General features: G+C 46.6%; 1 protein-coding gene across 7 annotated transcripts; it reads left to right on the top strand.

The window, feature by feature from the left end:
- Positions 1–39,929: 39,929 nt before the first annotated feature.
- TMEM273 (transmembrane protein 273) lies at positions 39,930–70,107 on the top strand. 7 transcript variants are annotated; one of them, XR_003509205.1, is made up of 6 exons: positions 39,934–40,056; positions 60,156–60,209; positions 61,309–61,449; positions 62,287–62,350; positions 62,675–62,705; positions 68,959–70,107. XR_003509205.1 is itself a non-coding variant. In XM_027530758.1 (6 exons), exons 1-6 carry the CDS (start codon positions 40,014–40,016, stop codon positions 68,981–68,983), a joined length of 318 nt encoding a protein of 105 aa, XP_027386559.1. In that variant the 5' UTR covers positions 39,937–40,013; the 3' UTR covers positions 68,984–70,107. The 7 variants fall into 7 exon arrangements, 2 of the variants coding, with proteins under 2 accessions (XP_027386559.1, XP_027386560.1); XR_003509204.1 differs by lacking the exon at positions 68,959–70,107 and adding an exon at positions 65,106–65,120; XR_003509203.1 differs by lacking the exon at positions 68,959–70,107 and adding an exon at positions 64,889–64,940.
- The last annotated feature ends 1,196 nt before the right edge of the window (positions 70,108–71,303 follow it).

The raw sequence follows: 71,303 nt of genomic DNA, 5'->3' as shown, positions 1-71,303 counted from the left end.
CACATTCCAGGATGTCTGGCTCTAGGTCAGTGATCACACCATCGTGATTATCTGGGTCGTGATGATCTTTTTTGTACCGTTCTTCTGTGTATTCTTGCCATCTCTTCTGAATATCTTCTTTTTCTGTTAGGTCCATACCATTTCTGTCCTTTATTGAGCCCATCTTTGCATGAAATGTTCCTTTGGTATCTCTGATTTTCTTGAAGAGATCCCTAGTCTTTCCCATTCTGTTGTTTTCCTCTATTTCTTTGCATTGATCACTGAAGAAGGTTTTCTTATCTCTTCTTGCTATTCTTTGGAACTCTGCATTCAGATGCTTATATCTTTCCTTTTCTCCTTTGCTTTTCACTTCTCTTCTTTTCACAGCTATTTGTAAGGCCTCCCCAGACAGCCATTTTGCTTTTTTGCATTTTTTTCCCATGGGGATGGTCTTGATCCCTGTCTCCTGTACAATGTCACGAACCTCATTCCATAGTTCATCAGGCACTCTATCTATCAGATCTAGGCCCTTAAATCTATTTCTCAGTTCCACTGTACAATCATAAGAGATTTGATTTAAGTCATACCTGAATGGTCTAGTGGTTTTCCCTACTTTCTTCAATTTAAGTCTGAATTTGGCAATAAGGAGTTCATGGTCTGAGCCACAGTCAGCTCCTGGTCTTGTTTTTGCTGACTGTATAGAGCTTCTCCATCTTTGGCTGCAAAGAATATAATCAATCTGATTTCGGTGTTGACCATCTGGTGATGTCCATGTATAGAGTCTTCTCTTGTGTTGTTGGAAGAGGATGTTTGTTATGACCAGTGCATTTTCTTGGCAAAACTCTATTAGTCCTTGCCCTGCTTCATTCCGTATTCTAAGGCCAAATTTTCCTGTTACTCCAGGTGTTTCTTGACTTCCTACTTTTGCATTCCAGTCCCCTATAATGAAAAGGACATCTTTTTTGGGTGTTAGTTCTAAAAGGTCCTGTAGGTCTTCATAGAACCATTCAACGTCAGCTTCTTCAGCGTTACTGGTTGGGGCATAGACTTGGATTACTGTGATATTGAATGGTTTGCCTCGGAAACGAACAGAGATCATTCTGTTGTTTTTGAGATTGCATCCAAGTACTGCATTTTGGGCTCTTTTGTTGACCATTATGGCCACTCCATTTCTTCTGAGGGATTCCTGCGTGCAGTAGTAGATATAATGGTCATCTGAGTTAAATTCACCCATTCCAGTTAACAAATATTAACTAAGCACCTACTACGAGCTAGACACAGTTTGGGGAGTGAAGGATTTGGCAGTGACCAAGCGAGACAAAGAATGCTGACTAGGGAGTGAGTAGGGGATCATGTAGGAGAGGGAGGGGATGGTACATGCAAATGCCCTGAGGAAGGGAAGCCTTCCGGATGCCCAAGCAACAGAGAGAAGGACCCGGTGACTACAGTCAGGGAGGAAGTGGTGAGGAGATGAACTGGGTGAGGACTCAGGAGCAGCTCCCACGGAGTCCTGAATCTCAGGGTGAGGGGTGGAGTTTTCTTCCCTGTGCAATACCTCTGAGGGGCTGTAAGCAAGGAGGCGATGTGAACCTTCAGGTCGCTTTGTGCATCATTACATCTTCAGCAGACAGGAATGTGAGCAGTCATCTCTGCCAGACTGTTAATCTCTCAGCTCCAAGAAGTCCAAAGTGTGTTTACTTAGTGACAGAGATGGAATGTGTGTGTCCCACCCTCTCCTTCCAAACCTTATCCTCAGTGTGATGGCATTTGAAGGTGGGGCCTTTGGGAGATGATTAGGACATGAGGGTGGAGCCCTCATGAATAGGATTAGTGTCCTTATAAAAGAGACTCTAGGGAGAAGACTCTTGAGAGTCCCTTGGACTGCAAGGAGATCCAACCAGTCCATTCTGAAGGAGATCGGCTCTGGGATTTCTTTGGAAGGAATGATGCTAAAGCTGAAACTCCAGTACTTTGTCCACCTCATGCGAAGAGTTGACTCATTGGAAAAGACTCTGATGCTGAGAGGGATTGGGGGCAGGAGGAGAAGGGGACGACAGAGGATGAGATGGCTGGATGGCATCACTGACTCGATGGACATGAGTCTGAGTGAACTCCAGGAGTTGGTGATGGACAGGGAGGCCTGGCGTGCTGTGATTCATGGGGTCACAAAAAGTTGGACATGAGTGAGAGGCTGAACTGAACTGACTGAACTGAGGGAGCCCCCTTCTCTCTTCTACCATGTATGGGCACAGTGAGAATATGACTGTCTATGAACCAGGAGGCAGGCCTCCATCAGAGATCAAATCTGATGATGCCTTAATCTTGGATTTCCCAGCCTCCAGAAATGTGAGAAGTACACATTTGTATTTTATAAACCACACAATCTGAATGGACCAAGCCACTTAGAACCTGTCTGAAACACAGCCCAGTGAGGGAAGCCCCACTACCCTCATATCCATGACAGCTGGTGAATTCTCATAAAAATCCACCAGTCTCGGTGAGATGAAGCAACCATGCAGCTCCTTGGCTCCCACCTGCTGGTCCAGGGCTGACTGAGATGCTTTGTCCTTCTGTACTCAGCGTCTTTTTCTGTCTTCATATGTGAGATTGTTCAGACTGGCTGTAGAAGGGTGGTCCATCTTTCTTCTCTTCCTGGTGGTCTGGGAAAATCTGCTACCCACAAAAGCACTCCCTCATCTCAGAAACCAGACAGATGCTGGTGAATCCCAGATCCCCTTCCTGGGACACTGGCATAGACTCTTACATCATGCAGGGCAATCTGTGTGGGAATCATTGAGCTTTCTAGGAAGGATGTCCTGACCAGCAAGAAGCTTGCAGTCTGGTTGGAGAAACAAGACTTCAGTGTCGTAGAAACTGGATTGAGCGAGTTGTAAAGTGTTGTGGCTGGAAAGAACCTGAGCATCCTCTGGTCGCTCAAGATAAAGGCTGCAGTTACCAGGTCATACTTCATTAATTACTGAGTACATCATCCCAATAATGTGTGGCTAGGAATCTATGCCCAGCCTAATGGTGAGTTTCCTTGAAACCTCAGTAGTAGGGGAACCCATTGTGGAGAAGCTTTTGAGAAAAATAGGGCTGAGGCCTGAGATCATAAACGAAGCCATGAAGCACTCTACATCTATTTATTTTTTAACCTTTAATACAATAAAACAAAGGCAGCGTACTAAATAAAGACAAAAGCATTGGCCTCTTACACATCATAAATTTGTGATAGCAGCAAGTTTATAATTAATTTCCATTTACCATTCCTTCCTTCCTGAAAATCTTTAGGTATCTCTTCCTCACAATTTCAGCAAGATGCTTATAAATTCACTTGGCATGCATTCAGAGAACATGTTTAAAGGGGATAATATTTTTGAAGTATTTTCCTATCCGGCAACTCTTCATGCCCTGGGCTCCCCACCTGTGTTGGACAGAGTTCTTACCAGGAGACAACAAAATCTGTCCAACAAAATCCCCCATCAGAAAGGGGATTTTAAAATCATATTTGTTTGCTTACAGGACCTCCTGGGAAACCAGGGAATGATCTTGGCTGCTACTCAGTCAGGAAAACTGCCCAAGCTCACACAAGACTATTCTAGTAAAATACCATGGCCGTTGCCACACCCCGCTTGACACCTATGACGCCAGGCTCTCCAAACCCCATTTCCGGGGTGGAGAAGGGTCAGGTGTTCCTGCACTCAGACTTCTGGAGGATGCCACGTGCTGTCGTGTGGCCAGAACGTCTTGCTGTTCACTTCATTTTCCAAGTCGGTGTGTCAGCCTGGCGGACGCTCGGTGGTATGTGGAACTCTCTCTGAAATACAGTGTCTAGCCCAGAATAGGAAGCTCGTGGGGGTGGCGGGGGGCAACTAACAGGGCCAGCCAGCCCCCCAGGGCAACAGTGGGGAGGGGGCCGCAGACACAGGCTGATTCTCCACCCGCCTCTGCCACAGCCTGACTGATCAGGTTTCCACCTGGGGTGGGGCAGCAACAGTTCTCAGCACTTCAGGCAGAAGGCAGATATTAACTAGAGCTCCATGTCATGACTCAGCTCTGACTTTACAAAGTAAATGCTTGTTTGAGTCTCTAACAGGACAATGATCTTAAGAGTCAGGATTTGTAGAGAGAGAAAGCTTCTTCTAAGTTCTTGAAGCTCCCATGAACATGTTAGCAGCCATGCCTAGGCAACAGGAACATCAAGGTTACAGTAACATATTGGGTAGAGAAATTCAGGATATAGTATAATCATAGACCCTGCTACATGCGAAAGCAAAGCAAAAAGCTTACCCCTTCTACTCTAGTGAGCTATAAAAAGAGAAGAGAGAAAGAGCCAGGAAACATTGGCCAAAAGTAGAATCTTCATCTTCCCCTTCTTGGGGATACAATTTGGTGGGGTTGGGGTGCTTAGAAACATTTCTATACCACGCACCCCCCCCCACCCCCACCCCGCATCACTTCCTGCATTTATCCTGAAAGGCTATGGCCTTAGGAGAGGAGAGGTAACACTTCATCCCCACACTTGACCTGCAGTGGGAGCGATGGTGTGCCACTGGCAGAAGAGGAGGCTGGTAGATGAACCACAGGGAGGGCGCCTGGGCAGCCTCCCAAGCTCTTCCATCTGCTGGTTCTGTTGCCTCTTTAGCTCTCAATTCTCTACTATATCCTCTCTATCTGACCTGTCAAAACAAGGAAGTAAAAAGAGGAAGGAGAGTCCATGGAGGATGGCCCAGGAAGCTTCAGGGGTTTGGCCGGCAAGCAGTGAGTACCACTCCCACCGCATCTTTGACCAGAACCAAATCACATGACATCCCGAATCGCAGGGGAGTCTGGATGATGTAGTTTGGCCGTGTGCCCAGAAGGAAAAGGAATGCATAACAGAGTTCCTGTTCCATACCAAGGATGCAGATGTGCTGTGTGCCTTGGTGAGAGGGCACAGTGGCAGCATGGGGTGGAGGAGGTCTAAGAGATGTCTTGAGCAGGCACTCTGTATCCAAGTGCAAATGGAGGAATTCAGAGCTCTGCCCTGGGTGCCACAGGATGCCCTGGGGCCAAGTACAGTGAGAGGCTATCTGATGGACCGCACCCCAGGTAGAAACCTGATCAGTCAGGCTGTGGCAGAGGTGGGTGGAGAATTAGCCTGTGTGTGCGGCCCCCTCCCCACTGTTGCCCGGAGGCACGTATACCCAACACACGCCCAGGTTCCATCTTGGTAGGAAGGAGTGGGCCACGTATACCCAACACACGCCCAGGTTCCATCTTGGTAGGAAGGAGTGGGCCACGTATACCCAACACACGCCCAGGTTCCATCTTGGTAGGAAGGAGTGGGCCACGTATACCCAACACACGCCCAGGTTCCATCTTGGTAGGAAGGAGTGGGCCACGTATACCCAACACACGCCCAGGTTCCATCTTGGTAGGAAGGAGTGGGCCACGTATACCCAACACACGCCCAGGTTCCATCTTGGTAGGAAGGAGTGGGCCACGTATACCCAACACACGCCCAGGTTCCATCTTGGTAGGAAGGAGTGGGCTGCTGTCTTTCACCTCTCCTCCCACTCTCTTTTGGATCCACTTCTTTTAGGATTGGGACAAAGAAGAAGGTTAAGGGGAAAGGTTTCTGAAGTGGTTGCCTCATTTTACATTCCCACTAGCAGTGTATGAGGATTCCATTTTCTCTACAATTTCCTTGACAATGCTTGTTGCTATCTGAGGTTTTGTTTCTAGCTGTCCTAATGGATATGAAGTAGTATCTCATTGTGGTTTTGATTTGCATTTCCAGGATGACTGACCATGATATTTTCATGTTTGTTACTGATAAAACCTGGGTTAGGGGGGTTTGACTGCAGCCAAATTCTACTCAGCTCTGCTAGAAAAGTCAAGAGTACAGGTACTGGCTGGGGTTGAAGGTCAGGTTCAAGTGTCAGAGACAACTCTTCCTTTCATTGTCTTTCCTGTGACCTTAATTCATTTAGAAGCTTGACTCACTTGGCTAGGTAGAGCTGGAATCGCCCAAATTTTCAGTGGCCAGCCAACCAGCTCTCTCCTCTGGTTCTCTCTTTCATTTATTTTAGGCTTTTTTCCCCCCTACACCCCAGCCAGGCCTCCCCAGACCTCCTTCAATACCTCAGGATAGCCAGAGCCTGTTGGTTGATGTCAGAATGGCTGAGAAGAATTCAGGGATCTGATTCCACACAGTTAGGCTATGAAGGTCATTCCCAGAGGGGCTGAGTGTGCCTGTGAACAGATTACATGTGATAATGTATGTTGTAGCAAATTATATGTGATAATGTATGTTGTAGCAAATCTAAGTGTTCTTTTCTTATGTAAACCCCTTACTGCCTTCTAAGAAGCATGGGTGTGCTAATTGGGAGTGTTTTGTTTGCTGAGTGCAGTTATCACGCTCTATGCAATGGCTTCCCCAGGCCTGAACACAGTATTGATTCGGGTGTGTGAGTTTAAAGGCAGAAACCAGGAAATTGTAAATTGCCTTCCTTAATAAAAAGGAGTGGCAAATTGAGTGGTCTTGGGGAAAATCTAGGAACAGGAGGTAGTAAAGAGGAGATTTAGAGCAGAGGTTGGCACACGTTTTCTTAAAGGCCAGATAGTAAATATTTTAGGCTTTGAGGTCCATTCAGTTTGTCCTGGGTTCTCAACTCTGTAGTTGTAGCACAATAGCTAGTCCTAGATGGAACCTAAATGGGTAGGCTGTTTCAGTAAAGCAGGTGTCTGTCGTCTTCTAACCCCTGGAAAGGTAGAAGGGACAGAATGGAAGATGGGTAGGGAAGGGAGGGAGAGAGAGAGAGAGAGACTGAGAGTTCATGACTAGCAGTTGAAATGTAACACTTGGCAAAAGAGACAAAACTAACAGAAACCTTCCAGCTGTGGCTCCGCACACCCACCTTTGTAGTGGACAGGTTCTTTGTGATGAATGCAAAAAAGCGCTGAGTGTTGCCTTGTGGCTGGTAAGGGCGGGGTGAACACAGAAGCGGTATCCGGAGCACCCAACAAAAGGGTCAGTGGCAGAGAGTAGTTCTCAGCTCGGTTCTTATGCCCGGGAAACTCTTAGTATAATATTCAGATGATTCTGACCAGAACCGACACTGTGATCCAAATGGCAGGGGTCTGACTGTGTCTCTAGAAGACCCTGTTGTTGGTGGAGAACTTGTTTGATTTATGAGCCTGCTCATCTTATCTGTTTTGGAAAACCCCATCAGGGACACCTTTCCACATGAACACTCTGCTTTCCTCATCAGGGCTAACTTCAGCACACTTGGTACATGATTGCTTAGAAAGTATTGGAGAGACGAGAAATGGGGAAGAAGAGGCAAGGCTGAGGCAGATGGCCTCTGGCATGGGAGATCTACGTGCCTTTCAAAGGAGGGCCGCCCGGTGGATGTCAGTGTGACTTAACCATTTCTCACCAGTTGGTGAGCATGGACTGCTTGTGGGGACAATGTGAGTATCAGACCCTGGCAGGTTAATTTATTTGGAAATCTGTTCTTGGAGAAATAGATCTACTTTTTTTTCCCCTGTAGAAATAGAAGTTATGTCACCTTTTTTCTACGAATTAGCTTTATTTGGCTGCCATAATGTCCTACTTTTCAGTCATGAGACTGTTGACTTGGTGGTTAAAACAGTACAAAAACCACATCACCCATTTTTAAAGCTGGTTATTTTGGTCATGAAGACAGAGCCAGAATCTTTGTTCTCTTTTGTAGTCTTTGGCAAATTATCTCGAGACAATGTTTTCACATTATTTCTATTTTTTACAAATATAAATATCCTGTTTTCTAAACAGTTGATTGCCTCACCAGGATGCGGGCTTTTCTTAGAATGTGAGAGGCAGCAGGTGTATTGATTGTCTGGTTACTACCGTCTATGGGGTCGCACGGAGTCGGACATGACCGAAGCGACTTAGCAGCAGCGGCAGGACATTGTTACACGTTCTCCTTCATTTAAAGTGAGCTTTCCAGGAAAAACGTTTGATGCAAACATGGTATAAAGGGTAATATCTTTATTACTCAAAGAGCTCGTGCAAATGTTGAAGAGCATTAAGACCCCAACAAAGACATGGAGACAGAACAACTCACAAAAGGGAAATCAGAAAGATGCAATTAACACAACCCCAGCACCAGCTAAAATATTAATGCTAACTCCCTATGGTTAGTCTCATATGGTGTAAATTGGTACTCCTTTTTGGAGAGCAATCTGGCAAAATGCTTCAGGATTCATGTTTATGATTCCGAAATCTCATTTCTGGAAATCTTTCCCAAGGAAAGATCCAAAATAGGGAAAAAATCTTATATTTTTGAGTTCACTGCATAAGCAAGCTATCAATACAAGTTCAACATTAGTGAAATGAGTTAGTATATTATCTGACAAAGTAATAGGCAGCCATCCAAGAGTCAGTTATGAAGACTAGATAACATGAACAGTAAAATGGCAGAATTAAGTGGTCTGTACAACACAAAATACACATCATTCCAAAGTCCAGAGGAAATATACAACAGTAATGTTTCTTTCCAGTCTTTGGAATGACGTGGAATTAAGAATAACTTTGTTTTATAAAGAGCTTTTCATTATAAAAAAATTTCTAACATACATGGAGAGAAGGGAAAAAATGCTGATAAACCCATCACCTAGATTTCACAATTAGTAACCTTTTGCAATATTTGCTTCATGTAAGTTAAAAAATCTTCAATAAACAATAATTTTTTAAAATGCATAATCCACATGTCACAACAAGCAACATAATTTCTTTTGTGTGTGTCTTTTCAAAAAAAATTGACATAATTTTGACTTAAAGTTGGAGGAACAATAGAATTTTTATATACTCTTATTTGGGAAGATTCCCTGGAGGAGGAAATGGCACCCCACTCCAGTATTCTTGCCTGGAAAACCCCACGGACGGAGGAGCCTGGTGGGCTGCAGTCCATGGGGCTGCACAGAGGCGGACGTGACTGAGCGACTTCACTCACACTCACGCAGCCTTGTTCTAGAATATCCAAATGTTCACCATGTGCCTCGTTTGCTCTGTTCGTCTTCGCCTCCCCACAGTCACCCCGTGTTATTAAAAAAAAAACGTTTGTCTTGGTCTCTTCCAGCTGCTGTAGCTGAAATAGCACACTGAGCGACTGAAACAATTATTTATCATATTCTGCGCGCTGCAAGGTCTAAGACCAAGATGCTGGCAATTTCAGTTTCTGGTGAAAGCCTACTTCCTTGTTCATAGACTGACATGTTCTTGCTGTGTCCTCACGTGGTGGAAGGGGCAAGAAAACCTTCTGGGGTCTCTGATATAATAACACTAATCTCATTCAAGAGGGCATCACTCTCATAATGTAATCACCTCTAAAGGCCCACCTCTAAATACCATTGCACTGGGAATGAGGTTTCAACATATGAATTTGATTGATTGATATTACCATGAACTCATTTTGTTGTTTAGTCGCTCAGTTGTGTCCGACTCTTTGCCACCTCATGGACTGCAGCACGCCAGGCTTCCCTGTCCATCACCAGCTCCTGGAGCTTGCTCAAACTCATGTCTATTGATTCAGTGATGCCATCCAACTATCTCATCCTCTGTCCTCCCCTTCTCTTCCTGCCCTCAGTCTTTCCCAGCATCAGGGTCTTTTCAAATGAGTCAGCTCTTTGCATCAGGTGGCCAAAGTACTGGAGTTTCAGCTTCAACATCAGTCCCTCCAATGAACACCCAGGACTGATCTCCTTTAGAATGGATTGGTATGATCTCCTTGCAGTCCGAAGGACTCTCAAGAGTCTTCTCCAACACCACAGTTCAAAAGCATCAATTCTTCGGTGCTCAGCTTTCTTTATAGTCCAACTCTCACATCCATACATGACCACTGGAAAAACCATAGCCTTGACTAGAAGGACCTTTGTTGACAAAGTAATGTCTCTGCTTTTTAATATGCTGTCTAGGTTGGTCATAACTTTCTTTCCAAGGACTAAGCGTCTTTTAATTTCATGGCTGCAGTTTCCATCTGCAGTGACATTGGAGCCCCGAAAAATAAAGTCTGCCACTGTTTCCACTGTTTCCCCATCTATTTGCCATGAGTGATGGCACCAGATGCCATCATCTTAGTTTTCTGAATGTTGAGCTTTAAGCCAACTTTTTCACTCTCCTCTTTCACTTGCATCAAGAGACTTTTTAGTTCCTCTTCACTTTCTGCCATAAGGGTGGTGTCATCTGCATATCTGAGGTTATTGATATTTCTCCTGGAAATTTTGATTCCAGCTTGTGCTTCTTCCAGTCCAGCGTTTCTCATGATGTACTCTGCATATAAGTTAAATAAGCAGGGTGACAATATACAGCCCGACGTACTCCTTTTCCTATTTGGAACCAGTCTGTTGTTCCATGTCCGGTTCTAACTTGCTTCCTGACCTGCATACAGGTTTCTCAAGAGACAGGTCAGGTGGTCTGGTATTCCCATCTCTTTCAGAATTTTCCACAGTTGATTGTGATCCACACAGTCAAAGGCTTTGGCATAGTCAATAAAGCAGAAATAGATGTTTTTCTGGAACTCTCTTGCTTTTTCCATGATCCAGAGGATGTTGGCAATTTGATCTCTGGTTCCTCTTCCTTTTCTAAATCCAGTTTGAACATGTGGAAGTTCATGGTTCATGTATTGCTGAAGCCTGGCTTGGAGAATTTTGAGCATTACTTTACTAGCGTGTGAGATGAGTGCAATTGTGCGGTAGTTTGAGCATTCTTTGGCATTGCCTTTCTTTGGGATTGGAATGAAAACTGACCTTTTCCAGTTCTGTGGCCACTGCTGAGATTTCCAAATTTGCTGGCATATTGAGTGTAGCACTTGCACAGCATCATCCTTTAGGATTTGAAATAGCTCAACTGGAATTCCATCACCTCCAATAGCTTTGTTTGTAGTGATGCTTTCTAAGGCCCACTTGACTTCACCTTCCAGGATATCTGGCTCTAGGTGAGTGATAAAACCATTGTGATTATCTGGGTCATGAAGGTCTTTTTTGTACAGTTCTTCTGTGTATTCTTGCCATCTCTTCTTAATATCTTCTGCTTCTGTTAGGTCCATACCATTTCTGTCCTTTATTGAGCCCATCTTTGCATGAAATCTTCCATTGGTATCTCCAATTTTCTTGAAGAGATCTCGAGTCTTTCCCATTCTATTGTTTTCCTCTATTTCTTTGCATTGATCACTGAGGAAGGCTTTCTTATCTCTCCTTGCTATTCTTTGTAACTCTGCATTCAGATGCTTATATCTTTCCTTTTCTCCTTTGCTTTTCGCTTCTTTTCTTTTCACATCCATGTAAAGCTTCCTCAGACAGCCATTTTGCCTTTTTGCATTTCTTTTTCCTGGGGATGGTCTTGATCCCTGTCTCCTGTACAATGTCATGAACCTCCATTCATAGTTCACCAGGAACTCTGTCTATCAGATCTAGTCCCTTAAATATATTTCTCACTTCCATTGTATAATCATAAGGAATTTGATTTAGGTCCTACCTGAATGGTCTAGTGGTTTTCCCTACTTTCTTCAATTTAAGTCTGAATTTGGTAATAAGGAGTTTATGATCTGAGCCACAGTCAGCTCCTGGTCTTGTTTTTGCTGAGTGTGTAGAGCTTCTCCATCTTTGGCTGCAAAGAATATAGTCAATCTGATTTCAGTGTTGACCATCTGGTGATGTCCATGTATAGAGTCTTCTCTTGTGTTGTTGGAAGAGGGTGTTTGCTATGATCAGTGCGTTCTCTTGACAAAACTCTATTAGTCTTTGCCCTGCTTCATTCCGTATTCTAAGGCCAAATTTTCCTGTTACTCCAGGTGTTTCTTGACTTCCTACTTTTGCATTCCAGTCCCCTATAATGAAAAGGACATCTTTTTTGGGTGTTAGTTCTAAAAGGTCTTGTAGGTCTTCATAGAACCATTCAAGTTCAGCTTCTTCAGTGTTACTGGTCAGGGCATAGGCTTGGATTACCATGATATTGAATGGTGTGCCTTGGAAATGAACAGAGATCATTCTGTCGTTTTTGAGATTGCATCCAAGTACTGCATTTCAGACTCTTTTGTTGACCATGATGGCTACTCCATTTCTTCTAAGGGATTCCTGCCCACAGTAGTAGATATAATGGTCATCTGAGTTAAATTCACCCATTCCAGTCCACCTTATTTCGCTGATTCCTAGCATGTTGATGTCCACTCTTGCTGTCTCATGTTTGACCACTTCCAATTTGCCTTGATTCATGGACCTGACATTCCAAGTTCCTTTGCAATATTGCTCTTTACAGCACTCGACCTTGCTTCTATCACCAGTCACATCCACAACTGTGTGTTGCTCTGGCTCCATCCCTTCATTCTTTCTGGAGTTATTTCTCCACTGATCTCCAGTAACATATTGGACACCTACCGACCTGGGGAGTTCCTCTTTCAGTATCCTATCATTTTGCCTTTTCATACTGTTCATGGGGTTCTTAAGGCAAGAATACTGAAATGGTTTCCATTCCCTTCTCCAGTGGACCACATTCTGTCAGACATCTCCACCATTTCCTGTCCATCTTGGGTTGCCCCACGGGCATGGCTTAGTTTCACTGAGTTAGACAAGGCTGTGGTCCGTGTGACCAGATCGGCTAGTTGTCTGTGATTGTGGTTTCAGTGTGTCTGCCCTCTGATGCCCTCTCTTAGCGCCTACTGTCTTACTTGGGTTTCTCTTACCTTGGATGTGAGGTATCTTTTCACGGCTGCTCCAGAAAGCACAGCCGCTGCTCCTGACCTTGGACATGGGGGTAGCTCCTCTTGGCCACTAACCATCATCTTGGTTACTGACAGTAATTTAACACCATCTGTTACCCTGTCTATGTCCAATTTTCCCTGATTTTCTGTAAAGTTGCTTACAGTTAATTTGTTCAAATCAGGGTCCAAACAAACTCTTATTTGGTGGTAAGTCTCTTAAAGGGGTGCTATAATAGCACCCCTTTTTCATGCCATTTACCTTTGTAAGAACTGAACATCTATCCTATGAATTCTTCACATTTTGGGTTTGACTGATTTTATCTTGCAAGCGTCATTGAACACGTCAGATTTCCTTTAACAGGCAATTAGACCCAGTTACTTGGTTATGTTCTGGTTCGGTTTTGTTTTGAAAGGGAATTTTTTAGATGGTGTTCTGTTCTTCCTATTGTATCGTATCATAAGGAGCATGGCATCTGGTGAAACCACTCTGAGTGATTACTGATGACTCACTGATAGGTGATCTAAGTCTCTCTTATTACAAAATCCCTGTCAATCTTTTCCCAGTGGGCCTTCAGCCGTTGATGAATATCATCTGGATTCGTTGTCTTGCGGTGGCAGAACTGTAGTTTTCTAATTCCCTGGCCTTTTATCTGCTCCTACACTTTATTTAATGCTGTAATGTACTTGTAATTAAAAATATAAATACATAAGAATGGAAGTTTATGTCACTATCAGTAGTAAGCTGAGACCAAATGGCATTATCCATACAGAAGATTTTAATCTAGTTTCCCAGATAGTCTCGTTACCATGCCTCTTGGGAGTGCACTAAAGTTTCCAGAGGCTGAGGGCTTATTTTGGGAAAGCGTGTGACCAGTTAAACCCCTTCATAGAAAAGGAATTAAAATGCACACACCCTGTCACTCAACAATTCTATGTTGATACTAACGCCAGTGAAATGGCCGTCTTTCTCAGGGCAATGACTTCTGTAACCTTACGACAGAAGCGTTTTGGGGGGCCGCCTCAAAGATGGAAACCAGGAGAGATGCACCAGGAATTTCACTACAGCAATGTTTGCCACAATAACAAGGTGTAACAACCTCAGTGTGAATGGAGGAAGGGATAAGTTAAAGGTAGCAGAACAGAGCATGCAAACAGAACAAGGTACAGCAGGCGAAAGGCACTGGAGCTATCTGAATCAAGAGGGATAAAGCTCAAAAACTTACTGTTGAGTGAGAAAATGAGGTACAGAAAAATTCATTTTTATGTCAGTTACGAAAATAAAAATATACCAAATAATATTTATTTTTTATGGATAGATATGTATCTATGTATATATGACTGCAAGACATGAGTTGAAGGCAAAATGAAATATAATACAGGTAGCCACTGGGTTGACGAGAGGGCAAAGGATCTTGCATTTAGCTGACGTGTTGTAACACTGTTTTTTAAAAGAGAATATGATACTTGTGGGATTGTTTTTTAAAAGAGTATAAGCACAGAAAAAGATGGAGACGAAACATCCTGAAGTAGGCACAGTGTTTCACTGTCTCACATATGGGTCATTGTTTCTTTTTTCCCCATTGCTTTTTGGTACTTCTAATTTCCAAAGATTGTAAAAGGGCAGAACCTTGCTCTGCAGTAGCAATAGCTCATCCAAAAAGGTCCCTGGACTGTGATGTGGTGGGTCCATCTGAACTGGCAGATCTCACTGGAGTGGGTGTCAGTCCTGTGACTGTGGTGTGTCTCAAGACCCAGTGGGCTCTTGCAGTCTGGGACCATCGGAAAGCCATGTCTTCTAATAAAAACCTGTCTGCCCTTTTCTCAGAGGCAAAACCCTGGATCCTCTCTCTGGCTTCTTTTCTTCTCCCTCCCTCCCCACATGCAAACAGTCCCCAAGAGCTGAAGTCCCACTTTCCTCACAGCTTCCCCCTCTCCCAGCACTGCCCCCGTCTCTCTAACCCCTCTTGTGTGGACTCCAGACTGGCCTTCCTAAATCCCACGGCGCATGTCTGTCTCCCAGGGGTAAAGACTCTTGGTAGCCCCTTATTGAGGCTGGGACAGAATCTCAATAACTTAGCCTAACACTTGTGGTCCTCTCTTCAATCTGACTCCGGCCTTCATTTCTTGTTCATCCCCTTCTCCTTCCCGTCCTCCGTTGACTCCTTTCCTCCAGTCTGTGAACAAGAATCTCTCACTAGAGCCAAATAGTCCACGTGATGTTTCTCAAACCTATGGCTCACCTTCCCCTGGCTGGCCTGGAATGCCCTTCCCTCCTGCCTGGCCCTCACTGGCTCCTCTGTGATCCACTCTCAGTAATCAGTCTCCCCTCTGAGCTCTCTCATCATGTATTATCCATGCCCTCATGCATTCCTTTCATACCTACTATAAAATAATAATAAAGTAATAGCTACTGCTTATTGAGTACCTCCACGTCAGGTGCAGACAGAGTTACTAACCAAAGCCATTAGTTTGATGGAGGGCCAGAGGGATGAGAGGCCAGGAAAGGGTTGGCAGGGCCCCAGCCATCCAGGCTGTGGCTGGAGATGGACTTTCTCAGCCTAGAGAATTCTTTGGGCACAGGAGAGTCAAACACAAGAGGGTCTACCTGAAATTATTTGGGGGAGCCGAGATGGGCAATATGTGAAGAGGCCATTTTCTCTGATGTCAAGAAGGGGCCAGGTTTGGGATACACCCAGCTGTTGTAACTGGCTGTTGTAACTGCCCCCTTGAGAACTACTTCTATGCTGTCCCACAGAGGGTGTAGGATTCTAGCAACAGGGAAAGGAACAGAGGCCTTCACCCCGACTCTCCTCACTTGGCCCCACTCCCCTGACTACATGGCAGGCTCTGAAAAGCAAAGAGCCCTGGAGTCCAGCTGCCTGGCTCTGGCCCCTCCTGCCCCAGCTAAGGGTCTGCCCACCCCTACAGCTTCTGGCCCTATGGGCACACTGCTGCTTCGCCCATTACTTGAAGCTGAAGTGGGTGAGCTCCTCAGCTGTCCAGGCCGCAAGTTCTCTTTCTATTGTCTACAGCCCATCTTCTGCCTCCAGCATCTAGCTGTCTCTAGTCCTTTGCTCAAAGTGGTCACTGTGCTTCTTGTCTCAGGGCCCCAGGTTCTCATCAGCTTGAAGAGACAGGATGGATGCTCAGGCCCTGGTCTGGTGGCCTGACTAAGCTTTTATTTAGGGCTTTGCCTATTTCTCCAGGTGGCCTATATGTCCTTCAAGATAGGGCTCTGAGTCCTTAACACCAAACATCCTTAGAGAAAAAAGCAACAACCTGATTTCCAGATAGAGCCAGGGGAATTTTCCCGGTATAGACCAGGGACCCAAGCCAGAGACACTTAAGGAGGCTGCAGGAGCCTGTCTTGGAGGCAGAGGACACTCGAAGAGCAGCCTTCTGGTCTCAGCGTGGGTGTGGCCCCTTTCAAATGCCCAGCCTCCTGCCAGCCACCTGGGGCATCTGCCACTTACCCGGAAGCTTTGGGAAAGGCAGTGCTTTTGCGGGGCATTCGGAATGCCATCAGCTTCCGGAATGGATGACGTGGAGTTTGCACGTGGCCGTTTTATTCTTACTCCATGTTTCTGGAGAAAGCCTAATGGCTTCAAGTGCTCCTCTCTGCTCGTGAAATTTAAAAGGGGGAACAAGAGCGCACGTAATTATGATCCCACAGCAGGGCAATTGGCTTGCCTCTGCCTATTAGGTCCCATTAAAGATGTAATATCTCTGGTGTCTCAGGAGAAATTCCTACTTATTTATGCTTAGTATTAGGGCAAATATTAGTTAGCATCAAAACAGGATGCAGTTAAGTCTAATCTGATGTCACCAGCAGAGCTTGCCTTATAAACAAAATAAGTGGCAATTACTTTCAAGCTGAACTAATAATTTTTTCAAGTGATTCCATTTGGTGTTCTTCAGAAATGTTCACCGAAGGAAGGTGTGTTCCAGGCAAATGTGCAGGGTGTGCTTTTTAATCACACTTTATTTAAATGTACAAATGAAGGCTGCGGGGCTGGCTCCCCTCTCCTCCTCCCTAGGTTTTCCTGTGGGACAGTAATTAGGAAATATGACCCAATATAGGAAATGAGCATTGCTGCTTTTATGGGGATTTTAAACCAAATGGCTCTGCTCTGGTGACTGAAGGAGTTGCTCCCAAGAAGCCCAGTGGGCTGCTCCAGGCTACCTGTAATTCAGACCTTTTGGAAAATGGCTCCTTGTTCCTCTGGGAAGACCTTTCTTGAGAGAAAGAGGGGAATACCCGGGAGAGGGCCTGGGGCCAGGACCCTGGGTGAGGAGCGGGCCCAGCACTCAGCCTCGCTGCACGTGACCAGGCAGGCTCTTCAGGCGGTAGTCTGGGGGCAACTCCCCTCTTCCACACTGTGGTCTTCCTGGCAGCCACTGGCTGCTTGCTCTGCTTTATTTCAGTCTTTAGCAGCTGGGCATTCAGCACATTCTCCAGAAGCAGAGTGTCCCTAGCCCAGAACTTCCTCTGGTTGCAAATGTCACCCCCAGCCAAGACTCTCTGTGCCTTGTTAACTGTGCCCTTAGTCTGACAGCCACACAGCTCTCAGAGGGCTATACCTAGGCCCTCCGGGGGATAGACGGGGCCATCCATCCCTCTGTCCTTCTGGGAGAGGCAGCTGCTTCGGGGTCTCACCCATGGGCCTTATCTCCGCAGCAGAGAGCTGGCCCCACCCCTACACTGGCAGGCACGGGGGGTCATGCGCAGGACTGCACCTCCAAGTGTATGTGAGCTGAGCACTCACCTCCCACAGGACCTTGGTTCCACATCAGCTTCTCTGCAACAGCGCCAGCCGGGGTTGGCCCAGGCCCTGAGGAAATCTACAAGAGCTTCAGATTCACTTCCCGTCCCAGGTTCCACCCTCTCTTCGCGTAGCTCCATCTCGCTACACCAACAAGGGGCACTCTCCATGGATCAGGTCTGGTGAGGCCCAGTGGCAGATTCGCAGAAGAACAAAGCCCAGATTCTACCTACACAGAACCTGCACTTCTAGTTTAGAGAAACGGTAACAGATAATAGCCGAAGACACCCAGGCTGAGATGAATACCCTGTGGTAGGTAGAAAGTGGTCTAGAGAGGCAATCATGTCCATTGGGGAGGATGAAGGAAACCTTCAGGAAGGAGGCAGTATTTGCAATCTTAAAGGTCAGATACAATTCCCCTTCAAGGAGCTGGTTTCCAGGGATGATATTCCAAGCAGAAGAAGCTGCAGGAGGAAAGACGTGGAGCTGGGATGTGAGGGGCACTTAGACAATGCCAGGTTGGTGGCCGAATTAGTTACGTTTCTTTTACTGAAGCACCGACTGCTTGTGGAGGCTAAGTGGCACAGATCAGCGTGCCAGCCGTCATGGGAGACGGGTTGGGGTACAGCAACACAGGTGTCTGGGTGGGACAGAGGTCTGGGGTGGCAGTCAGGTCCTCCAGGGCACTGCCTTGAGTGCCTCTGAGCTGTCAAGGGTCGGCTCGACACCAGCACGTTCAGTCACTCCCCTGCCAGAACCCCCCAGGGGCTCCTCATCGTGCCCAGGGGAAGTCCAAATGCCTCTGCTTAGCACATCCTGAAAGTCTCTCCCTGAGCTGCCCTTTCCCCTTCCTTCCACCTGCTATTACCTTTTAGAAATAATTTCCTCTGACTCTGGCAGAGCCCACTTGGGAGCTGAGGTAGGCAGGCCAACTAAGCTCCCCACAAATCGTTGCTCTCCAGGAGCACAGAGCTGACACCCCGGTGCAACCTTGCTTCCCTGGTCTGTGGGTAGGCACCTGACCGACTGTGCCTAATCACATTTGTTCTAGGAACTTGGAGAAGGGCAGAGGCTGGGTCCCACAGGGAGGGCCAGTGAGGTCTGGCTGAATGCTACTATCGTATATTCTCCTGCTTCTTGGTGTTCATATCTTTCTCAGATTCCCTGAGATATGTGTACACGTATAGATACAGATTCCCTCTGTATTACTTGAAAATAAGTATTTACACGCGAATTACTTCACCCTAAACACTCTGCAAGGCAGCTTCTAAGAATGAGGACAATCTCCGGGAGTGGAGGAGGACTGGGGTCCCTGTAAAGGCTTGGCCTCAGGAGGTGGCTCATGGTTGCCGATCACTGAGCCCCTGCTCCCTTGGCTGTGCAGTGGGCTCCATATGTGTCCCCTGACAGGCAGGTGTCACGGGACTCTGCTGTTAATCTCATTGACCCTTAGGAGCTGGCCACACTGGAGCCACTGGCTGCCAGATCCCAGCCTCACCAACTTTCCTCTGCAGCCCAGAGGTGGGAGGCAGAATGTCATTGAGAGGGCAAGGTCCAGTCCCAGCAAAGAAAGGGGGTGGCCTTCTCAGGTTAAGAAATATGCCCAGAAACAAATCTTGTAAGAAGTTCCGTCTACGGGCACACATGTTTGGAAACATTTTGCCTGCCACGTGGGTTGGTAGAAATAGAATGTAATGAAACAGCAGAAATCAGTGGATCTTCACGAACACATCACAGTCAGCAGGAAGAATGTGTCTTGGTCAGCAAGACGGCAGGAGATACGGGGCTGATAAAGAGGAAGGGTAGCTGCAAGCTGATACTCTCTCAGCCTCCAGTGGGAGGCCCGGTGGGAGACGGTGAGAAGCTTGTGGGTGGCAGAGATGGGCCTCCTTGGGGAGGGTCTGGGCTGTGCACTGAGGTGACACTGAGCCTGCCCTGAGGCGCAGGGGGTCCTGGCTGTGCTTGGCCACCACGGGTGTGTCAGTCAGCCGTGTGCACACGCTGCCTGTCCTGCCCTCAGAGTGCTGGGCGGGGCTGCCCTCTCTTTTCCTGTGGCTTCTTTGAGCTGGTGCCACGCCGGTGACAAGGGCCGCCTGCTGCCTTGACTGCTTCTCTCTGACCTTCACAGCGCGGAGCCTTTCCTCAGAAAGAGAGCAGAATACAGAAGCAGCCTCCCAGGGTCCGATCACATCACCCTCTTTACCCTTTGCCTTGAAATATTTGAGGGTCGCAGCCATCCACTCGACAACTATGTTAAGAGTCACGGGGTGTTATCAGCGAGCAGCAATAACACAGCGGGCTGCCTGGAATTTTTCCCTGGTGTGTATCTGGGAGCCAAAGCATTCCAACTCTCCCTGCTGGGAGATGGTCATACCCCATAGGCAACAGCTTTCAGGTCTACTGACGAAGCTCTTTGAGTAGAAGAATAGAAGTATTATGTTTTCAAATGGATGTTTCGTTGGTCACCTAATCTTAAGACTGGAAGGGCCTCCTTTAATTAATCAAAATCACTTAACAGTAACAGGGCTCAGAGAGGGACATTGACCTGTCTGGAGCTACTCAGCAGGCAGTGGGGTTTGGGATTCTGATCGGCGGCCGCTGCGCCACGGAGGCAGGCATAAGTAAGAACAGATGAATGGGTACCTCGGGGGAGGGCTGAGAACCAACGACTTCATGTTTTGCCCCAGTCCACAGGATACTGCAGAAGACTTTGGAAGCTAAAGCTATGAGAAAGTAAATCTTGACCCACAGAGATTCTGGTCCCAGCTTCCCACCTGGGCCTCCGTCCTCTGATGGGGCTGAGTGAGTGGGTGGAGCTGCAATCCATCCTCTGGCTGGCTGAAGTCATCCCTCATTGTATTGGCCAGAGTCTGTCCCATGAGCCAGTCCCTCTGTCTTCCTGACACCCTTTCTTACTCCTAGGCAGCCAAATTTGTTGCTTTTCAGGTTCCAGAGCTGTGTATATGGGGGCAGGATGATGGCACGACGGTTAGCATAGGTTATAGCATCACACGCTACATGCACGCTAAGTCGCTCAGTCATGTCCAGCTCTTTGCAACCCTGTGGACTGTAGCCTGCCAGGCTCCTCTGTGCATGGGATTCTCCAGGCAAGAATCCTGGAGTCGGTTGCCATTTCCTCCTCCAGGGGATCTTCCCAACCCAGGGACTGAACCCACGCCTCTTATGTCTCCTGCACTGGCAGGCAGGTTCTTTACCACTAGCACCGCCTGGGAAGCCCACACAGTATCACATAGACCGGGTTCAAATCCCGGCCCCGCTGTGCAGCTGTTTGACTTGCTCCCCCCGTGTGCAAACGGTGGTCGTTAGAGCTCATTACACGTGTCGTGGGGGCCAAGTGGGGAGATGAACATGCAGCCCAGGGCATGGTGCCTGCTGCACAGAATGGAACCCAGTGACTGGCGGTTTTTAACACTGGCCTCAGACACTTGCGGTCTCCTGGAGAAGGGCAAAGAGGCTTTAGAGGCCAGAGGACCTGAGGGTACATCCCAGCTCTCTCCACATGTCAGCTGTGTCCTTGGGCAAGTTCCTTCGTCTCTCAGCCTCAACTTTCCAATGCATCCGGACATGTCGTAGCTGCCACACGGATACCTGCCTTGTAGGAGAAAATTTGAGGGTCAGTGTGAACACATACTTGAAAACACCTCCTTTATCTTTAATTTTATGACACTTGATGCCAGTGTTAATATTTGTTAAGGTTTGGCTGACTGAAACTCTGAAACGATAAAGTAACTGCATTTGCTACACGTACTTGGAGATAGTCATTCAAGCTCATCAATGAAACTTTCTAAGTTCAGATTCATTATGATCTGTTCAGACTTATTTGTTTGTATGTTTGTTTATTTTGGGTTCCTGAGACACACCATAAAGTGAGAGTTGAAAGTGTTCTGGAAGGAGATCAGAGGCATCAAAGAAAGAGCATGAGGTCGGGGTGTTTATTGCCTCAGATCCCTCCTGGCAGTTGCCTTGTTGTGTTTATTATGTGCAAGAGCTTGTCCCTCCTTTTAGGATTCACTGTCATCGGGGCTGGTGGCCAGGCATGATGACAGGCAGTGACACCATACAGGGAAGCTGAGTGGCAACGCTTCAAGGCGAAGCATCCTTAGGGTCTCTGTGACCCGAGTCCAGCATGTGGTCTGTCCTGCCAGCACAGGGCTGCAGCCTGTGTGGAATGCCAGGCCACTAAGCCAGCTCGTCAAGCAGGTTGGTGACACACACTCAGGGAAGGAGAATTCTGTTTTGTCCAAAGGCGATCACGGGACCAGAGGTGTGAGCTGCTCGCTGTCTCTACGCGAACAGTCTCAACAGCCATTTGGCTTCGTTTCTACACTCACCAGACACTAGAGCTCTCATTTTCCCTCCCAGCAATTAATAGAGGAGGCAGCTAGAGCTGTTTCAGGGAACATGAGGAGCCACTCAAAGTGGCCAAATTGTTAGCAGTCAACAATTTGCTTGGAAATACAGCATAGCAATAAGGCTTCATTCCAGGGCAGCCGCGCTTCTAACGCAAAGGCAGTAGGTGTTGTGAGCGTGTGTGTTTTTTCTCTCTTGAGAAAGTAAATTAGTTAATACCAACGAAGTCGTTAGAACAGGGTCTGGAATGAAGCTCCGCACAGTCGTTACATATTGTGTTTATTATGTGCCAGAATTTGTCCCTGCCTTCAGGGTCACTGGGGCCAGTGAGCACCCAGGAAACAGATGCTGTCCTCAGGTTAGCCCTTGCACTAACTTCACCAATGATGATTTTCCTTAGTCTCATCACGTGTTGTAAAAGGCACAGGTTTTAGAGAGACAAGCCCATGTTTGGATTCTGGTTCCCCTTTATATTAACTTTGACAAAGCCCCAGCTCTCTCCAACCAACCCTGATATCTCCCATTTGGGCCTCCCACACTGTTGGAAGTGAAGTCCATCGCCCCTCAGGCTCTGGGCCAGATGCCTCGTCCGCCAACACTACGTGCCAAGAAAGCCGTGCGTGGCACTGATTCCACCTTCCCAAGGCCCTGCATCTTTGACCACTGTGCCCAGAGACCCTGATCTCCTGGGGGGGGGACTCTTTCCAAGTGTAACACTGATGCAGGGGTGAGACCCACCCCTGAACTGAGCTTCAGACAACCCACTCACACACACACTGTTGAGACAGGTCAGGGGAGACTCACGGGGAACACCATCCTGCAAAACACTGAGGTCACTCACCGATTTTTCTTTTTCCGGAAGTTTCTCTCCAGACGCCTTGCGCTCAGTCCACCTGTTGGCCCGTCCCTCAAGGGCCCCCACTGGCTTCTCACTCCTCTTTTGCTGCTGCACTTCTCTCCTCCTGTCTGCACTAGAAAATACACAAACTCCAAGTCTTTCTCCCCGGAGTTGTATCCAAGTCATTTGGGCGCTCAGCAAGCAAAATGGCCTTTTATTAAATGGCATTCACCTTTGCGAGAAGACAGCCAAGGATATAAATGACAAAGTTCTTTATTCTGTTGCTTGAGTGGCTTTTGTTTGTGTTTCTCTCCCAAGATGAATCTCACACAAATCCTTGGGTGCAAAGAACTCTTCTGGGAGGTGAGGCCCAGGAGCAGGAAAGGAGGAGGAAGGAAGGTGAGACTGGGAAAAACTCATAAAATGTGTACAGCACGGGGATATCTATGTGTTCGGCAGAGGCTGACCTCTGCAGGAATCTCCGTGAAGCATTGCCAGTCAGAATTGTCTGTTTAAAACTCAAGAGGCTGGAGGATGTGCGTTCCTGTCGCCCATCATTTGAGTTGCCCAGAAAGTAGTTACCCCCCACATTTCCAGACTACTTATGAGCTAAATGGGATGCCACTTCTACAAAGAAAGCTCAGAAGCAGAGGCAAAGAGACCCAAGGGACGCGTGCTTGGAACTGTCCACCTGCTGTGGCTGAGCGTGGAGGTGGCCAGGTCCATGTGGAACAAGACGCTGGTGGCATCATCTGCATAGTGGAGCAGTGCAATAGCTCAGTGGCTCTTCCTCCCCTCTCCCCTGCCCGTCCCCTGACCCTTCATACAGTTGGCTCATCATGAGATGCTGAGCACGCCTGGACTCCAGCCAGGTCTATCTCTTATCCTGGGATTCCACTTCCCTACCTACAAAACATGGTGCAGTGCATGTGGGTGCCCCGTGCTGACACCAGGAACAATGATGGATGAGCTGGAGGCTGTCTTCAGCCCTCAGGGAGAAGAGGAAGGGCCAAGAAGGAACTCTGTGCCTGTGTGGCCTGGGGGTGGTCAGTGGCCAGGAGGAGCCAACTGCCAGCCTCTTGTGCTGCTGTGACTGTACAATCCCTGGGATGAGAGGTGAGGTAGGCAGGGAGGATGTGGAGGAGCTATCCCCTGGGGGGTCTTTGTCACCAGCAATTGGCTGAGCCAGCTCTGGGGCAGAGTGTCCATGAACCCCGTTTTCTGGCCACTGAGGGGTGGAGGTAGAGGTAAGGGCCAGGCCAGGGAGCTGCTCAGCTTGAGGAAGTAGGAGCACAGGAGTGGGCCTAATCCAGACACAGGTGGATTTGGGGCCAGACCCTTCTGGATGGCCCAAGGAGCACAGAAGCATAGATAGTTCTGCTTCTGAGGCAGCCAGGAAGTTGGTGAGGACCGTGGTTGGGGCAAGGGGGATCAGTGTGAGGCCTTCCTACTGTGTGCAGACCCTGTACTGGGTCAGTGAGGGAGCTTCAGTGTGGGCAGGTGTTCCTTGCCACCTTAGGGCATCAGCTCACACAATGCCAGGCAGGCCTTGCTGTGAGCATCATCCTGATCTGACAGATGAAGAATCTGCAGCCCAGAGAGGTCAGTGACTTGCTTAGGTGACACTGTGCATAACTGGGGACATGGGTCCTGGGACTCAGACAGTCTGGGTCCAGGGTGGGTTCCTGACCATGCACAACCCTGCTTCTTTCTTGGGCTTGCACTGCTGTATGACGACCTTGTGGGACCTCAGCTCATCCTGCTTCCATGTGAGCCCTGCTTCCGGACATAGTCAGTAATGGGCAGAGTCAGCACTTACTGCCCCAAAGCTCAGAATTCCTGTTTAGGGCTCAAGAATGGCCTGGATCCCTAGGGTCTCAGCCCCAGATGCTTAGGACATGGCTCAGTTTTCTCTGTGTTTGTTTGTTTGTTTGTTTTAATCAGAGAACTATTTCTCCAGCCCAATACTGCTCACATCTTCCTGCTTGTCTGTTTTTGATCATGGGCTCTGCATGTTTTCCTCATATCCCCCCAACTCCCAACTTTAATTAGAGAGCACAATTGACTCACAGCCTCGTTCCTGGCATCGACTCCCCTGACACTCCCTGCACTTGTGTCTCGGCTCTTTCCAGAGAGAATGACCCGAGGATATGAGGGATGGCTTAGAGCTCAGGTAATCAGTGGGATGGACCTCTGAGGACAGGAGAGGATGATGCCACCCCCAGAACCACAAAAGCTGCACAAGAGACGACGTCTGACCCTGGAGAAAGCTCTTCCCAACTGCTCCGAAGCAGGCAAGGCTCAGAACAGGATGTGATGAGAACACTAAATTCCAGTGGAAATGACAGAAGGATGTCGATAAACGGTAGATATTTGTCCCAGTTGAGGCCTAACGCAGAAGCTTGACACAAATGGCGCCTTAGCGACTTGCACAAAATAAAATGGAATGAAATCTTGAAAGCAAAGGAAAAATACGTAAAACATACTCAGTTCCGTGACTTAGGTTGCCGTGCATTTTCAACAAGGTTGGATGTAGGTTTTGTGAGCAGGAGTCACCAGGGGGTTGGGTTGAACACAGGAAGTGATTCTCCCTTGAAAATCTTACTAGAAAAATCTCCTGGGGAAATCTCACCACAAAGCCCACTTGCCAGTCCGGCCACGATTGGCAGGCATTTGCTGGTGACTGAGGTGGATAAAGAATCTGCCTGCCAGTGTAGGAGATGTGGGTTCAGTCCCTGGGTTGGTAAGATCCCCTGGAGAAGTAAATGGCAATCCACTCCAGTATTCTTGCCTGGGAAATCCTACGGACAGAGGAGCCTGGAGGGCTACAGTCCCTGGGGTCGCAAAAGAATCAGACACGACTTAGCCACAAACAACAACATCAAAAAGGAGGATGGGACTGAGGGCTCTTTCAGGAGTGAGACCACTACTGTGACATCAATAGAAGTCAGGAAAACAGAAAAGTTGAGTGGAGGAGTCACTGACTTTCCCACAGGTTAGTAACCCAAACGAAGCTATTTTTTGTCATGTTGCTGCTTCGTTACCATCATTGTTCCCATGAATTTTTGTGACCATCCTGTGTAAACAGACTTTGTATATAGCTTTCTCCTCAAATGGCCTTCTCCGTGTTAGCCTTTTGTCAAACTTACTGTTATTAATTGTACTCTAGCCTATCAAATGTTTGTGTCTCCTGATTCGGTGTGTTCCTCTTTGAACATTTGGGTTATTTCTAATTTTTCACTATTAAAGGTATATTTTGTGCATTGGGCTGTTTTCCATCTTTGAGATTATTTCTTTGCAAAAGATCCCCAGTACAGTTCACATGGCAAAGAACACAGTCATTTTGAAAGCTTTTGTTGAAAATGACCAACTGACCTTCTCAAGGAGGCTCTTTTTAGTTAGTTACCATCCCTGGGCTCCAAAATCACTACAGATGGTGACTGCAGCCATGAAATTAAGACGCTTACTCCTTGGAAGGAAAGTTATGACCAACCTAGATAGCATATTCAAAAACAGAGACATTACTTTGCCAACAAAGGTTCGTCTAGTCAAGGCTATGGTTTTTCCTGTGGTCATGTATGGATGTGAGAGTTGGACTGTGAAGAAGGCTGACCAACCTAGATAGCATATTCAAAAGCAGAGACATTACTTTGCCAACAAAGGTTCGTCTAGTCAAGGTTATGGTTTTTCCTGTGGTCATGTATGGATGTGAGAGTTAGACTGTGAAGAAGGCTGAGCACCGAAGAATTGATGCTTTTGAAGTGTGGTGTTGGAGAAGACTCTTGAGAGTCCCTTGGACTGCAAGGAGATCCAACCAGTCCATTCTGAAGGAGATCAGCCCTGGGATTTCTTTGGAAGGACTGATGCTAAAGCTGAAACTCCAGTACTTTGGCCACCTCATGCGAAGAGTTGACTCATTGGAAAAGACCCTGATGCTGGGAGGGATTGGGGGCAGGAGGAGAAGGGGACGACAGAGGATGAGATGGCTGGATGGCATCACTGACTCGATGGACGTGAGTCTGAGTGAACTCCAGGAGTTGGTGATGGACAGGGAGGCCTGGCATACTGTGATTCATGGGGTCGCAAAGAGTCGGACACGACTGAGCGACTGATCTCATCTGATCTGATCCCTGGGCAACCATGAAGTTGCCATCGGGCGCTTCCTTACAGCAGAGGCTTTGTCTTCTCTTTGTTACTTTCTGACCCCATTCATTTATTCAATATTCATTGAGCCCCTGCTATAGAACAGGATTTTCTGTGTGTGTAGTGCAAACAAAAATGATTCTGACATCCCTGTTCCTCAGAGAACACACAGTCTAGACGAGAGGGCAGATGGAGCAGCAGCAGTCAGGCGCCACGTTTCCCGTGTCTGTGGCTGCCCAGAGTCCAGCACAGAGCTAGGCCACCCGTGTGGACACGTCCATGGTCTTGCTCCCACTACACCCAGTGAGTGAGCCCAGTGAGCTCCTCCCAGGCTCCTACTTTCCCCTCATTCTCTCTCCTCCCACCTCCTTCCCAGTGCCTCTTGGAGGACCCTTGTATTCATATCACGTAACTCTCAACTCTCGAGTTCATAATGTGCTTTCAGCTTCTTACCCAAACCATTCTACCTTCTTCAGATGGACCAGGTAGTCAAATTGCCTAATTTGTTTTATTTCCTGGGGATTCTGATTTTTTCCTCTGCATCCCAGGGACCCTTTCATGAGCTCCCAGAGCCTCTGAGCTGTTTTCTCCATATGTCTTAGGCCATCTTGAGTTTCTTAATCCCCAGCCTGGAGTGCAGAGAGGAAATTTGCATCGAGGCTGCAGCAGCGTAGCAGGGATGTGCTGAAGCCCCTTGGAGCAATTCCGCCATCGCCATGCTTCTCAGATGGGCTTTGGGAAAAGATGTGGGCAATGGCCTTTCAGAGAATTAAACAAATTAGGGTATTTTGGGGAAAAGAAGATTGTTTCCTTGCAGCTTCGTTAGGTGCAAGCTGTTGGCCTGGAGTTTTAATGTTCTCTTCAATTTTTCTGTGTCATAACCTGCTTTGAGGTAAGAACTGTTCATTTAGTTTGATTCCCCTCTTTTTTCCCCAACTCTTGCACAGAGGTAAAGTTGATAAGAAGGAAGTAGTTTCTTCTCAGTCCCGGAGGACTGTAACAGCAACACTTTAGCTTGCCTCTAATTACAGCCACCATGACAGTTCATATGTTGTAGCAATAAAAATAACCATAAACCTTACATAATCATTAAAGTTAAGCAAACAGCCCCTCACTGCATCATAATGCACAGGTACTTGCTAATAATCCAGGAACAGCATCGGGGCATTCAAGGAACATCTTTCCTATCTCCACAGTTTCTTAAACAACTTTAGAGACATATTTTTATTAAGTATATGCAAGGCAGATGATCTTAAACCTCAAGAAGAGTGTGCATAATAATTGTGTACTCTTCTAATGCTCTCCAAAGACCTATTCAGAGTCCATTCTGAAAGACAATAATATATCAAGAAGTTCTGCAAACTTCCTCCTAATGAAGACATGCCAATTTGAGACCAAGAATGTGGCCTCTAAGGACAAAATAACCACCGCTCTCAGTCTCTCGGTGTTTTGCTACTTTATTTCAGAGTGATTCAAAATCTAATTAAATTTCTAAACTCTAATGAAATTACAGAAGAAAAATCATTTAGGATTATATTATGTACAATTACTCACAGCTGAAAATTACACTTACCCTCTTTCACCAGGATGGAGTCTCCTGGGAAAACCCTTGTTATTTATCCACCATGTAAATCTGACACTTCTCTCACTATTTACAGGTGGGAGGTAAAGCTGAATTAATTAAATGTATATATCCTGAACTGCAACAGATATGTGGGGAGGGAGTCCAGAAGAGAAATGGACTGAGATTTTCTTAACGCAAGAAAGGCTGGGATTGGGTGAGTAATTGAGCTACCAGGGAAGCCCATGACTGACACTAGATTCTGTCTAAAAGAGAAGATGCTCAGAGTCTGGGATCTCTTGGGAGCAGAAACATCGCAAATCTTTAGAAGATGAGCTTAGGGTGTAGGATGTTCTTTCAAGTTATGTTTGGCTTTGAGAATCTTTAGCTTATTTTTCTGCAGGTAAGTGAAGACCTTGCTACCAGAAGTTTGCTTAGGGATGGTGGCCTGAATTTCTGTTTTAAAAGGGCTTAGTAATGTGATCCATTCAGGCTAATATCATTAACCAGATGCTTTTGAGTCTTTAGCAGCTGATTAGCAATTTCCAGGAATGCATCTGCTCAGTTTTTTTTTTTTTTTTAATTTCTGTGAATAGGGAGTTTTGAAGATGCCTCCATAGATACAAGTATTATCTTGTATTGCGACAAGTTGGGCTGTGGTGGACTTGGATTTCTGGGAATATAGACTAAGTAATTCAGATCTTTCCTCTTATTAAGAATGACTGGAAATGCTAGACAAAAAATAAATTTTAAAACATCTGTTTAAAGTTGTCAGAGAGCTAACAGGCAATGAAGTATGAGAACAAGATCTGGGAGAAGAAATTCCAAATGTGCGTGGAACTTGACAATTTTTTCTCCTGGAGGCATCTTTCAAATCCAGAAGAGGTGACTGGGAGGCTGAGAAGGGAGGGGAGTGTCAATGACTTTGGGGGGATAAAACCAGAACCTACTAAGAAAGAGGACCCTTGGAAACCCTCCTAGCTTTGGGTCTGTATGGTAAAGGGCTGATTCCTAGTAGAAATAGTGGACCAGAAATAAACTGCTCCTCAAAAGGAGTAAAGTCCAACTTTTATTCATTTTAGTCTCTGGTATGGTATTCAGTGTTGCAATTTTTGCTAGTGAAGCATAGGATACTGTCAAAAGATATACAGATCTACTTGAAGGAATATAATATCATCCTAAACTTAAAATTATTTTGTTTCTCTAGTGTTCATATGTAATATCAGGGATTCAATAATACAACCAGGTGTATGAAAAGATAAAACACAGTGGAAAGAAAATAAAAACAAGAAAAATAAATATAATGAATTAAATTGATAGATTTTTCTGGTTTTAAGTCATTCTTGAATTCTTTGAATACACTCTATTTCATTACAGTTTATTAGTTTATTTTAAAAGTAAGTAGTTGATTTGTTAATACTTTATAAAAATCTTTTATCTATATTCATATGTGAATATTTGTTTTAATACTGTCCTTATCTGATTTTAGCATCATTAATATGAACTTTTATTAAAATGAGTAGGACAGGTTTTAGCCATTTTTTTTCTGTAAAAGTTTGTATAAGAATTATTTGTTCCTGTAGAATTTGGTAGAACTCATAATCACATGTAAACATGGGTTTTATAAAGGTGGGATGTCTTCGATCAACGTCTCAGTTTTCTGGATGGCTATGGTACCTTTAATTTGTCTATGTTTTTCTTATGCTAGTTTTGGCAGTTTATATTTTTACCAATTTTTGTCCATTCTTTGAGGTTTTTAACTTGCTTTTGTAGATCTTTATAAAATTTTTAAAACCTCTCAGTTATGTAATCAGTTCAGTTCAGTTGCTCAGTCATGTGTGACTCCGTGTTATAGTATCTTTTTATTTTTATGTTATTTCTCTTTCCCCTTTGATAAGTCTTGCTAGAGGTCTATTATATCAGCATTTGTAAAGAATCAGTGTTTCGTTGCTTCTTTGTATCGTGTAGGTTTTTTCCCCCCTTCCTACCTTAGTAATAAATCCCTAAATTTTATACAGGGCACATAGATCAAAGACTTTATTTCCAATCTCTTTGCATTTAAGTCTGATCATGATTAATTTCTTGCCAATATGATGTAAGACGAAATATGCTACACAATTTGCACTCTTTCTTTCTGAGTGTGAATGTGTAAGCATGAATCACTTTATTCAGACTGCTTACTTCTTGCTTATTTTTGTCTATTTGATGTCTCAATTTCTAAAATAGATATATGACATTCTCCAAGTATACTTGCTTATTTCTCTCTGCAATTCTTTCAATTGTTCCTTTATATATTTTGAGATTGTATTTTTAGGTGCCTGCGTATGCATGATTATTCGGAGAAGGCAATGGCACCCCACTCCAGTACTCTTGCCTGGAAAATCCCATGGATGGAGGAGCCTGGTAGGCTGCCATCTATGGGGTCGCACAGAGTCGGACACGACTGAAGCGACTTAGCAGCAGCAGCAGCATGCATGATTATTATACTTTCTTTCATCATTTTTACCATATGTGTAATATCCATCTTTTCACTTCTGTGATTTTGCACCTTAAATTCTGCTTTATTTAATGTTAAAATCACTCCTCTTGTTTTTTGTATTTGTCTGCTAAATTTTTTGTTTCTAATTTTCAACTTTTCATGAATTTCTTTCTAAAATAGATCTTTATTTAACAACAAATAGACAACATATTGCAGAATTTAAAAAAATTTAATGTTAGTGTTTATCTTATAGTTATCCCTACTTGCATATTTAAATAATATGTATACAGAAAATGTGCTTATAAAAACATGTAGAGCTAAAAGAATTTTTAAAAAGCACGGCTCATCCCCAGCACTGTTTCTCCCCCAACATCTTTGCCTTTTCCCCATCTCAAGTCATACTGTTCAGTGAGCAGTATCCTAGCAGGAACATTAGCCACGGAGTTAGACCTTTGAGTTTGTGTAAGGAAGGAGAGATTCCATTTTCAAAATATTTATTTATATGATGACATCTTTTAACACCAACGAAATTGGTGTTTATGCTAATTTCTTGTGATTCCAGGGCAGAATCTTAGCTGCAAATTGAGCATTTCTGGATAACTCGAGGCTTACTTCCTAGGCAGAGAAGCCAGGAATGATTTTAATTCCTTCTGAGAAAATAAGGTGGAAGGGGAGACTGTTTGCTGGTGTTCTCTAAGCTTCTTGCATCACCGAAGATGTCCAGATAGCTGACGTTCTTTTACTCAAGATTGAAGTTAAGAAACAGGCATCTGGGTTGTCTGTGTTTTTACCAGTCGTCAAATTTGATAAATGCCAACTTTTGCAACCTTCTAAAAACTACGGGCTGAGAGTGAAGTTCTTTTTGACAGGGAGGGAAACGCTGCATGCCCCATGGTTTCCTGATTGTCACACAGCATGCAGATGGCTGAGCACGGGTAAAATCGAAAGCCCACCCCGAGAGAGACGCTCTGTCCCTGGAACTCCCTTTGAACTGCGCTCTTAGCAAGCTGTGCCTATGTTTCTTTGACCAGGAGCCCCTGAGGCAAGGGGGTGTTATGGTGTCCACGGCCTCTTCAAAGTCTCACTGGTAGATATCCAGCTCCTTAGCTTCCCTGAAGCACTGGGGAAAATTTGAGAATGAAAATTCCTTTTTGGTTTTGGTGGTTTCATTTTTTCAAGATTGATTACTCTAATAATGAATTTTGCAGTAGTATCTTAATGGACTTTATCCTTTTTATGATGACCTGGCCATATTTGAGAAAATTTAGAATTGCAATATTATTCTTGGATTAGTAACAGAACTGTATACAGCCATGCAGAGATAGGGGAAGAAATTAAGCCATGTGTAAGTTAAGGCATAAATATACATATGTGTGTATATATATATATATTTTTTTTGGCTGTGCCACATGGTTTCTGGGATCTTAGTTCCCTGAGCAGGAATTGAACCCAGGTCCTTGTACAGAGTCTTAAACACCGGACCACCAGGGATCCCAAATTTTTATAATTAGAAAATAATATTGAAACCACATCACATGTATGGTAAGATTTATGGATCACATTTATATATAAGATTCTCTGTGGATCATCCCCAAATGTACACATACCCTTACTTACTGCAGTGTTCTGACTTACTTCACTCTGTATACTAGGCACTAGGTTCTTCCACCTACTAGAACTAACTCAGATCTGCTCCTTTCCACGGCCGAGTGATGTGCCATTGTGTGCATGTACCGCTGCTGCTTTGTCCATCCCTCTGTCGATGGACATCCAGGCTGCTTCCATGTCCCTGCTCTTGTAAATAGTGCTGTGACAAACATTAGCGTACACATTTCTTTTAGAGCTGTGGTATTCTCAGGGTACATGCCCAGTACTGGGATTGCTGGGTCATGTGGTAGTTTTATTCCTAGTTTTTAAAGAAATATCCACATTTATTGTTCTCCGCAGTGGCTGTATCAATTTACAGTCCCACCAACAGTGCAAGAGAGCTCCCTTTTCTCCACATCTTCTCCAGCATTCATTGTTTGTAGATTCTTTTGATGACGGTCATTCTGACTGGTGTGAGGTGATACCTCATTGTAGTTTTGATTTGCATTTCTCTAAGCAGAGGAACCAGAGATCAAATCGCCAACATCCACTGGATCTTGGAAAGAGCAAGAGAGTTCCAGAAAAACATCTATGTCTGCTTTATTGATTATGCCAAAGCCTTTGACTGTGTGGATTACAATAAATTGTGGAAAATTCTGAAAGAGATGGGAATACCAGACCACCTGACCTGCCTCTTGAGAAATCTGTATGCAGGTCAGGAAGCAACAGTTAGAACTGGACATGGAACAACAGACTGGTTCCAAATAGGAAAAGGAGTACGTCAAGGCTGTGTATTGTCACCCTGCTTATTTAACTTATATGCAGAGTACATCATGAGAAACGCTGGACTGGAAGAAGCACAAGCTGGAACCAAGATTGCTAGGAGAAATATCAATAACCTCAGATATGCAGATGACACCACCCTTATGGCAGAAAGTGAAGAAAAACTAAAAAGCCTCTTGATGAAAGTGAAAGAGGAGAGTGAAAAAGTTGGCTTAAAGCTCAACATTCAGAAAACGAAGATCATGGCATCTGGTCCCATCACTTCATGGGAAATAGATAGGGAAACAGTGGAAACAGTGTCAGACTTTATTTTTGGGAGCTCCAAAATCACTGCAGATGGTGACTGCAGCCATGAAATTAAAAGATGCTTATTCCTTGGAAGGAAAGTTATGACCAACCTAGACAGCATATCCAAAAGCAGAGAAATTACTTTGCCAACAAAGGTCCATCTAGTCAAGGCTATGGTTTTTCCAGTAGTCATGTATGGATGCGAGAGTTGGACTGTGAAGAAAGCTGAGTGCTGAATAATTGATGCTTTTGAACTGTGGTGTTGGAGAAGACTCTTGAGAGTCCCTTGGACTGCAAGGAGACCCAGCCAGTCCAGTCTGAAGGAGATCAACCCTGGGTGTTCTTAGGAAGGACTGATGCTAAAGCTGAAACTCCAATACTTTGGCCACCTCATGAGAAGAGTTAACTCGTTGGAAAAGACTCTGATGCTGGGAGGGATTGGGGGCAGAAGGAGAAGGGGACAACACAGGATGAGATAGATGGATGGCATTACCGACTAAGTAAGGACATGAGTTTGGGTGAACTCCAGGAGTTGGTGATGGACAGGGAGGCCTGGCGTGCTGCAATTCATGGGGTCACAAAGAGTCGGCCATGACTGAGTGACTGAAGTGAACTGAACTGAATAATAAGCAGTGTTGAGCATTTTTTGCGTGTGTTTATTAGCCATCTGTATGTCTTCTTTGGAGAAACGTCTGTGTTGCCCGTTTTTTGATTGGGTTGTTTGGTTTTTTTGTTATTGAGCTGAACCACTGTTTAATTGTAAAAGGTTTTGAACCAGAGGGCTGCAGTACTGACCGTGCTTGCCTACAACCTTTACCTTTCTTTCCCTGGCAGCAGGTATCTACACCAATTTACTCATGAAACTCAAGCAAGATGATGACGGTGAAGGCACACAGTTACTGGAATAGACCCTCCTGTCCTCTTACTATTTCATCAAAGACATGAGCCAGTTTAGGTTGGCTTCTATTTCCTACTTGTCATGTTCTTATTTTTAATCTTCATTCATTGTATGGTGAGCATTTTTGTATATACATCCTCGTGGGTGGTGGTGGTGGTTTAGTCACTAAGTCGTGCCTGACTCTTGTGACCCTATGGACTGTAGCCTGCTAGGCTCCACTGTCCACAGGATTTCCCAGCAAGAATAGAGGAATGGGTTGCCATTTCCTTCTCCAGGGGATCTTGCCAACCTAGGGATCGAACCCGTGTCTCTTTCATTGCAGGCAGACTCTTTACTGCTGAGCCACTGGGGAAGCTGCATATGCATCCTTGTACACGTGTTCAATCCTTGCTGTAAACTTTGTTTCTTACAGTGGGATCAACGGGTCGAAACTTGTGTAAACTTTTAAAGCTGTAGATGCTTATGACTAGAATGGTTGGAACAATTTAAAACTTATCAGACAACTGTGCCAGTATCTACATTTATTTCAATTATGCAATCTAATAAATAAAAAAAATTTTCTTTAACATCTGTGAATTATGAATAAGTAGACTATATAATTATGATTCAAATCTTTTGGTCCTTGTCAAACTTTGGGGAGTGGAAGGGATGCTATTATAGCTACACAAAGATAATGGGCATAAACCAGGACTTACCTGGCAAAACTCGGCATATGGCCCTCCTACTAGTGAAGCATGATAACCCATGCAGCTGATTAGGAATTAAAGAGCTAGAATGTTGCCTCTGCCGCTCACCTTCATACTCCTCCCCTGATACCTCATCTCCCGAACTTTTTGTTTATAATTTTAATGATTTTTAGAAATATTATTCAGTGAAAAATGCGTGTGTTCTCTGGCTTCTTCATTGCTTAGTTTCGCTTGCTTCTGTACTTCCTGAAAGTGGAATCGCTCCGCCGTCCTCTTCTGCACTCTGCTTTCTCACACATCATGTTCTGGAGTTTTATCCGAGGCGTCTCTGTCACCGTACTTCGTTTTTCACTTGTTGTTCAGTGGCTCCGTCGTGTCGGACTCTTCGCGACCCCGTGAACTGCAGCGCGCCGGGCTTCTCTGCCCACCACTCTCTGCCCGAGTTTGCTGAAACTCAAGTCCCTTGAGTCAGTGATGCCTCCAACCACCTCATCTTCTGTCACCCCATCTCCTCTTGCCCTCAAATTTTTCCAGCATCAGGGGCTTTTCCAATTTATTAATAGTTATATGATATTCAATTGTAAAATTCATCATGAATTATTTATCCCCTCTCCTGTTGATGGATTTTGTAGTTCTTTCAAGATATTTTTTGCTATCACAAATTAGGCTCTGTGAATATTCTTTTCTATGTCTCTGAATGTACAGGTGTAAGAGTATATCTGGTTATATCTTCAGGAGTAGAATTGTTGAATCACATGGTAAATCTTCAACTTCACCAGAGAATAAAAATTGTCTTCAAAAATGTTATATCACATTTTTTCACATTCTCAGCTTAACTTAAGCATTACCCAATATTTTCACCCATCCTCATTAAAGTATTAATCAACAAATAAAAAACGTGATACATTTAAAGTGTACAACTTGGTGTTCCGATGTATGTATACATTGCGAAATAACAGCCAAGCGAATGAACATATCTGTCCCCTCAGTGTGTGGGCATGTGTATCGAGAACAATTAAGATTTACCCTCTAAACAAATTTTAAGTACAGAACTATGCATTGGATAACCAGACTTATTCATGTAACTTGTGCCCTTTTAAGTCCTTTTCTAAGTATTTACATCTACTCATTTCCTTTTAATTCTTATTTTACTTGCGGTCCACAAATTTGATACAAGATGTTTTCATTATTATTCAGTTCTAGCTGTTTTTTAATTTTCATTGTAACTTCTTCTTTGACTTATCGGTTACTTAGAAATGCATTTTTAAATTTCTAAACACGGAAACTTAAGTGTATTTTTGGCCACTGTTACCTAATTCAGTTGCGCCATGGTAAGAAAGATAGGCTGTTTGGCACCTATTCCTTTGAAATTTTTGAGAATGGCTCCCTGGTTCAGATTTTTTTTGTAAATATTGTATGTATGGTTGAAAAGACAATTTTCTGTTTTTTGGACCAGCCTTCTATTTAAGCGTGGTACATCAATATGTGATTAAAAATCTCCCCTATACTTAGTTTTTTACAAAGCCTCCCACAGTCTTGGCGGATTTGACGGTTTCTCCCGACTAGTGGTGAAGAATCTGCCTGCCAATGCAGGAGATGCAAGAGACGCAGGTTCCATCTCTGGGTTGGGAAGACACTCTGGAGTAGGAAATGGTAACCCGCTCCAGTATTATTGCCTGGAGAATCCCATGGACAGAGGAGCCTGGCGGCTACAGTCTGTGGGGCGGCAGAGAATCAGAAATAACCAAGCAGCAGCAGCAGCTTGACTAATACTGTAGACGCGCGTGTCAGTCACATGCACTGTGGCTGGCGCTAAGCTGCTGGGAGAGGACAGACGCTTCCTGGGCATGAGGGGACCACACTGGAGCAGGGACAGAGGCTGAGAATATCAGAGCTGCAGAGCTCTTTCTCTGTTTGCTGGCAGAGCAGGTTACCTCCCTACCGCAGGTGAGGTCCACAGCTGTGCTCTAGGCTGGAGGCTGGGCTGGCTCAATCTGTGTGAGCAAAGTAAAGTGACTCCTTTACTCAATAAAAGCTCTTGAGACCCTCTGCTGTGTCAGGTGTGGGGCTCAGCGCTCTGGCCCCTGACCTCACAGGCTCCCGGTCTAGTGGGAGGCGTCCCAACACCTGTGAAAGAGCAGCCTCAGGTTAAGAGCTGGGCATTTATTGTAGGCTCATGGGGTGGGGCAGCCCATTCTGGCCCGGATAGCACCAGACCACACTGAGACCCCAATCACTCCCAGGTCCACTGGCTAGATGATGTCAGGCTGTCTTTTCAGATTCCAGCTTTTGGGACCATTTTGAGATTCTGTATTTTCCACTCTTCTACTCAGGTGGGTAGCAGATGCTGCATTTTCTGCTCTTAGGAGGTTGTGGCTGGGTGAAAAAGAAGAAGCTGCTGCAGAAACTTCCCTTTGTGGGTTTAAATATGAATGCTTGAGCCCTGGAAGAGATCACGAGAGGTATTCTAGAGCAGAAGTTACACACTGCTGTGCGGTTTGACTTGCCACACGTGAGGGCTTCCCCAGTGGCTCAGCAGTAAAGAATTCACCTACAGTGTAGGAGATGCAGGAGACACGGGTTCCATCCCTGGGTCAGGAAAATCCCCTGGAGAAGAGAATGACTACCCACGCCAGTATCCTTCACAGGAAAATCCCATAGACAGAGGTGCCTGGAGGGCCACAGTCCATGGGTAACAAAGAGTCACAGACGACTGAAGCGGCTGAGCACGCACACATTTTAAAATTCAGTTCAGTTCAGTTGCTCAATCGTGTCTGACTCTTTGCGACCCCATGAATCGCAGCATGCCAGGTTGCCAAAAATTGCAAAGTCTGATGTCACATCAGCTTGGGACCTCTTTGTGTATCTGAAACCTTGGGCCCACCTGAAGCTCCCCTGGTGTGTTTTCTGCAGCCCACAGCCATTGCCCATAGATTATTGTGTCTGCACAGGTATTTTCTTTCAGTTCGCTTAGGGGAAACTGAAATATCTCTTCTACAAATGTCTCCATTAAGTGGGATAAAGATTTTAAAAGTCCACTTGTTTCAGGCGAAGCAAGAGAGACTATGTTTCCTGGTGCAAGTGAAGACTGAGCCAAAGTGTTTAAAGTGAAATAAAGTGTATCTGGGTAAAAGGATGAAACTTAAAGGCACCAAAATGCAGAAAACTACATTCCCCAGAAACATTCTACTCCATTCATGTGGAGGCTCAGAGGAGCGAGCACGGCTGTTCTGAAGGGGTCCTGTCAGTGGGTATCAGCGGCTGCCAGTGCAACCTGATGGCCTCTGGCTGGACAGATGGACCTTGGCAGTGGGTGGTGCCCACCCATGGATGGCACAGTGTGGTGTGAGAGGCACAGACTGCCAGCCAAAGGCTTGGGCTCAACACCCAGCTGAATGGACCCGGGGTACCACACACCTCAGTGATGACGTTCCCTCCTCCATCAAAGGAAGGCCAGTGCTAACACCTGACTCAGAGGGCTGGGATGGGGGTCAAATAAGCTCGCATTCTAAAAGTGCAAGTGCTCACTGAGTTAGCTGCATTAGGGATTTGGCTGAGGGATCCCAAGGAAAAAAGTGTTCAGTTTCTGCCCGCTCATTTAAATGGAGCTCTACAACTGTCATGAAGCTGATTCATGTTTTTGCGAGTGACATGTGTTGCACACTGGAGTTGGTGCCTTGGTAGTTAAGAATGTGTCAGGGAGGAGTATGGAAACGCGTGACCCCAAATTTGTGGGCTGCGTCTGTGTCAACAACCAAGGGTCTTCCGAAGTTGGACACTTGACCTGGATCTGTGAACTTGCATGGGAAAAATCCCATCTCTGTCCTCTAAGCTCTGATGGAAACTTAGCATTTCCTGCTAATGCACGTGCAGCCAGTAAGCCACAGTGCCGTTGCCACATAGGTGCTTTTATTACTAGTAGGAGCAGTGAATATGTCCACCCATATTTCAGTTGTTAGAGACATCTCTTAATATTACGGCATCAAGATCGTGGTAGTCATTTCACTTGATGCTACGCCTTGTTATTTACTGTGTGGGTAAGAAGCACATGCATTTCTGCATCACAAGTCTGTTTTCTAGGTATTTGGATACTTGTGTTTCAAAGTAACTGGTTTCTTTTAGAATCCTTGTGTGTGTGTGTGTGTGTGTGCGCGCGCGCATGTGCTAAATCACTCAGTCCTATCTGACTCTTTGTGATCCCATGGACTATAGCCCGCCAGGTTCCTCTGTCCATGGGATTCTCCAGGCAAGAATCCTGGAGTGGGTTGCCATTTTCTTCTCCAGGGGATCTCTCTGACCCAAGGATTGAACCCGCGTCTCTTTTGTCTCCTGCATTGGCAGGCAGGTTCTTTACCACTAGCGCCACCTGGGAAAGGATCCCTAAGTGCCTTATTTGGGGCACTTAAAAATGTTATTCTGGGAAGAAATCCACAGGCCTCTGGAACCTAAAGGAGTCTGTGGTCCTAAAACAGTGACTGGCCACGCTGTGGGCTTGGGGGTACTTTCTGTCCTTGCCTCAGGCTGGGGGGCTGGGGTTACTGCAGGAGTTGTACCTCCAGGCAGGCCAGCTTTGCCCACATCCCTCTCTGAGACTTGCCAGCTGGGGTCTCTGGGGAAGAATCTGCACGCAGTCACACTTGTGTGGGGAATATCATAGGAGATAATACTGGGTAATGATCAGTACTGGTCCCCGGGTCCCTGCCCCCCTTACCCTAGATGCCCTCATTGCGGACCAGCTCCCTTTGGCTGCCTGCACTTGCTGGGATGGCAGGGCTGAGAGGCACTGAGCAGTGCTGGGCTGTGGCAGCAGCTTCCTTCCCCGTCTGTCACGTGGGACTGGGCTCCCGTTCCCCAGAGCTTTAGGTCACATAGCCCCCCTTTCTGCCCTTTAAGAAGCCCTGAGCAGAACGCCAACATGAGCTCTGCAGTCAGAATGCTGACAGTCCTCCTCCTCCTTGGTAAGTGGTGTGTGGAAAGGGGGCTCACGTTCCCCTTTCTTGGCTGGGGCAGGGGCGCTTCAGTGAGTCAGAAACTGGGGCTTGCTAGCCCACTGGGGCTCAGTCCCTCAAGAACGCATGTGTCCCTTTGGACAGATGGCTTTTCTCACTTTGATGGGACAGTGAGAAAAGCTTTTGGTCTGTTTCACTCCAGCTGCAGCTGACAAATGCTTCTGGGAGTGCAGAGGACAAGAAGTTTCCTGTGGCAGAAAAAGCTTTGGGGCTGCTGCTGCTGCTAAGTCGCTTCAGTCGTGTCCGACTGTGTGCGACCCCATAGACGGCAGCCCACCAGGCTCCCCCGTCCCTGGGATTCTCCAGGCAAGAACACTGGAGTGGGTTGCCATTTCCTTCTCCAATGCATGAAAGTGAAAAGTGAAAGTGAAGTCGCTCAGTTGTGTCCGACTCTTAGCGACCCCACGGACTGCAGCCCACCAGGCTCCTCCGTCCATGGGATTCTCCAGGCAAGAGGACTGGAGTGGGGTTGGGACCTAGACAAATAGCTTTAAACTGTGGCTCCACTGCTGACAAAACAGAGCTCCTTAGAGTCTCAGTTTCTGAACCAATAAAAGGGAGAATAATAATGTTTACCTTCTAGGATTGTGTGAAAATTAAGTTAAATTTAATTAAGTCAAATGAAAATAATTATGTAAAATGGGAAAATATAGATATGTAGATGCTTTTCTATTGTTAATGGTGAATCAGTCTTATTATGCAATAAAGCATGCTCTTATTTACTCAGAGGTATTTGTTTTCTAAAGTCGGTTTTAATCTTGTGATCAAAAGAGGAAAGAAGGGAGAGAGGCAGAGACTAATAGAAAAAGAGGGAGATGATATAGAGGGAGAAAAATCAGGCCAGAGAAACAGACAGGAAAAACCCAAAAGAGATAGTGATCAAGACAGGGTGATGGTTAGAAAAATGCATAGATAACAGAAAAGGTAAGAGTCTTGAGACTTTTTGCAAAATCCTCTTTAACGTCAACTGTTATTTCTTAAAAAGGCAATGGATGTCTGTCATCTACCCAAAGAAGCTCTTTGCCAAAACTTGCACTGAGTCAAGACTCAGGCAAGCAGTCTGTCTCAATTTAACGTTCTGTCTCTCGAGTAACAGCCTATATCCTGGACACGGGCAAAATTATTCTCATGGGCAGGACTTTGTCTAAAGCCTGCACTGAGCCCAGGAGAGAATAAAGTCCTTGGCCTCCAGGAGTGAGCACGTCAGACAGATGGCAGCCCGGCCTCTGCCGGTTTACACATGGGAATGGCACGAGAAACAACTGGTGGTGGTAGTGAAAGGACGGTGAAAGCCAGGCAGCCGGGACTAAGGGTGTGCAGGGCAGACCGTGCGAGGTGTGCCTGGCTAAAGCGACAGAAGGCAGTGCAAGTTTTCACCCTTGTTTCTGCTTTTGACTTACGTAGATACGCAAGCCTGGGAGGAAAAAGTTAAATTTAAGGAGCCTCTTGAAAAAAAGGTGCAAATTATACGAACAGGCAATTCACCGAAGAATGACAAATAGAAATACACTTTTAAAATGCTCACACTCACAAGTAACAGAAGAAATAATAACGTCAAACATTTTGGAGTGCATCTGATAAGCTGCATAGTCATATATATCCTGCTCAATACTTTACATTAGCTCATTCTGTCCCCGTGACAACTCTGAAATTCGACCCCCTATTATCTGAGTTTTATGGATGAGGTTTGCATTGTGATACTTGGCCAAAGCATCACAACAATTTAGGGCTTTCAAACACCACTTGTAGAGAGAGCAGTGGTTAGCCTTTTGCGTCCAGCTCTAAACGCTCTGCATGTGAATCCTTGCTCTGCTCTTTACGAGCCCAGAGAGCATGCGTAGGATATTCCTCCTCACTCTGCTCAGGTTTCTCATCTGTAACTTGGGGATGAAGATAGTACCGACCCCACAGGTTGAGAGAATTCAATCTGTTATCATATTTAAAGCATGTAGCCAGTATCTAAGGTGAGGGGACCATTCGTTATTGAGTACCAGATTCTGTAATCACAATTTGGTAATTTGTAGCAAATGAACGGAAGAGCCTGCAGTCCATGGGGTCACTAAGAGTGGGACACGACTGAGCGACTTCACTTTCACTTTTCACTTTCATGCATTGGAGAAGGAAATGGCAACACACTCCAGTGTTCTTGCCTGGAGAATCCCAGGGACGGGGGAGCCTGGTGGGCTGCCATCTATGGGGTCGCACAGAGTCGGACACGACTGAAGTGACTTAGCAGCAGCAGCAAAATGTAAGCTGTTCACAGCCTTCTACCCCAAAATTCCACTTCCAGGAGCTCATCCTAATAACCTAATAGGGTAAAAGCTCCCTAAAATATTTAGCAGGATGCTATTCAGCACGGCTGATCACAGCGAAAATCAGAAACTAATGATTACCAGTCGGAATCCGGCTAAATCAATTACGCTCTAAAATTTCCGATGAATCCCGTAAGTTTCAATGAAAGACTTACCTTTCTCAGAACTGATCTGGGTAGAAGAGAAGAGACAAAGTCATAGTTACAGAGCTCTAGTTATGTCGTCATATTTTGCACATGTTTTCTTACCTTTCCAAAAATTGACAGGAAGGAAATACAGCAAGTGGTTAAAAGTATCCTTCAACTCTTTTTAGGAAATAGGATTATAGGTCATCTTTCAGTTTCTGTGTTGGAAAATTTCATAATGTTTATATATATTCTTCATTCCAATAAGTACATTTCTATGAAGAGAAAAATAACTACCCACCTATTGAAAATTGTAAGACAAACGGCACTTTCCCTTTATGGACTGGTGAAAGTGGCCTAAGGATTATCTAGTGTAACCCATGAACAGATGGCTTGTGAAGGCAGGTGACCGGGCTGGTCATCCAGGGTATATGTGAGAACTGTGGACGAGAAGGCTGTTAGGGACACAGCGAGGCAGAGTGGCATCTCCACCTTGCCACCTCGGTGCCATCCGGGCTTGCCTGGGGCCAGGGAAGAGAGACCAGATCCACTGTTTCCCACACATGGAGTAGTTGGAGAGCTTTTGAAAAACCAGTCCTCAAATATTTTGAAACTATTCTTAAAACTTAGATCAAGGTGACAAACATTCATGGACACAACACCCTAAATTAACACATTGCAAAAAAAGAAATTTTTTTAAGATATCCGTGTTTGAAAGGAGATGGGTAAATACACACATCCATCAGAGAAGCAGGGCGTCAGGGATGCCGTTGAGCCCTTTGTCGCCCTTGCTGACTCGTCTGCCTCCCTCTTGCCAGAGGAAGCAGCGCGCCTGCTTTGACTGTGCTTCCTTCCTGTGTTGTATTTTAGGTGTTAAAATGTTGACCTGAGTGCCCTCACCGCATGGGTAACATCTGTGTCATCTACCCATGCTGAGCCTGTGAATCAGGTGTCTTCACCTCAACTATCTCTATGAGTCTGTTGAAACACCACACAGTAATTTCGTTGTCCGCTCCAGTGCTGACCCAATTCAGGTTGTTGCTAATGTTTCTCATGACAGCTGTCGCTGCGGTGAGCCTTCTGGTCCTGTCTCCTAGGGCCTGTGAGCAGTGTGCCCCTGAGGAGGCACGCCTGGAAAGGACTTCCTGTCATTTCTATGCGTGATTCTCCTCTTGCCGGAGTTGCTCTCCACCAGCGAGGTCTGGATTATCTATCCTGCTACTGATTCAATAAAACTTGATATTGTCACATTTCTAAATTCTTTTTGCCAGAGTTGTGAAATAATATCTACAAGGGTTTAGGTTATACGTTTCTGATTGCTAGTGTGAAGAACCGTTTTCTGTGTACTTATCAGACAGGTTTCTTTTTCTCTTCTTGCTAGTTTTACTTGGTTACTGGTTTTTTATGTAATTTTTTTCTGGATATTAAGTTTTTGTTTATGCCATGCATTGCAAATATTCTCTCTTATTATTGCTTTTCTTGTCTTACTGCTTTTCTTTTATACTTGTGGTATTCTTTGCAGAAGTCTCTAAATGTGATACAGTCAAATTTATGTCTTTTCCTTTTTGTATGTTTTGTTTTTCTGTCTCGCCTAAGAAACCTTTTTTTTAAACTTTAAAAGTGGTTGAATGTTTCATGATTAGGTCTTTAATTTATCTGGAATTTCTTTTTGTGTAAGGGCTAATTTTAGTTTTTTTCTTCATGGAATATTAATTGCCCTATCATCTATTTAATCATCTTTCCTTTTTCTCCTACTTTTCAATACTTCTGTCCTCATCTAATACGTGTCTGAGCTCTTCATGAGCAGCATCATTACACCCACTTCGCAGATGAGGAAACTGAGAAATAGAGCATGATTGCTAGTTTACCAGAGGGCAAGGGAAGCGAGGACGCTGGGGTTCATGCGGGAGTGTTTCGATGCCCAAAGACTATGTTTTGGGCCCATCAGTCAAGAATAGAAAATGGATCATCAGGCAAAAACCAAGAAGACTTTTCAAACGATCCTTTCAATTTTTTATTTAAAAAATAATATCAAACCTAAGAAGAGTTGCAGGAATAAGACTAGTACAAAAAGAGTTGTACGATTTGCTGATTTCTTTAACAAATTACCTCGCTTGCTTTACCAGACGCCCTCTCTCTTTCTCTCTGTAGGTAGGGAGAACGCATGATGAAGCAAACGTGGTTATGTGTAGATCTGCATTTATAATCTCTAGTGATCTTTATGTAGATAATAGCTATGTTTTTATGAAACAGAAAATATCTATTACATATAGTAGATATATTTATACATATACATATGTACAGAGAGAGATGCATTTTTTTCCTGAGCCACTTGAGATTAACTTGTATACATCACTTTAAAAAAACCCTAAATACATTAATGTGTATTTTTTAAAACTGAAAATATGGTTCAGTGGTAAAGAATCCTCCTGCCAATGCAGGAGATGAAGGAGATGAGGGTTCAATCTCTGGGTCAGGAAGATCCCCTGGAGTATGAAATGGCAACTCACTCTTATATACTTGCCTGAAAAATTCCATAGACAGAGGAGCCTCGTGGGCTACAATAGTCCATGGGGTCGCAGAGAGTCAGACACACACACTGAGCAACTGAGCATGCACAATCTCTCACAGAACTACAGTCACAGGACGGTTATCAATTCAGGAAAGTTAGCACTGACAAAATTTTTCATGTAATCTATCATAGTCCAATATTTCGGGGGACCTCACAGTGATCTTTGCAGCTTTTGCTGTGTCTCAGGCAAGAAGTCAGTGGCGAGGATCTGGTGGTGTGTTTGGTCGCCACGTCTCTTTAACCTTCTTTAATCTGGAACATGTCCACAAATTTTGTTCACCGTTTATGATACTGATGTTTGAGGGTTTCTGTCCCCTTTTTTTCATAGAACATGCCTCAATTGGGAATTTGTCTGATATCCCAATGATCAGATTCCAGGGATCCATTCCCCATCAGAAAACTCTGTAACTGATCTTGTGTCCTTAGAGTTTCACATTGGGAAGTGTAGGACAGTTTCCTGAGAGAGGCTGATGTACTTTTGACATAATGATAAAAGACTTACAACCAGGTTTTGGATAATAGTTGTCACAATTCTAAATAAAATTTGCCACTTAACTACCAAACAATCAATATTTTAAAATTTTGTTAAAATATTGCCCTAAGAAGAGCTATTGAAAATATCCAGTGAAATTTCTAGGCATTTTATTAGAGGTTTGCACCTTCCTTTCTAGAAAGCTGCTGTATAAAATATTCCTGTAGACTCTAACTCCCATCCAAATGTCAGCCATCTGTCTTCGTTTTAATTCTGTTGGAAAGTACCTGCTGAAATCTATGTATTATTATAATCATGATAATAAAAGAAATACAATATCACTTTAATTATGTTCCAGTGCCTAAAACATTCTTCACTGGAGGAGGCAGAGTTATTGAAGAGAGCAGAAGCTATTCTCCCCCCTTAATTTATAATGAAAAGATGGCAAAGGCCGGGGTAGAGAATTAAATTCGTTTTTATCTTACAAGTCAAAGTCATCACTTTATGCCTTGGCTCTTACTCCCTGAGATCTTTGTAAAAATCTTTCCTGACAGCTTTTCCCCTGTTCCAGATTCTTGCCAAGACAATGCTTCAGAATCACGTGGTGTGTGCATTCCAGTGAGAAAGACTTCCTGCTGTATTAGTTCTCTTTGACTATGTAACAAATGATCATAAATATAACAAAAGAAAACATGAGCTAGAGTCTTTCTCAAGTCAGCAGAGGGTAACGGAAGGGGCTGAGACCCCAGGAAGGCAAGGAGAAATTTCCTGATATAGTAAGAATTCTCTGTGATTTTTATCCATTTTCTAATTTGACTGCTTTTTTTTTTTTTTTTTTTAACTGTAGAATCTTAAGAGTTCTTAGTATATTTGGGGTTGGAATTCTTTGTCAAATATGTGATCTGCAAGTACTTTCTCTCAGCTTGTCTCTTCATCCTCGTCACAGGGTCTTTTATAAAACAAAGCTAGTTAATTGTAACTGCCTAATTTACTGGGTTTTTTTCCTTAATGTATCATGATTTTGATAGCTGAGTTTTCACCAAGCTCTAAATCTCAAAAATTTTATCTTACATTTTCTTTTAAAAGTTATATAGTTTTATATTTTATGTTTAAATCTATGATCCATTTTGAATTCATTTGAGAATTTAAGTCAAGGTAATTTTTTCTTTTTCTTCCTTTCTGTCTTTCTTCTCTACTCTTCTTTCTTTCCCCTCCCTCCCTGCCTCCCTCTCTCCCTCTTTTGGATACCCAGTTGCTCCAGCACCATTGGTTGACATAAAGGTTGTCCCTCTATTGAATTGATTTTGCTTGCTCCTCAAGAATCTGTTGGTCGTCCTTGTGTGAAATATTTCTGTGCTATCTTCTCTTTTCCGCTGATGTATGTGTCTGTTGCTCCGCCAGTGCCACGCAGTAAGTGTACACCTTCCAGAATGGGAGTCTGATCATTCCTACTTTACTCTTCCTTTTCAAAAAAAATTTTAGCAAGTATAGTTCCTTCACCTTTCTATGTAAATATCAGAATAATCTTATCTATATCAACCAAAATCTTTCTGGAATTTTGATAGAAATTACATTAAATCTATAGATCAATTTGAGGAGTCTGGCATCTTTATTATGTTGAGTTTTTCATGAAGTCAGTATGTATTACTAATTATTTAGGATGCTTTTAACTTTCTCTCAGCATTATGGAATGTTTAACATATTAAACATTGTATATATATTACCAGACTTGCACCTGAGTGTTTTTGTGAGTGATTATAAATTGTACGGTATTTAAATTTCCTCTTTCTATGTGTAGCTGTTAGTATATAGAAGTATAATTGATTTGCGCATGTCCATCTTTTCTCCTGCCCCCTTGCTGAATTGACTTATTAGTTCTAGGATTTAATTTTTAGATCTTCCTACATAGACCATTGCCATTTCCTTCTCCAGAATATCATCTGCAGGGACAGTTAATTTTTTTCTGAAAAGTATGCCTTATATTTCCTTTTCTTGCTTTATTAGATTGGCAGGGACTTCTAGTAGTATGTTAACAGGCATATTCTCTATCTTAATGGAGAAATATCTCGTGTTTCACCATTAAGTATTCAATATAATATTAGCTGTAGGGATTGGGGTAGATATTCTTTATCAAGTTGAGGGAATTTTCCTCTCTTCTTAGTTTCTGAGAGTTTTTATCATGAATGGATGTAGAATTTTGTCAAATGCTTTTCCTGCATCACTTTATATAGTCAGGCAATTTTTTGTTCACTAGCTTGTAATTATGGTGGATTACACTGATGGATTTTTGAATATCGAACCAGCCTTGCATCTCTAAATAGACTCCATATGTTCATGATGTATAATTCTTTTATCTTGTTGAATTCTATTTGATAATATTTTGAATCTATATTCATGAGGGATACTGATTTGAAGTTTTCTTTTTTTTATATTTAATTTTGTCTGGTTTTAATGTCATAGTAATGCGGGCTTCATAAAATCAATTAGGAAGTGTTTCCTTTCCATTTTCTGGACGGAACTGTGCAGAATTGATGTGAATATTTTCTTCAAACATTTGCTGGAATTCTCTCATGAAATTGGTCTTGCATATTTCTGGGAATTTGTAGATTATGAATTTACTTTCCTTAATAGGTACAAGGCTATTCATCCTATTTCATTTGGTTGAGTTGTGATATTTGTACTTTTTGAGGATTTGGTTCATTTTATCCAAGTCATCAGGATTTTACGTGTAGAGTTTTTCATGGTATTCTCTTATTAACCTTCTGAGGTCTGAAAGATCTATATGACTCTGTTTCATTTCTGCTCTTGGTAATTGGTATATTCTCTCTTTTTTCCTTTGTCAGTCTTGCTAGAGGTTTGTCAGTTTGATTGATCTTTTCAAAGAACCAGGGTTTTGTTTTGATGATTTTCTCTACTCTTTTGTTTCCAGTCTCTCAGACACACGTCCCTGACCCTAGAGATTCCTGAAGGGAAGGGCCCTGTGAGGTGAAGGCAGGAGGAGCGACCTCAGCAGAGTGTCTGTCCAGAGGAGTATTCCCCTGTTCCTTGCACCCTGGGTGGGAGCCACAGCTGAGAGGCTCAGAGCTGTTGCTGACCTGGCTAACACACTGATCAGCAGACTTCTTCACTTGCTCTCAAATTAAAGCATGCACGCTTCCTCTGTAAAGTCATGTAAGCATCTCTGTCACACCCAGACCCTCATTTATCCACCAGAATTGCTTGAACTGCTCCTTTTATTAAATTTGATTCCATTAAATAAGCGGCTAATGGTTCTCAGTAAGATGAACTGGGCTTGCGCTCTCCCTGTTGTCTGAATGAAGCAGATGAGCAGCTGGGGGAGTTTTTGCCTGGAACCTGACTGCACCCACCTCAGAGACCTGTGCAAATCTTTGGACCATGTCATCAAGGAGTTGATGTCCAGGTTTTGAGGTGAAGGACCTAGAACTGGACCCATGGGCTATACCAAGGGACTGGAACACATGGACATCAGGGCTATCTGTTATGTTAACCAAATAGTGATTTTCACCTGACTCTGCCAGCACACAAAAAGTACATGATTTCAGGCCCCAACCTGAAGGAGCTGACAGTCCATGGAGAGGGCAGTTGCAGTGTGTTAAGTTAAGTGCTGAGATGAAGGAGCAGGAAGGGAACAGAGAGGAGACCTTGAACCAAGCTAGAGTATCCAGGAAGGCTTCCTGGAAGAGGAGTTTTCCTGAGAGCAATTTGATTATACCTCTGCCTGACTAAAATCCTTCAGCAGCTTCCTGCTGTTGCCAGGACTGACAAGCATTTATGTGGTCACTGGGCCTCCCTAGCCCATCATGTGGCCCATCCCAGGGCTCCTGCTCCCCAACTCCAAGAATATCCACCAAGTTCCTGTCCAGTCTCCTGTCCAGTCTCGTACTGCCTGTGTTGTGTGAGATATGTGCCAACCCCCGCCCCCTCCAACCCCAGGACCCCAGAGATGCTCTCTCCCAGTGCTGTTTCCATGCCTGTTTGGTATCTTGCTCCCTGCTACACTGTCACCTCGGTCAGGTCAGGGATCCAATCTTGCCAGCCACCGCTCAGCTCATGCCCAGCAGCTGCACTTGTTTGAGTTGGTCAGTGCATGAAGTAGAAGCTTGGCTTCCAGGAGCCACTCTGCAGGAACCGTGAGCAGGGACAGAGCTGGTTGGCCTGAGGGGACTGCGGGAAGGCAGTGTGGGCTGGAGAGGAGTGTGAGCTGCAGCCGGGGATGATGGAGGGGTTAGCTGGGGGAGGAAACAGGTCTTACCCTGAGGGCATTTTAGCAGCCCTGGAAGAAGAGCCACCCCACTGCCTCCCCGAGCAGTGTAGCAGGTAAGTTAGTAGTAAGGAGACCACCTAGGAGAGAGTACAGGCTGGATGTGTCTAGGGCCTCACCAGCAGGGTCTGTGCTGGCATCTGAGGCCTCGTTACACACTCACCAGCTTTCCCACTGCGCGTGGCCTGAGGTCAGGGTTTGGCCCAGGTGCCTTGTCTGTCACAGCTTGTACTGCAGAAGACAATGTAGGACCAACTGGCTTGAGGCTGTGTGGAGATAGCCCTGGGCAGCTAAGCTGATCCAGAGAAGGTTCTGGAGATGCTCAGAGAGGGCCCCTGAGGTGACCCTGGGGTACAAAGAACAGAGCCCCACCTTACAGAGATGTAGGTGAGCCCTTGTCCCTGAGCCACACATGACACATTAAGAACCTGTGCTCAGCCTGGAGCCACAGCCTGCAGTGTGCGCTGGCCTGAGACTCTGAGGAGCCTGGCTGGCTCAGGTTCAAATCCCAGGGCACTCTTCTCCAGCCATGTGACACGACACGGCATTCACCTCCTGGGACTTCCCTGTAAAAGGAGGACTGTGGTCCCCAAGAGAGACTCCTGCCCCTACTTGGCTTTAGAGCTCCCCCCCCACCCGCCCCCCAAATCACACACACATACAAATGCAATTTTTCTTTTTTTGGTTGTGTTCGAAAATCCTTGAAAGTTCCAGAACTGGGTCAGCACAGAGACGTAAGGGAGGGACCTGTCTGAGTGTGCTGGACAGTGGAGTGTGAGGGGACTGGGATCACAGCTTGGTGGGGAGCTGTGAACTACAGACTGAGGGCAGGCTGCTGCTTTTATTTCAATGGTCGCGGGCGTTCCTATGTAGATCCAACTCCCGGGTAGCTCCACTTCCTCCCTCTACTTGGTGGCCAGTGTGGGACCATGTCTTCATGCTGCCCAAGAGTCTAATGGGAAGAGCAGGGTGTTGGTTGGTGTGAGGCCCTTGGGGGCGTCAGACTGAGCCAGGCTCCATCCTGAATCCTGGGGATCTGGTCTTTCCAGGAGGTCCAAGTCAAGCCTGATATCCCCCTGCTCTGTTCAGAAGACCTTGGCAGCCCTTGGGGCCATAGGCAGGGCTGAGCTTTCCTTTCCAGAAGGTGACCCCTGGACAGTGGACCGCGGGGCCATGCTGGAGGAAGTGGGCTGAGCCCTGTGTGTGGCTTGATCTCTAATCTTTAAACATTTAGATTTGTGGTGTGCCCTGGTTTCTGCAAATGTTAGAAGCAGCCTTTAAAAAGATAACTATGGTGGAAATGCCTGACACAGACCTTGGCACACAGTACGGCCCAATGATGGCCACAGACGGCTCGGAGTTGCCAAGCTCCCTGGACTTTCATTGACTGGGTGTGGCTGTTTCCTCTGCAGCTTCATGGCCCCTTCCCTGAGGGCTAAGCCAGCTGTCATCCCACAGCCCCGCCCCCTGGGCACATGCCCCCTTCCGCCAAGTCCCCGAGGACTCCAGAGCGAAGCTTCCCAGAGACTGAAGCGCACACTATGAATATTGCATGAATAATAATAACCCCACCACTTAGCGGTTATGCAACGCTTTCCTCTTCCACAATACTTTACCATCATTAATTAGTTATTCTGCACTGCTTCCAGCCTCCCCTGCTCTCTCTGCAAAGGCGGCCCTGAGATGGCTCCTGAAGACAGGCTTTCTCTGGTCTGAAGCCCCTGTGTTGAGTGGGTGGGCCGTCCCCCACCTGGGACCCCGCAGTCTCTCAGAGGCAACAGCGGGGACCTGAGACCTTGAGGGGGAGGGCCTTCTCCTTTCTGATCCGAGTGCCTCTCCAGAGCCCCTCCTGATATGTTCTGTCCCCGCCTGTCCTGCAGCCCTCTGGAAAGCTGAGGCCGTGTCAAGCAGTGGCCAAGTGCCCGTGGAGGATGGTTCCTGCCCACACTTCAGTCTACACCACCCACCTGTGAGGGGATCCTTGCAGTCACAGTCCTTGTGTGGCCAGGCAGGCTTCCTGTGGTCAGCCCCACTGCACAGGGCCCACTGAGCTGGGAGCCATGAGGGGCCCATGGCCATTGGCTGAGCAGAGGCAGAAAGGGGACACAGATGTTCTGGTTCCAAGCATCACACCTTCCCATCCACCATGGAGGCATAGGTAGGTTTCATGTCCCCCCTCAGAGACATTCAAAGATGGAGCAATCCCAACCACTGGTGAGTGTAGAATTGACTGGGTGTTCCAACTAGGGGTCTTCTGACCCAGGCTTTCCTGGACATCACTGCCCACCCCACCAGGACAGCCTCAAGCTCCTCCCAGCTTCCAAGCACCTCTGACCCCCTTGAGGATTCAGCAGGTCTTTTGCTGGGTATGATAGCATTTATGCATCGCCAGTCCTCACTGAGCGTGGCTGGAACTCCCTGTGGCCTCCTACCCCTTCGGGAGCACTCTGAGGGCCTGGAGCACCCTTGCTTCCACCTTGGGCCAGAGCCGGCTCCCTGCCTCCAGCCCCTCCATTAGCCTGGAAAGGTATTGATCAGTTGGCTTCTGCAGCTGAGTGTTTTAATCCCAGTGTGTGAATCTTTAAGAATTAATTAGCAAAGATTGCTCAGGAAAAACAAAGTGGGCGCAAGTTTTGATACCGTCTGGTCACCCACCATTAATGTTTTCCTCTTAATTATGAGGCTATTTCTGGAAGCTGGAGGCGTTTCCCCTCGTGTTCTATTGCCTCAGATGGGCTCCTCCATCCTTCTGGTGGCCTTCCGTGGCCTCCTGCTTCCGGGTCCTGCCCAGCTGCCTGTCCCATCCGCGTCCTCTGGGAAGCACTCAGAGCCTCAGTTTGCCCAGGCCCCTTGCGGCTCTGACCCACGGAGCCACTTTCTGATTCCCAAGGCCTCATCCTGCTTTTCCTTTTGGTTTTGAACGTGCTCACTTCTGGGGCCTTCACGGATGCCCCAGGCTGGCTCAGGTCCCCTTACTCCTCCTGGATGCTAACAGCTGTATGCTTCTCTGCATTGGGAAGAACCCTCTGCATGGAATTCCTTACTCACTGCCCATCTCCCAGGAGTCAGGGGCCACTGCAGTCCAGGGCTGGGAGGTCCTGACCTGGGTTTGGGAGCGAAAGGTCTGTCTGGTTCAGTGTGCTCTTGCCCTGAATGGGGATCCCTGGAAACGAAGGAGGCGTGCCCAGTCTCCATGGCCCATCGTGGAACCATCTTTGCTTTGTTCTAGATCCTCTGCATGCCTTCTGTTTTCCATCTCTCAAACCTGTGCAGCTTTGCAGGTTTGAGTTCCACCCAAAGTCTAGGTGCTTTCACGGGAAGAAAGGAATGCCCACAGCTATGGGATAGGAATGACAATGCCCTGTTTACTTGAAGTTTGGCAGCTGCGGCCTCTTTACTGAGACGGGAAAAGGGTATTGAAGAAGAGCAATTTCAAGGTGGTTTCTAGGTTTGTGAGCCAGGAGCCCGAGGTTAAGTCACAGAATGTCAGAGGAAGGCCGTAGATCCCAGCGCAATGCCAGCAGCCACTGGGAACAGGGGCCGCTGCATAACCCAGACCAACTCACAGTTCTCTGGCATCCTGCTCAGGAGAGGACTAGAGCCTCCATCCTGTTAGGGTTTCACATGTCTAATTTCTAGCATTTAACAGCCCCGGGGAGGGGCAAAAGGGCCAGGGCCATTGACCTGGATTTTTCTGAGAAGAAGACCCATCTGTGAGCTCTGAGGAGGGATGGGATTGCCAGCGCCCACAGTCCCCAAACCAGCCCAATTAGAGAAATGTGCCCTGAATCCTACTGGGACCTCAGGGTCAGCTTCCATTGCAGGAAGGTTTGGGACAGATGGATGAAAGAAAGCTGTCTGAGTGAGTCCATTCTATGTGTCAGGGCCCATGTTCAGGTGAGAAGAGCGAGGTCCAGGCTCTTTTCATGACGTGAAGCATACTGAGAGCATCCCCACTCGCTCCGCACGTCCACTCCCTTTCTAATCCTCCCTCCTCGTGGGATCTGGCTGTGTGGTGCTTGGACCAGGGCCTCAGGTGTGTCCACAGCAACAGCAGCCACGTGTCCCATCTGTGTTCACACACGGCCCACAGGTGTTCCTGGCCTCAGAGTCACAGGAGCAATGCTGTTACATGATCTACTGCTCTGTGGCTGAACTTTACTTCCTCCTGAGCCCTTATTATATCACTTAGTGCTGTAAACTTGATCTTATCACACAAGCCACTTCTGGTTTAACAGTAATTTCGGGGAATCTTTCCTGTCAGTTCAAGATTCTCCCCTTTCACCTTCTTCTTGCACCTCCCTGGAGGAGAAACTAAGCTCCGAGGAGTCTCACATATCATCCTGGGCCTGGGGAGGAACTGGGGCTAGGAAGTGTGTCCTTCGTGCCCTAGAACATTCTGCAGGACAGTACAGACAGGGCAGGGGCAGATATTGATAAGGTTGCAGGGGGATCCTGAGCCAGCAGAGAGCAGGGGACTTCCAGAGGAGGTGGCTTTGTGCTATGTCTTGGAGGATAAGTAAGAGCTTCCCATGGAGACGAGGAAGGTATTGCATCAGACGGCGGATGTGCAAAGGCCCAGAGGCACACAGCTTTGCTTAGTTGGTGGGTCATAGTTGGGTTTATCTGAGGCTGTGCCGTGAGCTCCTGGTTCACAGCCAGCACTCTCTGCTGTGTGAAGGACCTGCCACCTAAGTCATCAGGACGCTTGCAGGTGACACTTACTTAGCTCAGGTTAGACTATAAGATAAAAGAGGTGTTTCCTTACTGAGCTGGCTGAGAAGTCAAGAAGAGGTGCTTCAGGCACAGCTGGATTCAGGGGCTCAAAACCTGTCTTAGGTTTGGTCTTAGCCTGACCTTCCTGGTGGCTCAGTCAGTAAGAGTCTGCCTGCAATGCAGGAGACCAGAGTTCAGTCCCTGGGTTGGGAAGATCCCCTGGAGAAGGAAATGGAAGCCCCCTGTGCCTGGGAAATCCCATGGACAGAAGACCCTAGGGGGCTGTACAGTCCATGGCGTCGCAAGAGTCGAACACGACTTAACGACTAAACCTAAACTTGCTGCTGCTGCTGCTGCTGAGTCGCTTCAGTCGCGTCCGACTCTGTGCGACCCCATGGACTGCAGCCCACCAGGCTCCCCGTCCCTGGGATTCTCCAGGCAAGAACACTGGAGTGGGCTGCCATTGCCTTCTCTGAACCCAAACCTAGCATGACCCTAGTCAGTGGGGATTTCAGCCTCAACAGGTTCCCTCTAGCCTGTGGGTCTCCCGCAACCCCACAGTTACCAATTTCTGAAGACATTCTTCTTTCTCAATATTTTCCACAAAGTCCCAGAGTTGAGTCTTACTGGCCTGAGTGGGATCACCCCTTGACCAGTCATTGCTGACTGGAAGATGTCATACCTGGCTAATCAGGATGGTTCACACATCCATCCTGGGACCAGCCTCAAGGGGATCAAGGGGAGGTGTTTCCTGAAAAGAAAACCAAGGTGCTGCCTGCAGCCAAAGGCCCAGGAAAGGGGGGCCACGGCAAGTGTTCACCCCACACACCCCTGTTCAGTCTTCCTCCAGCTCCTGGGGACGCGGGTTTGCAGGAAGGTGCTGAACATCTCCCGCAGCACTCTGATCTTCTCTTGTGTCAGTCTTGTCTGTCCATCACTGTGTGAGCTCCTTCGTGGGGCACCAGGGTCTTTTGTCCAAGAGCACTTGGATGCCCCTGGTCACCAGGGCCATGCAGAGCACACCAAAGATACTTCATTCCCGTGTGTACTTCGTTAGGAGAGGATAGATGTCTTTTCTAGTTATCTGAGACCCCCTCCTTGAGCTGAGAACACTGGAATTTATGTGATCTAAAGTTAGGAGCCATTCTGTAATATTTAAGTTTCAGATGAAAATGGCCAGGCATCAGTTGACAAACACTTAGGGCAGCCTCTCCCTATTTTTAGTCCAGATACTTATAGAACGACATCTGCGTGCATGCACGCCCACTGCCCCACAACTGGAAACACACAGCCCGATTCTGCCCAAATAAGGGTGGTGAAGAGGGCCCGCTCCCAGGAAGGGTGGACCCGACAGGTGTGGGCAGCTCGGGAGGTCTGGCTGATGGGGCTGGGCTCTCAGGGTCAGATTCCAGCTGAGATGGGGCAGGCCACCCCGTGCCTTCCACTCACTCCCTGGAGCAGCCTTGCCTCCGTCTTCCTCTGAGGCTAACCTCCCAGTCCTGGAGGAGGGGGACCCAGGGAGCTCCAGGCTTCAGGACTGTTTACTCTTGCAGGAGATTCCTTCCTGTTGGGAAACCACTTGCAGACAGCAGATTGTGCTCTGTAGAGGGGAAGGGCTGCAGAGAGGGGGCGGGGCACTGGCTGTTTTGCAGGGAGGGCTGGGGTGTCAGGTCTCTGTCAGTTGCCTGTCCAAAGGGGGCCTGCGAGGAAGAGTCACTCTAGACTCAGAGCTGTAATGGTGTCTTAGTACATCTTAGAAAAAAGCACCATCTTCTGGGCAGGCGTAGCCTGAGGTGAGTGGTTTGGAGAGGGCCGGGGTGCAGGGCTGGACCTCAGCGTGCATGGGGACCGTGTGGGTAGAGGCCCTGGAACCCTAGCAGGCCCATCTAGAGGCAGCACCCTACTCTCTGCTCTGCTGCTGTTTAGTCCCTAAGTCGTGTCCGACTCTGCACACCAGCAAAAGCTGTGCCCCAGGACCGGGCGCCTGCACTCTGCACCTGGCTCAGTATAGACAGTCCTAGTGTAGTGGTGACGGTCAAGCCAGATTTGGGCAGCACTGTGCCTGCCAATGCAAGAGACACAAGACGGGGGTTCAACCCCTGGTCGGGAAGATCCCCTGGAGGACGGCGTGGCAACCCACTCCAGTATTCTTGCCTGGAGAATCCCAAGGACAGAGGAGCCTGGCAGGCTACAGTCCATAGGGTTGCAAGGAGTTGGACACGACTGAAGCGACTTAGCATGTATACACGCATGTGCCTACTACAGCCATGTGAATCTATCAGTCAGAGGGTCCCTGCGTGCCCCCTGGACACCAGCCTTGGTTCAGTCAGCCCCTGCTCAACCCCCTTGAACTATCCCCAGGTTTTGAGAGACTGTTTTCTGGGTACTAAGCTGCCAATTCATGTTTGCATGTGAGAACCCAGAGAATTTCAGTAAATAAAATGTGGTGTGGCTTCCTCTTGTGTCTCTGACAGACCTGAGCAGGAGCAGTCAGGCGGCCTCTGGCTGTGCTCGCAGACCAGCAATCCATCCTCCAGCTACAGGGAAATCGTCCCTGGGGGCTTGCAGGGGTCTACAGCGCGGGAGGTGATGATCTCGGCAGGAGGCGGGAGTGCGGGTGGCCGATGTAAGTGTGGTTCAGACAGGTCCTCATCAAGGGCTCTTAGCTTGCAAGGCCGAGATGCTGAGCACAGGAGGGCGGCTTGGAGGATTTCCCTCCCCCAGGAGGGAAAAGGCTGCCGCCAAGTGGCTGTCTGGATGGCTAGCAGGAATTACCGAGATGGGAGATGGCTGATGGAGTGCACAGCGTGGCCCACTCTTGGTGTTTGGCACCTGCAGCTGTCTGATCTGCAGCCCCAGGGAGGGCACTCACTCAGTCTCTGACCTTGGACTTCACTCAGTCCCTGAGGCCCAGGGAACCTGTTTGGGGTCAGGGACTAGGAGCAGCCTCCTGTCTTGGGGTGGACCCAGGAGAGAGCATGGAGGGAGGGGTCTGAGGAGCCTGAGCCTGTGGGGGTGAGAGTGGGAGCTGAGCTGAGCCAGGGACCCCTGCCCGGGAGGGGCAGGAAGAATGGAGCATTCCGGAGGACGCATTTGCTGGGCAGCCTGATGAAGACTCGGGGCCTGGTGCTGCTGGGAAGGCCAGGGCCAGGCTTTTCGGACAGCAGACACACTCTCTCTCTCTTCCCTTCTCACCTGCTCGGCAGCCTGAGCTTCTCTGGCAGAGCATCTGTATGTCCCTCCATCTCTGTGTGTCCTTGCCTCTCTCTGATTCTTTCCACCTTTCTGCGCTTTCTGACCTATGTCCTTTCTTCTTTCCCTGTTCAAGTTTCATTTCAGGCTCATATAAGGATTTTATGCTGTGTGATGGTCATGCAGAGCTGTGGCCACGGGGAGAAGACCCCTGAGGAGGACCCAGGAGAAGTGTCTGTGTCTGAGCGGGCAGGCGGAGAGGCTGGCCCTCAGTGGCCCTGGCCCCACTCTCTGACGCCTGCCTTCCCTGTCCCTTGTCTTCTGTCCAGTAAAGGCCGCGTGGGGCAGACTGCTGTTGGAAAGGCCCCCTTGTGAGCGTGCAGCACACACGTCAGGGTTTCCAGCATCAGCCCAGAAGCCGGTTCTGTTCAGTGACTCTAGCAGCCTAGCCCTACCATGTGTGAAACACAAGGCTTTGTCCAATCCCCGGAAAGGTTTTCAACCTGGCTAGAGTGGCGGGATTAATGTGAAGAATAAATGCAGAGAAACAAGGAAGCTCAGTGGGGACATCAAAGAACTGATAGAACCAGGGTCATATTGTGTTCTGTGGTGTCTGTGGTATGTGAGTGAGTGGATGGGCCCCATGTGGGCCCATCAGTAACAGAAGTCACTGGATTTCCAAGAAGACTAGTGACTAGAACAAGGCTGTGTACTTTTGCCTCAGAGTCCTCCAGCTTTTTCATCACCAGGTGAGGCCATCAGAAGTCTATTACAATGGCCCCTTCCCCACCAGGGCACTCAGCGAATAAATCCTCCGTGGAGCGTCTGCCCAACCCCTGGCAGCACTGAGCGTGGTCACATGCACGTCTTGTCACTTTGGTGACCGAGTAGCCACCGTTTGCCCTCCATGAGGTCAGGACTCAGGAGGTGGACTTCTCTTGGAGCTAAGCTGGGGAAGATGTGGTCCCTCTCAATGAAGTCAGCGGCTCCCTTTTAGGACCAACAGGGACTTCTGCCTTGCCTGGAAATTTGAGCCTAAGAATCAAGTTTGGGTCTCACCACTCACCTGCCCGTGTCTCAGCCCTCCAGTCCTCGGTCCTGATGGTCTTGGCATCATTCTGTCAGTTAGCTGCCTGGGATTTGAGTTCTCAAGGCATCACGGGGCTTTGGGTTAAGGTGGCACGGCTGCTGCTTTCCACTTGTCGTTGGCACTTGGGCACACCCTCAAGTCCTCAGCGCTGGATTCCTCATTCCTCAAAAGGCGGGGACGACAGCGCCTGTCTCACAGAGCTCTTGCTCTGATTATTGAATGTATTAATTAATGCAGGTGCTGCCCCCAATGTCTGCCTCAGAGTAAGTGGCCAGTTAACGTACACTTTCCTTTACAAGGCCCGTGGGTCCATCTTAGCTCTTCTAGAGCCCATCTTCAGGGACCAAGGTCAGCTTGGGAGTCACATCTCCTATCTTAAGGTTTCAAGTCTAGGCTAGAAGAGTGAGCGCCCCTGCAGCATGCTCTGTTACCATCATTCACTCATTCATCAGATGTCTGTTAATGCCTCCCGTGGCCCAGACACTGTGTCAAATGCTGGGGATACAGCACTCCACAGGGCACCACTCAGCCTAGCGGGAAGACCAGCCAGAAGACCCGTCAGTGGGTGAATAGCTGAGAAGCTCTGGGGGCAGTACCAGGCACACAGCAATGCTATGTAATGTTCTTAAATAAATGGTGTGGTCAGTTACAAGGGGTAGGTACAGCCGCTGTGGAGCACCCAGAGGGGCAGCTAAGCCAGGTGTGGGGTGTCAGGAGAAAGTAACACAGAACCAAGATGAGGTAAAGAGGAATAGGGGAGAAGACAGAGCTGGGCAAAGGATGTGGGTCAAGGGCAGCTGGTCCCGGCCTGGGTAGGAGCTGGAATCAGGCAGTCTGGCCAGAGTGAGAGGGTTCTTGGGAGTGAGGAAGAGACTAGAGAGGCAGGCGGGGATCCCAGTGTGGGCCTTAGAAACCATGTTAAAGAGCTGGTTTAACTTACAGCTAAAATATCCTGTTAACCTAAAAAAAAAGATCTTTTATAAAACGAATGAAATAAAAAGGTCTTCTAACGGGATTAGAAGGATCTGGGTTAACTGAGCTCAGCGCACTCTTACTCCTGCTTTGGCAGAGGTTCTGACCTCCCAGCACAGCTCCCGGACACTGTAGCGACCAGGAACCACCTCTGTCGCTCCAGAGTGTGGTGGCCAAGCAGGAGGTTTCCTGTGGCAGACTTCCCCAGACCTATTGGAGTGGACGGCTGGGGACAGGGCTTTGGCCTGAGACCCCAGGCCTGATCTTGGCCAGCAGTTCTGTTCTAACCAGAATTTGGGGCTTTTGTCTTTGCAGATGTTGGGGCCGCTCAAGTGTTAGCAACAGGCAAGCCTGCTAGAGCTGAAGCTGGTAGGTGGCTGCCCAATGGATTCTGGATGCAGGGCTGAGGGGCAGGAGGAGGAACTCAAGATGCATGGGCAGGTGGGGCATCCTGGTGCCCGTTTCCTCCCAGTCATCATGGCACCAGGGCAGTGCTGACCCCCAGACCTGTCTGAGTGGCTAGCATGGCTTTATCCTGGGGGAATGGTACTGAATGAGAGCCTGTCCTCAAAGGGGACATGAGTCATCAGGGCCACCTCTGTCCACTCTCTCTGAGATGAGCAGCCCTGCACTGCAGCCGTGAGCCCCCAGATAGCAGGCTTTTCCCTGGCCAGTGCCTCCCTCCGCTTGCCCCATCCCAACCTCTCTCCACCCCAGAGTTCAGCTCTCCATGTATGGTACACCTTCCATGTCATCTCCTCTGGGAAGACTGTCAGTTTCCACATCAGCCCACCCTGTCACTCGGCACTCGAGTGAGCTCTTGTCTTCCGCTGCTGATTGCAGGCCCCCCAGGATGGAGTCAAGGACTCATTCATTTGCCGTCAGCACACTCACCAGAGCAGGCAATCGACATACACATGGATGAACCGATGCAGGGATAAGTGAGGATGGCTGCAAGAAGACAGAGAAAGGAGCCACCAGCCACTTGGGAAAGATTCCCACAGCTGAAGGGACCAGGGTTGGAGTTCCAGGAAGAGGAGATACACCATGGGTGGAGGGGTAGGGAAGGAGCATGTTCCCAGGAGGCTGGAAAACTAGGCTGGCCTCAGTGGGTCGGGACTTCCCAGGTGGCTCAGTGGTAAAGAAGCTGCCTGCCAATGTAGGAGACACGGGTTCAACCCCTGGGTCATGAAGATATCATGGAGGAGGAAATGGCAACCCACTCCAGTGTTCTTGCCTGGGAAATCCCATGGACAGAGGAGCCTGGTGGGCTACATTCCATGAAGTTGTAAAAGAGCTGGACACAACTGAGCAACCGAACATACAAGCACGCAGCAGGTTGGACTACGTAATGTGAAGGTCCAAGTGTACGCTTTGGACTTCATTCTGATGTAAAGGGAGCTGTGGAAGACTTTTGCTGGGTGATGGCTGATTAAAGCCCCTTGTTCAATTCCTCCCTGCCCTCCAGATATCAAATATGCCGTCATCGGGACTGCTGTGGGCATCGCCGTATCGGCCGGCTTCCTGGCCCTGAAGTTCTGCATGATCAGGAAGCACATGTTTGATAACGATTCCTCTGACCTGAGAAGCACAAATGTGGGCTTCAACGGTAAGGAAGCAGTGATGCTCAGCCCTGGCTCTGCCCTTTCCTGAGATAAGACACATTCTGGCCGGTTATCTGGTGTGAGGCTCTGAGGGTAAAACTGACTATAGAGAGAATAAAAATCATGGATCGAAAAGAAATGCAGTGACCTCTCTGTGTCTCTGTCTCTCTCTGCTTCTGTCTCTGTACTTTTCCACTTAATCATTCTTGATATTCTTAAGAATCAGCTTTCTTGGAGAAATGGGGAAGGGAGCTGAGTTGGCTTCTGACAGAAATTTCTTTTCTTTTACCCAAATGATGTGATGAGATGAAATCAATCCCCGGAAGTGGCGAGGCTGCTCCTGGCACGGGTGGGTGGCGGGAGCTATGGCCAGCACTGATGGCCTGGCCAGGTTGCATTTTTCCTGCATAAATCGGGCAAGCCCTGCACTGAGTGATGCTGAGTGTCTGCTCATGACCCGAGCATAGCTGGGCTTATGAGAGCCCAGCATGATTCTCCACACCCTGTCGCATCTGTGGAGATCTGCGTCCTTGGGTAGAAGCCGAACACTCAGTGAGTTTCAGTAGCAAAATACAACATTGATTTGCACCCCCTTGTCTCTCAAGAGGGGACCTGCAAAATCCATCGCCCATATGGCTGCTTAATGGGATGGTAATGCAGTCCCCAGAGGACAGGGAGGAAGGACTCTCACCATGTCTCTTGAAAATGTGATTATTATCTGTAAAGATACCCAAAAGGGGAGACAGGGCAAGGAGGAGACTGCACTGGGGGCTTCCAGTGTGTCCAACTGCATAGGGAACTTAACTGGTCATAGTTCACTTGCATTGATTTTGTATCCCTAGGAATAAGGGGAAAGAGAAAAACAGTCTCTTCAGCACACTGAGAGACATCCTAGATCTCCTACGGGTGAGAGGGCGCAGCATCCTCAGGGAGGGAGAAGGGGAAGAACAACCGGCAGAGGGCTGGGGGGTCTATTTATAGGGAAACCTCGGTCTCCCCCGGGTGCTGAGCTGGGGGTTCGGTGAGGGACTGGGTAGAGAAGCTTCAACGGTGCCAACGGGGAGGGGGCAGAGTGCTCAGCCCAACAACCCTCTCAGTGGCCTCAACCCCAGGAACCTCTCAGCATCACCCGAGTCTGCTGGGCTCTGACCCCCTCCTGCTGGCCTGGCACCGAGAGAGTGGCACTACCATCACCATACCCCATCCTAACAGCCTGCTTTCTCTGTTTAGAGACCATTGCGCTAAAGAAGAGAACTTCAAGGTAAGGTCACTACCAACTTGTGTCCCCCTCATATTCCCTCCTGTTTCATCCATCCCTCACCCTTGCCTGACATCCCTGCCCCTCTTCCCACTTTGAAATACTTCCTAGGGGACCAGGATGCACCCCTGGCCTCCCTCTTCTCACTGTCCCCTCCTTCGGGCAGCCCTCAAGTGTCATGAGAGTGGGGAGCCCACAGGGTATTAAGTAGTCAAAGTAAGCTTGGGCTCTTTTCTGCACTTGGGTTAGCCTTTGCCTCATCTCCTGCGCAGAGTCCCCCCAGTGGATCGCCCACCCCCATGATCGTGTTCCCAGCTACGGCCATGTCCCAGCTGGGAAACTACATGTGTTCTGTTCCCAGCTTCCCTGCCGCCACCCAGCCACATTGCTCTTCTGTATAGAGCCCTTGTCCTCCAAAGACAATCCTAACTCAGGACCTTTGCACTCGCTGCTTTGTATCATATGGAACGCTCTTTACTCAGCAACAAGCTACTGCGAAGCCCTCTGGAATGAGGACCTGAGTGATACCAAGGAGGCAGCCAGTCTCTTGGGGCTGGGGGAAGGTGCAGGCCAGAATCAAGAATCAGTAGCATTTGTTGGAGTGGGGAGGCCCTAGCTGGAGGTGCCCTTTGGGAAGCAGGCAGTAGAGCAGAGGTGGACAGTGGGCTGGGTGGGCTGGGATATGTTGGTCACTACCTTTTTTGAATATGGTAAGTCTGAGGCTTCTGGAGACTTCCTCGTGGAGGAGATGTTCAGTGAGTGACTGGTATTCAGGGCAGAATCTGAGTTGAGATGGACTGGTGGGCTTTTAGAGGGATGCAAAGCACAGTCCCCCCTCTAGTTCTTCCCTGGGACCTGGGGCTTGGTAAGAACAAAGCAGCATCTCTTGAAGAAATGTGTGGATCTACGGATGAAGGAGAGATGATGTGTGGTACGCTGCGGTCAGGGGGACGCCCTGGGGATGAGCTGGAAGTGGATTTTCTCAATACTTTCACTTTCTTGAGGCTCTGCTCTCCTTCAGATGTTATGGTGTCTGTCAATAATTTCTGAGGACCTAAAGCTCTTGATGATGGGAGTGAGGGGACCTGGGAACGTATAGATGAACCCCAGACCCAGAATCTGCATTGCCTTTGGGGCCCAGCTCATCTCTGTGGTGGGAAGTGTAGGATGGGGTGAGTTTTGGATGGCTGAACTGTGCCTGTGGTGGGGGCCTCTGCCTGCAGCATGGTCTCAGGGGCCCTCTACTGGGTGGCTGAGGCACCCTGGCATGTGGCCGCAGGCTGCAGCGGCCAGCTCTGGCCCTCTGTCAGGATGATCGAGTGGGCTGGTGGAGGTTCTAACAGAGTGATCTTCGTAACCACCCACGAGCCATGCTATCTTGATCATCCAAACAGCTCACACTCTTCGGGGGACACTTTGGGTGAAGGCGTCATGCTTTGGAAGCTCCAGTGCCCCCTGGAAGTTCCCAGAACTGGTGTAAACTCTGATTCAGGGACCTCTTAGTCATGGGATTCACAAAACGGAAAGATTTCACAATGCCCAATTCTTAATCCTGGTGGATTTGTACATGCATATGTGCGTGCTGGGGTAGGGAATGTGGCAGGCTGTGATGACTCATAATGAAGGTCTGACACACAGATGCTGCTGTGTGAGGATACTGCTGTGAGCAGTACATCACAAACCAATCCAAGAGCACTGAATGAGCAGTTCCTATGGTTTCACGCTCCTACCTATGATCAGGTCAGAGGAGCATCTGCTTGGTATATTTGTTGTTCAGTTGCTCATGGACCCCGTGGGCCATAGCCCGCCAGGCTCCTTTGTCCATGGGATTTTCCAGTGGATTGTCATTTCCTTCTCCAGGAGTTTTTCCCAGTCCAGGGATTGAACCCGCGTCTCCTGCTTTAGCAGGTGGATTCGTGACCACTGAGCCACGAGGAAGCCCTTTTGTACATTTGGATGTTCTGAATTATTTCGATACACTTGAGCTGTAGGAGGAAACTTCCATAACCCAGGCGAGGTGGCTGCCATAGCCGTCCAACAATAAACATTGGGAGAGTGAAGTACAGGAGGAGGAGTGTGAAGGGGCAGAGGAGGGCAGGGAAGAGATGAAACATGGGGAGAGGTGGGCGGTTGGGAGGTAATGGCTGGATGGGGTCCGCCTGCATCTGTTCCCCCACCGCGAGCAGGGAACTGTCCTCAGCATCATCACAGCAGAGCTCTTCTACTGAGAAGGAAGACACAGCTCAGGTTTCCAAAGCCGACACTAGATGGAGTCAGGCTCAGTCGGGAAGCCGATAGACCCGAGAGTGGAGACGCAAAGGACACGCGGGCCGTTCTCCGTAGCAGAATTCTGCCCCTGCTTTTGGTCGTCTAGGAATGACATCCCGTCTTCCTGTTTTGCAGGTTAAACCTCAGTTTCTCTGAAAGGTGAGTTGTAAGAGTGGCTGATGGCTCGTACCCAAAGGAGGGAAGGCCGTCCCCTTCCTGTCCTGTGCGGGCTGGAGGCTCTCCTGCACGACCCCTGCAGGATGGGAGGGGGATTGCTAGGCATGGGCCGGAAGTCGTGGTGTCAGGCTGGCTGTGACGTCAGGAATCAGCATCTCTTTGGGACAGCTGTGGCAAGTCCTAATCTGGCAGTACTTTGGCAAGATTTTAAATGAAGTTGTGGGGCATGTGCCTCATTAGAGCTGAGAAAACTGGGTTTTAACAGCAAGATGGTTAAAGTTTTATCTTAATTGATTTGGTTTTCCAAGACCTTCTTTTTGACAGAAGCCAGTCAACTGTAGCCACCTTAAACCATTTGATGAAAAAAAAAATAAATCCAAAATTTTCTTTGTGTCATCAAGCCATCAGTTTGGCTGACGTGTCAGACTTTCGACGCTGCTGTGAAGTGTCAGAATAGACAGTGCCTGAGCATATAGGGCAGCCTTTCAGGAAGGGGGGACAGGATCCGAGGTCATGGCTAAAGGAGCTCTGTTCCCAGGAAGGAAGCCATCTCCTTCAGGTTTATCTGAACGGTCGGTTCATAACTCACTTCCCCTAGTCCTGCTCTCTCACACCTCGTGTACCACCCACACGCTCTCACTGTCCTTTTAGAAAAATCTTCAAAGCCACAGAAATGTTGAAAGAACAGTGCAATAAAAACATTTACAACCTTCACCTAGATCCATAAATGAACATTTTGCTCTGTTTGCTTTAACTCTGCATGCATAATTTCTTCTGATTCACTTAAAAACTAGTGTAGATATCATAATATTTACGCATCATGTATCTCCTGCACAATCACAGTGACAGGAATGGTAAGAAATGAACGGAAATGGGTAGTAATTCAATAGTATCATCTCGTTCACAGCCTGTATTCAAATTTCTCTGATTGTTTCCCAGGTGTCTCTTAAAGCTCTATTTTTCCAAGCCAGGAGCCATTGTACTTGATTTTGTCCCTTTTAAGTTTCTCTCGATGTTGCTTTCTCTCCCCACGGCATTGTCAGTCTTGAAGTACTTAACCTTCCTGCACCGTGTTCTATTTCCTGTATTTGTCTCTCTCCTCCTGAGCAGGTTCAGATTGAGAATTTTGTCATGATCACTGCAGCGGTGACATTGGGCACATATCCTTCAGTGTGCTGCTCAGAAGTCACATGACTCCAGGCTCTCTCACTGTTACTGACATTGCTTTTAACTGCTTGGCTAAGGAAGTGACAACTAGATCTCTCCTGGTGGAGAGAAAATCCCTCGTTTGCAATGAGTAAATAATCTAAGGGGTGGGACTTTGAGACCGTGGGAACACCCTGACCCAAGTAATTCTTCACCCAATGGTTTACATCTGTTTGTGGCCCGTCTTTGAAAAGTTATTGCATTGAGGGCTACAAAGTACTGAGTTTCTAATTCCAGCATTCCTTCTACATTTAATAGCTGACATTCTTCTCTTATTTCTCGAACATTATTCCTAAGGACTTCAATGCATTATAATTCATCACCATCATGAATCTTTTTGATGTTTAAATTGTCCCAAGTTATCAGTACAAATAAATTCTTGGTGGCTTTAGACTGGATTCCAGTAGCCACTAAGAATTTCATAGACTTCTGAAATTACACAGTGTTCCAGGCTCACCTTACACTGTTCCTGCTCAGACTTTGAATCACGCATTTCCCCTAGATCCATATTTTCCTACCCCTTCCTCCACCCTCCTTCTTTTCTTTAACATGGAGTAGTTTATAGAAACCAAGATCTGTACACAATGGGTTCTTATGGCTACTGAAACATCATCACTTGCAGACTTTCTCAATGGATAGTCAGCACGTGCATATTTACCAGTATGCATCAAAAACTCAGCATCATAGCATTCTTCTTAAGATTTCCTCATTCCATATTTCTATTTTGCTTCTTCCAAAGTGAAAGCCCTGTTTCCCTACCATATAAATACTTTTACCCATTTGCTTTATCCTATAATACACATAAAATACATACTTCAAGAATTACAATACCGTACAACTACAACCTCACTTAAAAATTTCTTTGCTGTTCTTTGTTCTTAGAACTTAGCCCTTCATGTGTACAGAGCTTTGTGTTCAAGTTGAATTAATTATTTTCTCAGTGTGATTATGCTATCAGTTTGATATATAGTTAGAGATAAGTGTTTCAGTGTATATGCTGGTTTTTGTTTAGTTTCTTAATCTTTGTACTTTAATTTTATTTTTTGAGTATGTGAAACACATGTATAGTTTTAAGCTAAAAACGTGTGAACAGGTAAACTTGGAGACGTTCTGCTCTCCTATCCACTCCGCTCTGCTCCTACCCACTGCTTTGAGGTAATTAATCTCAACAGTTCCGGTTTTATCTTCCCTGTGTTCCTTTTACAAAAATATGTGTAATTAAAAGATTTGCATGTATACAATTTTTATAACATTAGATAAATATTTACATACGCGTGTATATATTAGTCTGGTTCTCGTATGGGTCTACTTTTACTTGGATCTCTGACTGTTTGGTACGGTGCATGGTGTGAGGTATAGATCCAATTTTATCTTTTTCCCAAATGGCAATCCAGTCATCTTAATATCAGTTTTCAAAATCACTGTATTTTCCCCAGTATTTTATTTGTCACTTTTATCATGTTCAAAACTTTCACCTATAGTTGGACTCTTTCTAGACTTCATATTATTCTCCAGCGGTATTTGTGATCACTCATGTGCCATCATCACACTCTTTCTTGGGGTGACTTCACGTATTACCTGGTGTGGCTGGTTCCCACCCTCCTGGCTCTCGCAGTCTAGCTATTCCTGTGTATTTGTTTTCCATATAAACTTGACAACCAACTTCAGAATCTGGCTACAGAAACAGACATCTTGCTGTTTTTATTGGAGCTGCATTATGTTTACACGTTAAATTGAAGACAACTGACTTTTTGAGGATGTTATCCTTCATTGACACAAACCTATGCTTTTCACAAGTGCGTTTTTGTGTGTCTCAGGAGAGTTTTCAGATTTTGGCCTTACGGATTTTTCACATTTCTTATTAAGTTCACTTCTAAATATTTCATGTTTTTGTTGCTTTAGTAAATGGGATTTCCCATCATGTCTCCTACTTGGTCATTGATTTGGGGCATTAACATGATAGCAGCTGACATATTGAATGCTTTTATTGTTTTTTTTTATTTTGTTCTTGATCTCCTTGAGTTTTCATCATATTATGTCTTCTGCCAAATTGTAGATCTTCTCTTCCAATAAGCCTCTAATTGTTTTCTCGTCTCTGATTGCATTGCCTAAAATCACCAGTGTTAAATAATAGTGGAAACAGTGAGCATATTTGTCTTTTGCCTGACTGTTGTGGGAAATTCTCTAGTGGTTTTCATTAAGTAAGATGTTAGATTTAGGGCTAAAGTACACGTCTTATCACCTTAAGGAAACCCACCAGTTCCTATTTTACTGAGTCTTCCCCCCCAACCCCCACCCCTGGCCCAGGAATTTGTGTGGGATTTGGTTAAAAGACTTCTCAGCATTAGCAGGCATTAACTCATCCTCAGGAGACGTTCTCTGGGATGGTCCCAGGAAAACGAGGACATACAGCCACCCTTGTTACTACTTCAGTTTTTTTGCTTCTCTCCTTGTTGATCCGCATGATTTTGGAGGATGTGGTGGAAAATTGCATCTAGGCAGCCACTAATTATCCTAGAGTCTCCAAGTCTCTTTCTCTTTCTTTTGGTACCTAGCTCAGGTCTGGGTATTAATGAATCTTCCAGATGGCTCTTTTTCTTTCCAGAAATGCGCATGTGATCGAGCTCTGAGCGAGCAGCCTCTTCAGGAGGGCACTCTGGGCAGCCACTCACTGGAGACAGCTTGAATCTGAGCATCCAAAGCTGGTGATGGGCCTTCCCATGGAACTCAAAATGCAGGGCAAATAAACTTATAGAATCTACAGTGCCTCCGTCCTGAAAGAAACAGTGCTTCTCTTCTGCAAGGAGCTGACCGCATAAAGGGATGTACGAGCACTCTTGCAAGCAGTAAGAAGGTTTGGAAGTCGACGCATGCTCACGCCTGCCCTTGTTTCCAGTGTCAGAGCTGTTCACGCTTCATGATGACACTGCGTCCGTGGACCCTACCAGCAGCAAGCGGCTCGTGGAATGAGAACCAGACTCAAGACACAGCTTCTTTAGCACCGCAGTCTACCAGGAGGTGAACAGCCTTGTCTACAGCTGTTGGCCTCAACTTCTTAGCTGTCAGAAGAATCCACCTGTCAACACTCAAGGGAACTGAAAGGTGAAAACCTTTGGGCAGTCTCCATTTCTATAAATGACTGAGAGACCTTCCAAAAGGAGAAAGGCAGGCTGGGCTGGAGTGGGATAAAGGAGTCTGACAGCTGTGGAATGGCCCCACAGCTCCGCAGCTTTCAAATGGTGGTACCAAAAAAGGATGAAAAGAGAAAGCAGCTGCCATGGCCTGTAGTGAGCTATACCAAAGCAAGTGATTGTTGTTATGCTTATAGGATTATTTTGTAGTGACTATGGCAATGTCCGTACCTTATCATGGAGGACGCACTGGAAGAGACACAAACCCAAGGCTGCGTGACGCAGGCCCCATTCACATTTCTCTCCCCTTAATAGTACCCTGGGTTTCTGGGCTGCATTAAAGAATACTCTTTGCCTTTTCATTCAATAGAAATCCAGGTGGCCACATGGAATGGTTCTCCTTAGATTAGGTTACTCAGCTCGTGTGTGGTAAAGATGAGTTATATTTCAAAACAAAGCGCTGTGTTGTAATAATTTGCCTGAACTCCCAGGGCATCTTTTATCTGACTTGATAACAATGTAGTTCATTAGCAGCCTTGGTTAACGGATAACCTAAAGCAGTAATGCGATACTCATAAGCAATTTTCTGTGTGTTAGAATAAACCATCTTGTAAGGTATCTGATAATTGATTTGCTTCTTTCAGCAGCATTTTAATTAAGAAAGCTGGTTGGGAACTGAGGGTGAATGCTTCTAGAAAATATCTATAAACTCAATAGAATGTGGGGTCCTTCCCCTCACCCCACATCATGACCTATTTTCCCAGCACCGCTCCCAGCTTCCAGTTTTGTTTGAGTCCCACCCAGAGTCTCCTGTGTGAAGAACACAGAAGTGTGCTGAGGACTGCTGCTTTCTCCTCGTCTTCCAATGGCAGACATGCTGTGGGAAGCAGAATGGGTTGGGGGTTCCAGGCAATTGGCTTCCGTGGCTTATACCCCAATTCCAAGCTCAGTGACTTCCTTCTGTAGCAGTCCTACCGGAAGCCGTTTTTTCAGCCCCTCTTCATGGGAGCAGCTCCTGGGGACAGAGGTGCCGATGGGCAGAAACTCTTGGATACGTTGTTGAAGCAACCACAGAAGTCATCGTGTCTGTAGGTCCAATGTCCTGAGTGAGAGCCAGTTCTTCTGTCCTGCGCTGTGGTTTGGGACCAGAGGCCAAGGACTAGGATAAACCCCGCCCTCCCAGCTCAGTAGGCTCTGAGTCCCCCAGAACACTTGCAGATCCCAGACAGCCCATCTCAACAGGCAGAACATCCTGCCCAAAGGAGAAGAGACAGTTGAGACTCAGATACCTGTGGGTGGAGTGAGCTGCAGATCTCAGCACCCAGACAGGATCTAAGGGCATAGCTGTGGTTTGCTGCCTCTGTGACTCAGTAACTGGAGGAGAAGGTAAGATGGGAGAGAGTTACCTGGCAAAATCAACAAATTACAAATATGCATCCATCTCTATGGGCTTCTCAGATGCCTCAGTGGTTAAAAAATTCTCCTGCCAATGCAGGAGCTACAGGAGACATGGGTTCTACACCTGGGTCAGGAAGATCCCCTAGAGGAAGAAATGGCAACCCACTCCAGTATTCTTGCCAGAATAAGCCCATAGGCACAGGAGCCTGGCGGGCTATGGTCCATGAGGTCACAAAGAGTCAGACATGACTCAGCAACTAAACACGTACGCATCAATCTCTATATTTTCAAGTTAAAAATATATTTTACATGGAATCTATAAATTAAAATAAACATAAAATAAAATAAATATGTGCATATATTCTTCTATGTGTTTTAGAAGTATGCATATGATGGAATTATATTCTGTCATAGAATGTAT

This window comes from Bos indicus x Bos taurus, chromosome 28 (genome assembly GCF_003369695.1).
Source record: "Bos indicus x Bos taurus breed Angus x Brahman F1 hybrid chromosome 28, Bos_hybrid_MaternalHap_v2.0, whole genome shotgun sequence".
Classification (NCBI taxonomy): domain Eukaryota; kingdom Metazoa; phylum Chordata; class Mammalia; order Artiodactyla; family Bovidae; genus Bos; species Bos indicus x Bos taurus.
This window is presented reverse-complemented; position numbering and strand designations above follow the sequence as displayed.

Excerpts from the sequence above, each read along its gene's own strand:
- TMEM273 (XM_027530758.1), top strand. The coding sequence starts at position 40,014 with ATGAGCTCTGCAGTCAGAATGCTGACAGTCCTCCTCCTCCTTG. Across the intron at positions 40,057-60,155 it reads GACAGTCCTCCTCCTCCTTG|ATGTTGGGGCCGCTCAAGTG; the intron begins GTAAGTGGTGTG and ends TTGTCTTTGCAG. Across the intron at positions 60,210-61,308 it reads GCCTGCTAGAGCTGAAGCTG|ATATCAAATATGCCGTCATC; the intron begins GTAGGTGGCTGC and ends CCTGCCCTCCAG.